Below are 72,089 nucleotides of genomic sequence, written 5' to 3'. Positions count from 1 at the left end.
GGCGATCGGAGCCCGGAGGCCATTCTGCCCCTGGCTGCACACGCAAAAGCGTGGGAAACTATTCCAGGCGCATCAGAACGGGTGCTAAGCACAGTAAAACAGGGCTATACTCTGCAGTTCGCTCGCCGCCCTCCGCGCTTTAAAGCGCGTATCGAGACCAGAGTGAATGGGGAAGTAGCACATCTACTTCGAGCAGAAATAGCTACACTTCTGTGCAAAAGGGCTATAGAACCGGTTTCCCCTTCCATGAGCGAGTCGGGCTTTTACAGCCGTTATTTCCTCGTTCCCAAGAAGGACGGAGCTCTCAGACCAATTTTGGATCTGAGACGTTTGAACAAGGCTCTTATGAGAGGACCGTTCAAAATGCTCACAACCAGACAAATTCTCGCGCAAATTCGCCCGAGGGACTGGTTTATATCTCTCGATCTAAAAGACGCGTGCTTTTCAGATCCTGATAATACCCCGTCACAGGCCATTCTTGAGATTCGCCTTCGACGGTCAGGTATACCAGTACACGGCCCGCCTGTCGACACAGCGCGCGCGCTGCATTCGACGCCTGGCCGCGTCCCTCCGGCCGGGCAGCACCGTACCTCTCAAAACATTTCAGAGGTTACTAGGTTGTATGGCCTCAGCCGCAGCAGTGCTTCGGCTGGGTCTTTTACGAATGCGCCCGCTACAACGCTGGCTGAATGCCCGAGTGCCTCACAGAGCATGGGCTTCCGGCGGTATCCGCATCAGAGTGACTCAGAGCTGCGTTTCAGCTCTGAAGCCCTGGTTAGCGGCCGACTGGTACCAGCGGGGAGTGACAATGGGAGCTATCTCACACCGCAAAGTTATCTCGACGGACGCTTCCACCTCAGGCTGGGGCGCTCTGTTCGAGGGCAAACCGGCTTTTGGCCTGTGGTCAGACCGGGAAAAATGCCTCCACATAAACTGTTTGGAGATGATAGCGGTCGAGAACGCGCTCAGGCGCTTCCTCCCATTCATACGGGATCACCATGTGCTAGTCCGCTCGGACAACACGTCCGTGGTATCCTATGTGAACCGACAGGGCGGTGTCAGATCCAGGAATCTGTGCAGGCTGACAGAACGCCTTCTCGTGTGGGCTTACCGCTCGCTGCGCTCGCTGAGAGCCGCGCACGTGCCGGGCCACCTGAATGTCGGTCCAGACAGACTGTCCAGGGACAACATTCCCCCGGGAGAATGGTCTCTGCACCCCCAGACAGTCCAGTTTCTCTGGCGCCTATTCGGCAGAGCGGAAATCGACCTCTTTGCGTCGAAAGACAATGCTCAATGCCCGAAGTTTTATTCGAAGAGCGAGGACGCGCTGTCCCAGACATGGCCCAGCCTCCCGCTGTATGCTTTTCCTCCGATCTCCCTGTTGCCACAGGTCATTTCGAGGATCAGAGAAACGCACCACTCAGTGCTGCTTATAGCCCCGCGATGGGAAAACCAAACTTGGTACCCAGAGCTAGTGAGGCTGTCGCACTCACCCCCATGGCCGATCCCGGTGAGAAAGGATCTCCTCTCCCAAGCCGGTGGATCGATCTGGCATCCCCATCCAGAGCGCTGGTCGCTGCATGCATGGGTGATCAACGGATACCCGTTGACCTGTCAGAAGGGGTCGTGAACACGATCACACAGTCGAGAGCCCCCTCCACGAGACGGCTCTACGCGTCTAAATGGTCGGTGTTTTCTAAATGGTGCGCTACTAAAAACTTGGATCCGCGCGCATGCGGGGTCCCGCGGGTGCTCTCCTTCTTACAAGAGCTGTTGGAAAAGGGCAGATCCCCTTCCACGCTCAAAGTATATGTGGCCGCTATTGCAGCGTTCGCTGAGACGACGCGCGGCCGGGCAATGGGAAGGAATGAGCTCATTATCCGCTTCCTCAGAGGAGCTAGACGGATGAATCCCCCGCGGCCCCCCTCGGTTCCCTCGTGGGATCTGTCCTTGGTCCTAGCGGCCCTAGAGGCTTTTCCCTTTGAACCGCTTGAATCCGCGGATCTAAAGTATCTGTCGCTTAAAACCGTTTTTCTGATAGCTCTGTCTTCAGTCAAACGAGTGGGTGATTTGCACGCGCTATCTGTTAGCCCTGCATGTCTTGAGTTCGGGCCGAATGACTCGAAAGTCATTCTCAGACCGAGACACGGTTACATCCCCAAAGCGATTGGAACCCCGTTTAAGGCACAAGTTATGTCCCTCTCGGCTCTGCCAGCATCCGACAGTGGGGACAGTGATAACCTCCTATGCCCTCCGGGCGCTGAGAGTTTACATCACGCGCTCCGCCGCTTTCAGGCGTTCAGAGCAGCTCTTTGTTTCCTTCGGCGGACGCACCAAGGGTCTTGCCGCCTCGAAACAGAGCTTGTCCAGGTGGATAGTGGACGCGATAGCAGCAGCTTATGCCTCCAGACACCTGCAGTGCCCTCTGGGCATCAGAGCCCACTCCACTAGAGGCATGGCCTCGTCGTGGGCCTGGTCCAGCGGAATTTCTAATCACGGTATTTGTATGGCGGCGGGCTGGGCCTCCCCATCAACATTCGTGAGGTTTTATAACCTGGAAGTTCCTGCCCTACAGGCAAAAAGACTGTCAGCATAAGTGACATGTATGCTCTGCCCATTTCTCGTGTGCAGACTACGTTCATATGCTGGCGCTATTCTGGTACTATACTCAGGGTGAAGTGTTTGACTCAGACCGGCTGATCCGCTCTGTTTCCTATTTCCCGTTACGCGCTGTTGTCGGTGCTGGCCCGCGCTGCTGGCCGCCCGTATTATTCTCTGTCGCGCGGGAATTTTTCCCTTCATGTGAGACCGACTATGTCGTTTTTCTCCTACCCTTATGAGTGCTTATGTACTGTATGGGCTCGCTCTGCCGGCCCTACTGTTTGTACTGTTATATGTTTATAGACCGGCCGCGCCGCTCTATTTCATATGCTGCATGAAGTGCCTGTACTGCGCTGGCCCGTCTCTCCGACCGGCCACATTTCCCAGCAGAGTGTTTTCCCCGGTTTCCCTGGGATTCATGGGCTGGATGCTCGGCGCACACGGCGTTGACAAAGGGTTCCCGATGCGTAAGCTAACCTTACGCAATACGAGAGACCTCTCGTAAGAGAACGTACTCGGTTACTAATGTAACCTCGGTTCTCTCTAGAAGAGGGAACGAGTATTGCGTAACCTGCCGTGTCGCGCCACGAGCTTTTGCGCTTCAGACTGCGAAAACCAGAATTTTAGCCTATGAGCGCTGAATATATACACGCTGGCCACACCCATTCTGACGGTTAGAAGGGTGCGGAGGGCGCGAAGCGCCCTCATTGGTTGCCGCGTTCAGAGCGCTCACCGATAGGCTTAAGCAGTTGCCGCCGAGCAGCCAATGAGCACGCTTATACAGCCTGCCTAGGTCTGTCGGCTGCTGCACTGCGTTGACAATGTATACAAAATTAAGGATAATTTTTTGGCTTCAGATCTCGAAGAAAGAAGACTTTCCCGATGCGTAAGCTAACCTTACGCAATACTCGTTCCCTCTTCTAGAGAGAACCGAGGTTACATTAGTAACCGAGTACGTTTGCTTTAGTGCAGAAAACTGGTTTAAAGTGAAAGTGAGCCAATAAGTGGTCTTCTACTGCCCTCTGCTGGCCATTCTACTTATTAATGAAATATTTCAACATGTGCTTGCATTCATACTTGAATACACACTAAAAAAATCACTTATATAGCAATAACTATTATAACACAATCATATTTTGTCAGTGTTAATCACTTTATTTGCACTGACACTTCAAATAATTGCTAGTAATGTGATAAATCAGGCTAGAAACATGGTAAATCAAAGTAAATAATACTAGATTGTCGTTTATCTCCTGGTAAATAATACTAGAACGTGGTATATCATGGTAAATCATGGTTAACTATGCTGTGTGTGTATGTGTGTGTGTGTGTGTGTGTGTGTGTGTGTGTGTGTGTGTGTGTGTGTGTGTGTGTGTGTGTGTAAGCATGCATTGAGTTAACATGGAAAAACTGGTTTGCTTTAGTGCAGAAAACTGGTTTAAAGTGAAAGTGAGCCAATAAGTGGTCTTCTAGTGCCCTCTGCTGGCCATTCTACTTAATAATGAAATATTTTACATGTGCTTTTGCATTCATACTTGGACACACACTAAAAATCACGTATATAACTAACTATTATAACACAATAATATTTTGTCAGTGTTCATCACCTCATTTGCACTGACACTTGACATAATTGCTAGTAATGTGGTTAATCATGCTAGAAACATTGTAAATCATAGTAAATAATACTGAAATGAGGTGTATCAAGGTAAATCATGCTAGAATCCTAATAAATCATTCTGGAACATGGTATATGATAGTAAATCATGCTAGAATCATATTAAATAATTCTAGAATGTGGCAAATCGTTGTGGGAGGAGCCTATTTTACTCAAATGGCTATAACTCAAGAAGTAAATGAGATATCTTCACCAAACTCAGTACACATGTGTATGGGTTCAATTTGAGGTCACAGTAAACAATTTTATGGAGATCGGACCATAGGTGGCGCTATAACTGTTAAAAAGCTTTAAAACCATATATATCCCATGGCAAATTGCCTGTATTGGCTGTAAATGGTCTTTTCCATCTATTATGTCAGTGGTTACATGCTTGCTAAATAAATCTTAATAACTTTTGATGCTTTTGTGCTTAAATGCCTTAAAGGCCTTAACTGCTTGAACCCCGATAAATGCTGCTTGCAGCTTTAATTATTATTATTATCATCATTATCAATATTATTATTATTATTATTAGCCTATTATTAGGCTAAGCCCGCCTAGCCTACTACTATTTTGTGTAGGCTACATGTAGAATTACAACTAGCCATCTTTTTTTAAACGTGAGTGACAGGCGCATAGGCCGCCTTGACGGGCGCGGGACCTGCACATAATAGCCATGATGACGGGTCGCGGGACAGGCGCGTATATAGCCGTGCCCGTGACAGGTCGAGTGACAGGCGATAGCCGTGACGGGTCGCGGGACAGCGTATAGCCTACCCGTGACCATGGGTGGCGCTAGCGAGGGGCTAGCAGGTGCTTCAGCACCCCCAAGAAAGACCAAAGCACCACGATAGCACCCCCAAAAATAATTTCTGGAAGCAAAATTTCAGGCTGTATTCTATGAAAGCCCTGGACCGCATTTTTAAGAAAAAAAGAAAACATATCTTGTTATTTCGAGATATTAAGTCGTTATTTCGACAAAAGAAGTCTTATTTCGACATAAGTCGTTATTTCGACATACTATATGTTATTTCGACATAATATCTCGTTATTTCGACATAATAAGGGGACATTCTCTGCATTAAGCCACATTAGGCGTTCTTATAGGCTAATGGTTTTCTATGGGCGGAAAATGCTTAACGTGTAGCCTAATTAAACTTTGCGTTCATATTCTGGGCTCATCTGATTTTTTTTTTTTTTTTGTGTGTACATAGCATAGCCTACTTTGTTATGATTTTAGTATCATAATGAATAATAAATGAACGCACAATTATCCATGAACTTGATTTGAACAAATGCCTTTCAACTTGTGTGTGCACAATTCAGAATTCAGGCCTACTATAGCCTACTGTTGTAGCCATTAAATAAGCGCATTTAGTTTCATATTTGTAAAAATATTATAGTATTATTTTTTTCCATTTACGTTGATTTATGAAAAGTGAACAGCAGCACGAGTAAGAGGATGCGCAAATGGAGAGACATGGAGCGGGTCAGACATGATTTTGACCACTTCATTAACTTTTGTTTTGTAGAAAGCCTTTCTTTAAAGTGAATTTCGTTTTGTATAAATTGTATCTTAATTTTAATATTTTTTTCATCAACCAATTACCTGGATAAATAAGCAGCAAATCAGACAATATAATCATGGAGGCGCCAGTGCGGTCACTTGAATTGCACGTGCCCTCGAGCGCATCTCATCCTAATTTAACGAAACTCAGTGTATGCCTCACAAAGACATGAGAAATACATCAAATACACAAAGCTTGAAATGTCTTTAAACGAAATAATTCAAAACGAAAAGAAAAAGGCTACTCTCTGATTATGTAATCAATCCATTATGTGCATTTCTCTCTATTGGCGCGTTCACTACGAATATGGTGATCGTCAACTTCTTATTTGCAGCCGACGCTGTCAGAAAACACTAGTTTATTAATAAAAATCAATGCACGCGTCATCGGATTTACAAATGCACAGCTGTTTGTTGCACGCACACATATTATGTCGGAATAACGATGTTGAAATAACATTATTATTAATAAAACTATTTGATTGAATGCTGAATGGTGGGCTTGTTCAATTTAATAAAATTAAAACTTTAATTGTGGTCAATAAAATTATTTAATATTAGGCTAAATATTTAGTGGGCAAGTTTTGCTCATTTATGCATGTAGCCTATATATATATAAAGTATATAGCTCCCCCTATACAGCTCCCCTGTCAATGATCTAGCACCCCCTCAGCACATGTTAAAAATTATCTGGCGTCGCCCCTGGCGTGACGGGTCGAGTGACAGACGAGTATAGCCGTGACAGGTCGCGGGACAGCCTCATACCCGTGACCGGTCGTGGGACAGGCGAGTATAGCAGCGACAGGTCACGGGACAGCCGCATATAGCCGTGACGGGTCGCGGGACAGGCGAGTATAGCCGTGACAGTAAGCGGGACAGGCGAGTATAGCCGTGACGGGTCGACTGACAGGCGAGTATAGCCGTGACAGGTCGCGGGACAGGCGCATATAGCCGTGACGGGTTGACTGACAGGCGACTGAGGCGAGTATAGCCGCGACAGGTCGCGGGACAGGCGCATATAGCTGTGACGTGTCGACTGACAGGCAAGTATAGCTGCGACAGGTCGCGGGACAGGCGCATATAGCCGCGACAGGTCGCGGGAAAGGCGCATATAGCGGTGGCAGGTCGCGGGACAGACACATATTGCCGTAACAGGTCGAGTGACAGGCGCATATAGCCGTGGCAGGTCAAGTGACAGGCACATATAGCCGTGGCAGGTCGAGTGACAGGCGCGTATAGCGGTGGCAGGTCGAGTGACAGGCACGTAAAGCGGTGGCAGGTCGAGTGACAGGCACGTAAAGCGGTGGCAGGTCGATTGACAGGCGCCAGTGGCAGCTGCCCCTGCCACGGAAAGATTTTACCCTTACTGCGAAACACTACTGACTTCGTGATTGATCGATAGGTGGAGGGAGGCGCGTCAGGCCAAAACACAAAATGACAACATCAACATCAGTTGAGGGCTGCAAGTCCACTTTTTAAATGACAATATCCTAGCCATACTACTGCTTACAGTACCAAGTCGCGACTGCACAGGGCCTCGCGCTATAGTGACAGTTGATGATGTAAAGCCAATTAAAAGTTCCTATTTTTGCCCTTCGAAATATTATAATAGTTAAAAGACATGGCTACAAGTGAGACTGTGTATCGTGATTCTGTACTATTCTGCTAGTTGAAAATGTATTATGCAGTAACTTAAGTTAATATTACTCTTGAGTGTGTGTGTGTGTGTGTGTGACAGTGATTTGTGCATACATGTCAGTCACTTTTTTTATAGTCTATGGTCCGTCAGCGCGGCATCGCTCGTCAAGTTCGTAGAGAGCTTATTCAGTACATTTTAAATTCTGATTTTGGCCGCCTCTCAAATGGGTTAAATCATAGATATATTACCTATGAAGTTCAAGTAAATGCGCTAGAAATCCGCGCTCATTCGTGGATGTGCATTTATTGCATGGACGGAGAAAGCACCGACGCCTGCAGGATTTCATCTGACGGTACATATATAATCTATCTGTTCCGTGAGAGCAGAACGAACGAGCCTTTATTGACGTTTTTAAATCTGAAAACGCCAAAAACCAACGAAATTGTCAGACATCCATTAGTGCATGTTCACAGAGGAAAACAACTGAAATACGCGCTGGTTGTTCTCTCGAACGATACTCGACGACAACGACGGAATCCTAAACCGTGGGCGAAGTAATGGGTGTAGTAATGAAATAATCCCGAAAAAAAGCACAAACACTGCAGAGATGGCAAGTTCAGCAGCTAAAATTTGCTGAGGTGAAGTGACGGCTAACAGCAGACGGCTAGCATGACAACAGCGGCAATCCACCTGTCACTCAAGTGGCCACGCCACACCCTTAATTATGCAGAACTTTAAATATTAATCAACTAAACGGATGAGTTATAAAAAAATTCACCCCCCTCACAGTTGTCATGAATAGACCAAAGCCACATACAGACACCAGGCTGTAAATACGTTTTTTTCTGCTGTAAAATTTGGCATTTTAACATGGGGGAGATACAGATTTGACTCCCTTTTGACAACAGCCTCAAGCGGCTAGTCAATGAATTGCAGTTTAACTCACTTCCGTGTTGGTTTCAAGAGAGAGACGGGGAGGTTGCCGCTTGGTTCAGAGTCGAAGCGCGTGGAACTTCCGGTTTAAAATGCCGTCCTTGACCGTGTCCGTGGGCTTTTAGCAGCTAATGTTAGCCATCTGATTAAAACCTTACTTCATTAAGCATCATTCTGTTCACACGACTAGAAATATACCCAGATAGCACACGTACGTCGGGCCGACGTTGGCCCGATGTACAAAGTTCCATCGGCACGATGTCGCTCAGAGATCGTTTGCTCATCGGCAATATGTCTCCTCGACGTCGGCCTTTGATCGCAAATGATCTCCGGCCGATGTTTGAACGATGCAAAGCTGTAAATCTTTTGGCAGGTCTGCATGGGTTTTATAGGACCTTTATTTATAGGTCGGACCTTTCGGGCTACTCTTTACATTAGACACCATGCGCTGCTTTCATTGACGCACGCACTTACGAACACACACACACACACACACACACACACACACACACACAGAGCGGAGATCGCGCTGCAACACTCACTCAGCAGCACATAAACTGTAGTCAACATTGCCCCGAGACTTAAATTGATAAAATAGCTTTGATACTGAACACATGCAACTTTCATCCCTCAAAATGGCCATATTCAAGAAAAAAAAGTGGAGTAGTTTTACACTTCCATCTTACCTCGCACTCTTTCAACGTTAAACTGATGAAATACATGCTCTGCTTCTGTGAACAGTAAACCCCGCCTTCTATGATTTGATTGGCTATCTATTTGGATGGTCTCTGTAAGGTAGACCAGCCTAAAATGTAACTTTTAAACCTTTTTGCCATCCTAAAAACAGAGCGGAGCAAGAATTTCCAATATTGAATTTCCAGTTTGGCCATTTCTAACTATTGACATACTATTGTTATTATTGACGTATAATTATACATTGCAAAAAATGCTTTTCTTACTTAGTATTTTTGTGTTGTTTCCAGTCCAAATATCTAAACATTCTTAAATCAAGAAGCATTTACTAGAGAAGTAAAATAACATAAGAAATTCTATTTTGTTTTCAGATAAACATAAAGTAATTTAAGTAATTTTTGCTTAAAACAAGATAAATTATCTGCCAGTGGGGTAAGAAAAAATAATCTTGTTTTCCAATTGAATCAAGATTATTTTTTCTTACCCCACTGGCAGATAATTTAGCTTGTTTTAAGCAAAAATTACTTAAATTACTCTATTTATCTGAAAACAAAATAGAATTTCTTATGTTATTTTACTTCTCTAGTAAATGCTTCTTGATTTAAGAATTTTTAGATATTTGGACTGGAAACAACACAAAAATACAAAGTAAGAAAAGCATGTTTTGCAGTGTAGGACTTGTCCCCCTCAATGTCTATGTACATATATACAGCCCTGGAGTTACTTGACTATCCAATATGAAAAAAGTAGGCTATACTGACATTGAAAAATATCTTCTTAATTTTGTGTGTAACTGTCTCTAGTATAATGAACAGACACAATTCAAGTTAAGACATTTTAATGACACCAGAAAGAACTCCAGTAGAAAAGGGATCAAAGAGGAACAGCAACAATGTACAGAAGGATTCTTCCTGGCAACCTGTAACAGAGTGAAAAACATTGAGAAAAAGCAGTTAGGACTAAAGCTAAGAATAAACTTGTCATTACACTGGATAATATAATTAAAAATCTAACAACAATCAAAGGTACATCAGCTGGCAAAGCATTTAATAGTTTAATAGGTTTAATAGTCTATTTAAAGGGAATGATTGTTGTGGGGAGTTTGCTCAAACTATGGCAGCGATACAGCGAATAGTTGTTCTAAAAGACGGCGCCGTCCGCGGAGCGCTTTCAAAGGCCAGTGAAAGCATACTGTCAGTTAAATTGTAAGTAGATGCTAACTGTTTCTCATGGGTTCGTATGGTATTTTAAACATTTACAGGGGTAAGTCTGTGATTTTATTGCCATCCGAATCCATAATGTCAGTGTTTTTTCTCACCCAACCCGCGTACATTTCTGAATTGCTTTTATAAAGAACACCGCTTTCTCAGTTAACGCAGTGACGCAGCCCCTGCACGAGAGCTTACCATCGATACATCGATACCATCGATATCAGCAGATTCAGCAGCATCGCCACGGGCAGCACTGGGTAACGTCACACGGAAGAAGGAATATCTTTAGCAGCTTTCTAAGGTATGGTTCGGGGAACACGCCTATAAATGGTATACCTTTAGTTAAGTTATACCTTAAAGGCCCGTTCACACCAAGCACGATAACTATAAAGATAACGATAAAGATAACTATATATGCGTCCACACCAACGACCGATAACGGTCTTTTTATTCTAAGCACGCGCGCGCCCGGATGATCCAGATCCATTTTAAATGCGCGAGACCTTTAAATTAGAGTGGATTCTGATTGGCTGTCAGTGTTTTATCGTTTGACAGCTGGAAAAAATCGTTCTGAAAGTGATCCCAACAATATCGTTCCTCATATCTTTATCGTTACAGTTGTGGTGTGAACTCTGTTATTCTTTAATATGGAGAACGATTTTTAGAATTATATCTTTATCGTTATCTTTATAGTTATCGTCCTTGGTGTGAACGGGCCTTAAGAGTCTTCGTAGCATGCTAAGAGACAACGCTATCGGGAAACCCAGCCCAGGTGTTTATGAATGAGACACTGAATTAATTGTTTTTAAAAGTGTTTGAATTAATGATTCAATTGAGTATCTTTTTTTAAGTAGACTGAAACATGTTATTCTGATGTATGTTATCGTGATCTCCATTTTAAACAAAACAAATATGATTTTAAACCAAATAGATTCTCAGTTTACCCTGAATTAGGGGCCGTTCACATATCACGTCTAAAAACGTGTGGAAAGCGCTCTCTCCTTTCTACAAGCTCTTGCGCTCCCGTGGCGTCTGTCGTTGCTATGCAACCATGAACTGCGCTCTCCATGATGACAAGGAAGTATCAGCAAAGGATTAATTGATTTCTAGCCCTTGCATTAGCTTTACTACTAGATATATTTATGGAGATGAGAAATAAAAACTCGCCCTGTACAGCTATGATCGGCTGTTCGGCCGAGTTTTCCATGTTGTTACGGAAAGGCCAAAGCTGATCGGTTGGTTTTTGTCACATGACCTGCGGTGTGCTTGTGGCATTCTGAAAAGTTGAGATGTTTTCATCTCGCTGTGGCATACAGGGCTCCAGACTGCGACCAAATGGTCGCATTTTGCGACCAAATTTTGAGAGTGTGCGACTGAATTTTACATCCAGTTGCACATGTGCGAACGGGAATTTTTTTTTTTCTTTTTTTTTTTCACTAAACGTGGAAGGGGCGCGTCAATGAATCCGGAATTTGTGGCAGGCAAATGAGTGTGAGAAGAATAGGGAATGGCCACTGTAACTGGCTAATGTGTGGAGGGGGAGGGTCCTAGAGATAATCGAGCGCGCGTAAACATCCGTGGGAAGGAGACGGAGACAAATATCAATGTCACAGACAGACACAGTCGGATGATGATGATTCAGAGTCAGAGGTTTGTAAGGTGATAAAGGCCTGAACCCACTATTTTCAGGAAGACTGTCTGCGAGAATTCAGCTGGTTGAGAGGTAGCCTACTGTAAGGAGACGAACTCCATGAGCTGCGAATGTTGCAGTTTAAACACAATACGCTAGTTAGACACATTCTCAGCCTCAAGCATAGAGTATGCCGTGACATGTTAATAAATAAAAACAAAATGAAAGTGGAAAGTGCTTCACAGACCGTTTAATGGTTCGAACCAATAATAGACAGCGCAGAGCTTCTCTCGCCAGTCGCGGGCCGATCGCGAACACGCGAAACAGTTACATCGTGGAGATCCAGTGAAGAAATCCATTGAGTTCGCGACAGAATTAATAACATTGCTGCGAGTTGCGTTTAGTGAGAAACGTTCAGATTTGACGCAGAATTCTCTGTTATAAACCATATCATATCAAACAGCGCTGACGTGGAAAACAGGAGAAACATCGTGCCATGAACGAACAAGTTATAGAAGGCTTTAGGTCCACAGATCAGCAACATTCACGATGGATTTAATGTTGTAACACTTACTGTAACTATGGTATATTGTGGTTATAACAGTACATCTTTTTCTAGCACTTCAAAACTATAATATCATATTTAAATGTTATTTTTAATGTGTTGACAAAACATTTTTGTTCATCCTTTAAAGATTGTCCCTATTTATAAAACTAAAAGTTTCAAGAAGTAGGAAAACTCACACTTATTTAAAAAAAAAGATAAAGATTAAATTACTATTGTAAACATAGCTGTAGAGGACGCTTATTGGCTATATTTCAGTTTTGTCACTCATTTTGCTTTTGAATTAATATTAAGACATTATGAATGATAATAATTAAAGTTAACTTTATCTATACACCTCAAATTAAGCTCAGTGCTTTGTCATCCCACAGTGCTACCAAATACTTTCTGTAGAACTTAGTGCTGCTGCCTTCAAATGTTAGTCTGGAGCCCTGTGAACTTAAAATAAAACTGCACATTGTAATTTCTGTACGTTAAGGCTATTTATTATCAAAGCATTTGTCAGTAATACAGTTATTTTGGGGGAAAATGTGAATAATTGCATTGCAAGGTGATTTAAGGTGTGCCCCTAAATTTTCTGCTTGCGCTCCTAAAATTTTAAGTCAGGGGCTACAGCATTCCTAATAAAAAAAGTTAGTCTGGAGCCCTGGCATATGCGCGCCTGGAAAAACGAGCATGCTGCATCGCATGCGCGTCACTTCTATTATGGTATTACCGGTGTTGTCACACTTTGATTAACCGGTGGGGAAATATCCGAACGTATGACTTACAGAAGGTACAATTAACTAAGAACGTTTCGGGAAACACGTATTAACGATAAGGTACAGCTTAAGGTATAACTTAGGAATGACGTAGCGTTAAGAAGGTTTCGGGAAATCCAGCCCTTATCATAATTAAAAACGTGTTTCCTGAAACGTTCTTAGTGTTGCGCTTTTATTGAGCAGGTCATGCAATAACATAAATTAGTTATTTACACCAATAAGGTGATGCGGCTGCTGGGCAATCTGGTGAGTTTTGGAGGTGGAGCATTGAAGAGAGGGGTGTGTTTGTTTGGGTTCATTCCAAATATCAACAGTGTCCAACAGCGTTTTTGAAATATCGCTTACCCCACCTTAATATCTGGCAGTTTTGTGTCCATCTATAGTTGCCATCATCTGAGGTCTTCACAAGTGAGGCTGGATCCAAACTGGAGATGCTGTAATCTCTAGTGAACTTGCTGAGCATCCTGAGATAGAAACAGGGAAGCAACAGGAGAAACATTAGCATAGCTGCAGTTCATATTATTTCAGGCAAAAGATGATCATGTGCACTTTTTACTATTTCATCACATATTAACTGTAAAACAAGATTATGAGATGTGTTAATTGAATGCTTGGCTAAAGAGTTGTGTCTTTAGTCTAGATTTAAATTGGGAGAGTGTGTCTGAGCCCCGAACATTATCAGGAAGGTTATTTATGAAAGTAAAAGAGTAGCAAAACTCAAGAGCATAAAGATGTGAATTTGAGAACTTGTCCCCTGTAAAATACCAAAGTTCAAAGTTGAATTTAGAGATTTGCACTTGCAGAACGTGACTTAACGCATAGACAGTGATATTAAAATAAATAAATGATAACTCTGTAAACACCATACTAATTAAAAATAGACTACTATGTACAGTTAAGCGTTTTCCTCACATAGAAAACTGGTATAAAACACTTAAAGGTTGCATGGTATGAAAATTTCACTTTATGAGGTTTTTTAACATTAATATGAGTTCCCCTAGCCTGCCTATGGTCCCCCAGTGGCTAGAAATTGTGATAGGTGTAAACCAAGCCCTGGGTATCCTGCTACGCCTTTGAGAAAATGAAAGCTGGTAATAATCATACATTTTTCTTGAGCGTCAAATCATCAAATTAGAATGATTTCTGAAAGATCATATGAAGCTGTGATGCTGAAAATTCAGTTTTGATCACAGGAATTAATTACATTTTACAATATATTCACATAGAAAACAGTTATTTAAAATTTGTTATATTATTTCACAATATTATTGTTTTTAATGCTGTCTTGGTGAACATAAGAGACTTCTTTCAAAACATAATTTTTTTACCAACACAATTAGTGCATGTTAGACATTAGTGTATGTTTGAAGTTTTACTTACTAATCATATGGTTCATAGCGCCTTAGAGATGATGATCCGCCCAACTCTGCTACGGTGGAGGCCAGGGCATCAACATTGAAGGATCTAGGAACACAACAAACCATTTGTCACAGAGCCAACAATATTATTATATAATGCCAGGTTTATTACAAGTAAGAAGCTATAGCTAAGCTATATTATATATAAGCTACAGCAGAGGTGAAATGCTTTTCTGAGATGAGTTTCTGAATCTATTTGACCTGCATCTGGGCATGGAGTACCTACGGCCTGAGGGAAGTAGCTTGAACTGGCAGGACAAAGGATGACTAGGGTCAGCTGCAATAGATAGTGCCTTCTTTGCCACTCTGTTGGAGTAGCTGCTAAATGTGTGAGAGAGGGGAAAGTTAAAGCCTGCAATCTTGCTACACGTCCTAACAATACTCTCTAATCGTTTTTTGTAGACAAGGAACCAAACCAGCAGATAAAACTGAAGGTTAAACAGACTGAATAAAACAAGAATAAAACATTCTCATCAAAGTGGGGTCAATGTTAAAATTCCTCAGTCTACGGTAAAAATACATTCGCTGCTGGGCTTTGGCAAAAAAAGGCATCAGTGTGTGTGATTCAAAACATAGCTACTATCAATTATTGTGCCAAGGTTGTATTCTTGTATTATCTCAATAGGTTATGATAGTGAGGGGAAGAGGGGGACTCTGTTTCCTAAAATCAGTAATTAATTCTTTAGTTTTGGATTTCCTAACGTTACCTACCTACCTGTATTTCCTACTTCTCCAGCAGCAGCTTTCTTCAGAAATGTTGAAGTCGTGGAGCTTTCCCTCTGTTATTTTGTTGCTGCTGAAATCACAGAACATTTTTTTTAATCAATATTTGTTTACCATTGAGCAAGTTTCAACCATGTAAGTTCTACATGTAAGTGACGTCACCGATTACATACGTTTATGTTTACGTTTGTGTAAAATAAATTAGTTCACTTCCAAGTAAAACCTTTACAAAACCTCTCATATACACATAAGAGGTGATTAAAAGCCAAAACTTTCATAAACAAAAGTTCAACCGAGTCAACGTTAACTTAGCTTAACTCTTCTGAAAACGGTTGAGATGCTAACGGACTTTTTCCTAAGACACAAAGCCATGTCTATAAAAGTAAATATTCAACATAAGCGTATCAATTACAAGTAAGAGAAGTGTCAAGAACAGTTGTGTGTATTATCCGTGTGATTTTAGAGACTAATATCACCTGAAAGCAGTGAATTTGAAAACAACAGCGAGAGAGGGAGTTTTCCTGCTTACCAGTCAACAGTGGTCCCGCGGCGTTTCCATGGCAACTCTGCGCCGCGGCCGCTCCAGTGTTTGAAAGCGACTTGAAAGTTCACAAGCACAACGCGACATCGGCCTCCCGTATAGTGGGCCGACCTAAAGCCGACGTAACGGAGCTGGGAAATAGAGCACTGACTGACAAGAGATCTGCCTACGCCTGGCCGACGCCTTTGCGATGTTATAGGGAGGGAGGCCGACGCTCGATGTTGGGCCAACGTCGGCCCGACGTACGTGTGCTATCTGGGTACATGAAACTATATCAAATGTATAGTTAAATACTATAGGATTACAGTAACCTGTTGCTTAGCCCACATGAAGTGTTTCTTCCGTTGAAACAGAGTCAAAACACCAGGAATTAAAGATTAAAACCCAGTAACAATGTGCGCCTGCGTGGGCGCATCCAATAAAACTACACGGCTCCTCCCTCCCTCTCCGTCGGCCTTTCTCATTGGCTAAAGCCACACACACATCCGGGAGTGTGTATCTGCTGCAATACCACGTTCCCAGCTACAGGGGCGATAGAGAGCATACACACTTACACACTCAAAACTGGTTTTTATTACCTTGTGGGGAAAGTGAAAAAAAAGCATGAGGCATATCAGCAGAGGCTACTGAGCCCAGATAGCACACGTACATCGTGGAGACGTCTTTGAAAGATCGTAGCGTCTGGTAAACATCGCATTCGAACGACCGTTTTTTAATATTAATGAGCCGTCTTCCTTACCTCTATACGATGTCTATACGATGAATCTTAAATATTTTAAATTGCATGCTGCCACGCGGATCGAGCAGATCAGACGCAGCCGCGGGTGTCTGGCTTGCATTGTGCCACTCGCATCCAAAACACGGAATATATATTTAAATAATTATACATACATGGCTCATTGTTCGTCGTTGATCAGCATACAATTCGACAAGCATTAAAAACATTGTTGCATTTTTCCCTTACCAGTACATGTGAAAACAAAACTGAGTTTTACCGAAGAGATTTTGGGTTGGCTAATGCAGTTTCACCATTTTTTCATTTTGTCTTACTACATTTACGAAGGACACTTAAGCCGCTTGTCCACCAGCGTTGAGATTTCTGACGCGACGCCAAAGCCCATTCATTTCCTATGGAACTACGTCAGGCAGCAAAAACGCCCCCGCAAAGCATGATGGGTCGCGTCGCGTCGATTTGGTCAACAGCAGCGCGTCAAAAAAGTATCTCGGTGGATACTTTATGCAAATGAGAGCGTCAAAACGCGGGGCAGCAGCCAATGGAAACTCGGCGGCGAGACTTTGTGTATGGCCGTTGCTATGGTTTCATATTTATTCCAGCCCACAAACCCCGCACCCAAGCAGCGAAAACGTCACAGGCGTCGCGTCGGAACAAAAATTTATCGGACGCTGGTGGACAAGCGGCTTCACGGTACGTTCACACGGGGCATCAGCGTCAACGCTTGACGGAAGGCGTGGCTGAAGTTTGGCACTGACGCCATGGTCATAGTAGCGTCAGCCAATGAAATTAGACAGGAACTCAACAACAAGCTTCATTGTCATTCAATGGTCATAAAGGACCGGGTGATTGCCTACCGCAATAATTAGTTTCTCCTCCATTTTAAAATGTATCCTCAGTTTGCTGCTCTTGAACAGGATGAACGTGATTGGCTGCCGCCTGGCTACTGTATTTGCATAGAGCGATCTGATTGGCTGACGCTTCCGTCGGCGGCGCTTCACTGGCGTTGCTCGCGGCAGAAGTTGAAAAATTCTCAACTTCTGCCGCGAGCAACGCCAGTGAAGCGCCGCCGACGGATCCACAATTCTTTTCGGCAACGCATGACGTCACCCATTCAAAGTCAATGGGAAGCGTTGACGCTGATGCCCCGTGTGAACGTACCGTTAGCTTTTTTTTTTTTCTTCTCAGTACAGAAAAATATAATATATTAGCATTACACACATGGATTTATTTAAATAATGCTTTCAATGATTTGTTAAGGGCAACTTTATCCTTACTGGATACAAATCTGAATGTATTTTGCAGAAAGCATAAATTAGACCCTTAGACTACCATGCCTGGCTGCTGCTTAGAACGTAAAGTGTAGCATAACAAGCTTGATAATTTGAGTAACAATTTAATTTATTCCATGATCCATGGCTTTGTGTCAGGTGGTTCTTTGACTATGCCATGCACAGAAATAGTTAAACACACACCAATCCATTTTCATATTTTGTTCCAAATAATGATGCTTACAAACTCCCAATGAGCAAGGCAAAGCTGGCAATGGTAAAGAAAACCCTTGTAGATACGAGGAAGAAGCCTTAGGAGTAAACAATATGCAAATGTTAATTTGATTCATATTACCTCACATATTTAATATTTAATGACATTTACTTTCCAGAGAATTGATTCAACTTTAAATATATTAAAAAAAATTAAGGACACAATGTACACAATGTACTGTAGTAACTGCTGAGAGCATAAAGGTGAATATAGTCACAAAGTCTGGCTTCTGCTGATGAGCTGGTGCTGATTGGAGGATCTTGGAGCGATATGACCCACAACTTACTCCTGCTGGATGAGTTCTGCCAGAACACCTACACGAAAGATCCCTTCCCTAGGAAGTGTTGCAGCTACCATAATACCGTTCTCAAAGATTATAATGAGCTTCAATAGAACAATCTAAAACATTTGCAATGAACAAGGAACAGATCGTGCATGGCAGACACTGGGTATGGACTGCATATTTATAATTTTATTGCATATTTATTATTTAATGAAACATTGATGGCCAGGTGGGTGTGGGAATGAAGGTGGACTAGAGGTAGATCTGTGCATCTGAGGATCAACTATCTCCTGAGCTGTTTGGTAGAGAAAAGAAAATGAAAAAGATGTTAGAGCATTCTATAAGGAAAGTTACTGTGGGTTAAAATACTTATTTCTCACAAACAACATTGGTAGAAACATGAACACAATACTGTCAACAACCTCCTTAATAGATACTAAACAGCTGTGGAATTGAAATCAGATTGAACATGATTCTCACAGTATTTAATTTAAAAATTAAAGGTGCTCTAAGCGATGTCACATTTTTTAGGCCAAAACATTTGTCACATACAGCGAACATCTCCTCACCATCCGCTAGCTGCCTGTCCCCTGAAAACTGTAAAGAAACGTAGTCTCTGTAGACAGCCCAGGCTCCACAAACGGCAACAAAAACAAACTGGGCTAACCTGCACCACGAAACCCAACAAAATGTTCCAGCCAATAACCAACAAGAAGGATTTGGGGGGTTAGTGTGCGGATGAGGAGGAGGGAGGGTCAAGCTAGCCTCCGTTTTGTTTGACAAAACTTTCAGCGTCAACAAGAAGTGACGTCACCCAACATCACTTTGAGCACCTTTAAAAAAAAAAAAAAACACTTTGTTTTGCTCATTTACCAGTATTGCTGAGATCAAATGTTAACTGGTAGGAGCAGCACCGTGTCCTAACCAGACACCCATAACATTCTAGCGACAAAAATTTGTCTCAGTGGTAAAAATCACAGCTAATCAGAAGAGCGCGCGCTCAGCAAGCTCCAAGCACTCAACGAAATGGATAATTACACAAATCCATGAATATTACACCTTTTTTAACATTATTAAAAATACATAGAGTTACTGAAACAATTGTCTGTTAACAAACAGTTTGAACGTTCTTGTTCACTTTTTTTGTTCACAGGTGAGTTGCTTTCAGTACAGCTATAAAAGACAAACAAAATGATTTTCAAACTTGCATACTCTTTAAGTAAGGAATAATTGACGACAGGCCGTTGAATTATTAGAAAAATAATGCACACCCGAGGTGGTAATGCGGTCACGACGCGAAGCGGAGTGGCCGTTCACCTCGGGTGTGCATTATTTTTCTAATAATTCAACGGCCTGAAGTCAATTATTCCGCTTATACTACAGTTACCACACCTCGAAACATTGTTCAGATTATGTATTTCAAGACGTTTTTAAAGTTTTTGTCATTAAAACGCTCTTGTATGTAGGACTAATTTCTTACGCATGTAATACCATGCCTCCGTTGCTAATTCCAAAACGTCATTTTAGAGTTAGTAACGGAGGTTTGAGCCACTGATAGCAGACTAATGCTGGGGACACACGACTAGCTGACACATTCTCTGACTGTTTTCATCGACTGCAGCAGATTTTAAACACCGACTTTGAACACAGACTGAACGCGCTGAACACGCGTTTGGGCATGATCAGTCATAGCCTACGTATCAAATTACATTCATAACCGGCCTTAAAGTGTGTCCCCAGTTATTAATGCAGTTATTAGACAGAGAGAGATGTTGCAATAATGAGACAGAAAAGCATGTGCGTCAATATTATTATTTATTTATTAATTCAATTCCTTTTAATTAATTCGAATTCATTCTTTTTCTATTATTGACAGATGACAGACTAGCCAAATAAATGAAACACAGCCCTTTTAACAAGTAGGCCTATCAATAATTATTTATTTGTTATATTATCTGCAATAATAATCCGTGCTGCAGGATTATCCATTTATTTTGCCTATATTCAGATTAATTTTCTATTGATTATAGATAGGAATATACTAGACATTGAAAGACATTGAAAATTAGACAGCTAGACATTGAAAATTCCAGATCAAGCGCATGGGGCTAAATGTTTTTTCTTGTTATGAATTGTATCCTATTTTCTGTTATTACCGTTAACTACGCGAAGTGATATCTTTGGTGATATGGAACTGTAATGTGGTCAAGACCTGCCTGGAACTACTTTAGCTGTGCGTTTCCCTGAAAATAATGCACACCTTAGAACGTTCGTCAACCAATCAGATTCAAGCATTCAACGGCCCTGTAGTATAACATTAAATAATGCACATATACATTACTATACCTGAAATCATCATACTTTCTGTTCCAGCGGTGACGTCGCAGAAATAGTCTGGTTAGGACACGGTGTTGCACATATTCACTCGTCTGAAAGAAGTAAATGAGCATAGCCATTGTATTACATGTAACAATTGTGGTAATTACATGTATACCCCGTTTACAGTTACGGCTCATAAATACATGTAGAATATTAAACCTACATTTCATAAATATTTTAGCAAAACTTATGTTTTAGTCAGAATTATTGCACTCCCATCAACACACAACCATCAAATGCAAGTTATACACTGGAGAAACGAGTCAAGTCCACACGCATCTGTCAAAGTATCTGACAGGGCTAACCACGATAAACTACATGCTTGGTTATTAGAAGCACTTTCTCTGCTCCTGTCAGTTTTGTGATTATGCCTGACTCAAATAATCCTAGCTTCTCCAGTCATAAAAGCTGCTGCTAGTTCAAATTTGACAGATGCTTCACCCAACGGTTCTATGTATCACTAGTACACAACACCCCTAGCAACCACTCTTAGCAACTTAAACATGTTTGATCTCATTGATATTGTTCATTGATATTGAAGCTAGAGTCAATTATTGTGAGGGATTGAGAAAGCAAGTGAGAATCCATTTGAATGTCCTGTAATTTTAACACTAAAGGGGTTTTCCCATGCCCTAGTCTTTACCGACTGACTCACTCATAAAAGATAGATTTTTGCTGAAATAATGTATGCAACTTCTGTTGCTGTTTGTGGTCAGGGACTACTTTTTTTTAGACTAGAGTTCAGTGGTGGACAGCAAATTCACATTTAAATGTAAGTAGACTTATGCCGGTATTCGGTAATGCGATAAATCGCGGTAATGAATATGCACAATATTGTTATCGCGTGCACTTCAAAATACCGTGAAAAATAATAGATCAGAATTTATATTTATACAACGCGCATTAGCTTATTTTCCATCAACCACTTAAACACTGCGTATATGCTGCGCGAAACATGTGCGCACTCTGATGTAAACAATCCCCACATGTATTAGCTCTGTGTGCATGCGCGCCATGAGCACTCAGTCTAATGTAAACAATCCTCACATGGAGAAGAAGCATGGCGGAAGGAGGAACGCTGCCGTCGATTTATCCCCCTTCTGAAAGCAGGGCTGTCAACTCTATGCATTCAGTGTGAGACTCGCAATTGACACTTTTTACATGCTCTCGCGTCACACATCCATTTTCTCACGCAGAGAAAAATCACGGAGCAAAGTGTACACGGAGACAGACAGACTAGACAGAGCAGGTTACTTTCACAGGTTCTGTACATTTTATTGCGAAATTCAGACAGCAAATACAGTTTTGGCGCTTGTAAATGTGACGTGACAGATCGCTGTAGCGCCTCAGTTCAAGTAAACTGATCATCTGTTAGTTTTTATTTAAAGATGCAGTACAACCGAAAGGTATTTATGCCTCATCCGTAATATTGATCAATCAGTGTTTTTCAGCCACGGAAAGAGGTCAATAAAACTGCAGGTGAACAATTATGTCACAGAACGTTACATTTACCTCAGGAAAGCAATTTTAATGACCAACACGAATTGACTTGAAAAAATAGCTATAGAGAGGAGTATTTTACAAAATATGTGCACTATATTACAATTGTATTATATTTTTTGTGTCAATTGTTATTATAATGAAAACCAAAATTATATAATATTTAGAGGTGGGCATAGATTAATTTTTTTAATCTAGATTAATTTTGAAATTAATCTAGATTAATCTAGATTAAAATGGCTCATTTGAATTCTGCCGAAGGCATTCAGAATATGTGTGCTACCCAAATAATGACTATAAAAGTAAGTCTTTGAGAACGGGTTTCTCAAGCCAGGTGGCGCATTAGACCAGGGGCTCATCTCCTGTTTCCAAAATGCATCACAAACTGCTTGAGAAAGCTGTTCTACTCACAGACTGTAAAAGGTTACTACTGTACTGTTACCGTCCGTAGGCAACATTAGGTAGGCCTATGTTATCATCAACTACTATAGGCTATCAATTAGGGATGGGCGATATGGCCTAAAATCCATATTGTGATATACATTGCAGCCTCTTGCGATAACGATATTATAATAAAACCATTTCAGAACAGGTTACACAGACCCTGCTAAACAACTGCTAAATGTTTTTGTTTTTTTGAAAGGGTGTATGTAGTTTTGAGAACATATATTGTGCAAAACTGTAAGTATACAACATAATTTTGCAGATAAATAAAATTTAAGTACACTAGCTGCAGAGACTTAAGTAGGTCTAATGTTTATTATGGCTTGGAGCTTATGAAACCCCAAATTTAAAATTAGAATATTGTCTAACTGATGTCTTTTCAGTTAAAAAGAAACACAACAACGATTCTTAAAATCGGGCGCTTTTAATAAAAAGAGATTATGTGCTACACCACTCACTAAGATATTTTGGGAATAATATGCGCGCGCTGGTATTCAGTGATATGTTTCGTTTTGAATTTGAGGTGGTAGAACGGATTAGTCGTGTGTTAACTTACCGAACTGTTACACCACACAGTCTACGTCGGACGGCTTAAATCCGAACCAAGTCCAAATAATGGATGTTGCACGGATCTTTTACACCAGCTTTCACTTTCAGCCGTGTTTACTTAAGATGACGACGAATATGATGCGTTCCAGCCGGGTGTTCCTCGCGGCCGCGGGTAGATTGCGTCATCATAGCTTGTGTAGCTTGAGCCAGCTCCCAACCCAATTTGGAGAATAGATTAACGGCGATATTTTTTTTATCGCACGATAAGAGTCTCGCGTTAACACCGATAACGGCCCACCACTAATAATATTATATATAAATGTTCATTTGACAGGGCTCTCTGTATGTTTACAGCATTATTTGAGATATATTTTTTCTTGAGAAAAAAACAACATGTAACCTACATCAGGGTTCCAGACTGCGACCATTTTTTGAAAATGTGCGAGTTAAAATTTTATGTGGTCGCATTTGTGCGAGTGCATGGTCATGTACTAATCAGTTAAATTCACGCATGCGCAACAGAACGCCATTGCATAACTTATGTTCAAAATCACTACGGTACACCTATAATAAGTGTTTATATTCTGACTATTTTATCCCGGCTGCGGAGCTCAGTGCCTGCGTGACTCGCCATAGACATTAAAGGAGAACTCCGGTCAATTTTAACATTGAGCTCATTTTTTTGTACATTTGGAGTGCTGTCAATACAGAGAACAACGACAAAAATCGGTGTTGCCTACACCGAGTTATTCTATTTTAAAAATTTGCACCCTGTTGACTTCAATGGGGCAAGTACTAAACCTGCTTTTAGCCTCTTAACATCCTTGATGTGTCATTACAAGTGCACAGAAAATGTGAGTGATTCCTTCTGAGTGAACACGAGTGGATCTGACTGCAGTAGATGTGAAAGATATGTATAAAATGATGTTATTTAAGCCAGCGCAAATACCTGTGTTTACATCCTGTTTTTCGGTTGAAGTCCAAAGTAATCGATTGCCGAGTTCACGCGCGTGATCATAAGTAACTAAACCTATGCACGTGAACTCGAAAAAAAAAAAATACTTTTTTTGATAGTTATTTTTAATGGTTTTCATTTAAAAGATTAAAACATTTTGCCAACATGAGGTATTGTGTCACTGTCAGTCTTTTTACATCAGTGTAAAACTAGGGTACGCAGATTAGGACAACTATTCATCAGCATGCATTGATTTATTCCATGTTGTAAAAAAACAACAACAATTTGGTGTGACCAAATCATGTGCTGGTGCGACCAACTGAGAAAGTTGGTCGCACCAGTGCAACCAGTGGAAAAGTTAGTCTGGAGCCCTGTACATGTACTGTAGCCTACCTAATATTTATCCAAAGAGTCAATATTGAATCAAGATTGAAATCCCCCACCAATCCAATTAAAAATATCGTGATAATACCGTATACCGTGATAAAAGCTCAATCAATTAATCGCAGCATGAAAATGTGATACCGGCACATGCCTAAATGTAAGTATTATGTTTTCATTTACTCAAATGGCTAGTGAAACCAGAGTTAAAGTTTCTTAAAAGCTTCATCTTAACTCCATCATTGCGTGGCTTCATTTGTCAGGTAGTTTGAGGCAAAACTTGTGCTAATATTAGTTTGATGACCTATCTGTAATTTTGCACTAGTCTATCTCACTTGTGTATTATAAGAAATATCACTCACCCTATAAAGCCCACAACAATAAGAAAAGCAGTAGTATAAGGCAATGGGGTTTCACTTTTATGTGTTTTTGTAGTGCTGTCATGAAAGCCATGTCTACAAAGGTTTTAACTAAATTTGAGTATCCAGAAATATGATTTCTGAAGTATTTTGTATGCATGTCTTGGTGTCATATTTTGCCGTGTTAATGCACTTAAGATTGTACCCCTGTGTTAAGTACCCCTTTCTGCTTTTTTAGAGCAATTCTGGAGAAAATGGGTCTGTGGAAGGTAACTCCCATACAGGCAAAAAAAAAAAAAAAAAAAAACCTTCCAAAGAAGATTAATACACACATCTTTGCTGAAATGTATTGTGCTGTTGTTGCTAACAAGCCATGGTTCATTTGCTCTGCCCTTAGGATTGCAAGTGTCCTGGGACAGGAGAGGGTGTGAGTGGGAAACCCACTGCTGAAACTTGGCCCTGGTTTGTCCTCATGGATCAGGTGTTGGGACAGAGGCATTGCACCACCACCCCTGTCCTCATCACCTCAATCCCTGAGGACAGACCAGGGCCGAGTTCAGCAGTGGGTGCCCACGGTGAGGAGGAGCCAGGGGCAGCAGCATCAGGAGCACGAAGGCAGAGGCGAGACAGAGGGCAACTAGAGAGGGAGGAAGAGGCGAGGAGAGCACAGGAGAGTAGGGAGAGGATGGACAGGCTGTTTACTCTTCTTAAGAAAACGATTGAAAATATATAATTTTTTTTCCTGAATTACTGCTGGGTGTTGTGCAAAAAAAAAAAAAAAAAAAAAATTACATTGCCTTATCTTCCTTGAAAAGCGTTCCATCCATTCAGCTGACATGAAACACTTTCAATAAACAAAACAAACCTATCCAATGATTAAATGTTTTCTGTGTTGACAAATCTTGTGCGATTAAAGTTCTGTGTAACAGATTATTAACAGATTATTATTTTATTTTAATAAAATTTTATTTTAATAATTATTATTTTAAATGAACATTTCTTTAAAAAAAAAAAATTATTTGACAGATTTTCCTTTTCTTAAGGGCATAAACAAGCTTTACGCCCTTAAAAAGTGACCGTTACAGAATATAATCAGAGTTATTTTAATTTATTCTGGTTCTTCCAAGCTTTATAATGGTAGTCAATGGGGGGCCAACTGAAACCAACAGAAGCACATCCATAGGTTAAATTGGGCCGGAGCGCACCGGAGCGCAGCTCCGCCTCCTCGGGGCCACAACACACCATGCCGGAGCTCAGCTCCGTCTCCTTCAGCACCAAATATTGTTATTCCACTTGAATTATTTTTCATCTCCTGGTAAATACATGGCATAGACTGAATAATTAGCAAGACTACGATACACCCAGGCTACATGGAATTATCAGACGTCATAATTTATTAATCCCTGCGTTCTCTGGTTCAGCAGTCAGCACCCCGCCCACCAGCAACGTTACCATGGAGACCCACGAACGGCTATTAAAATCAGTCTTTTAAATTCAACCGCCCGATGCGATGGGCTCATTGTGCTGTCTAATTCTTTATCGAGCATACGTGAGTATTTGGTTTAATTTATCTCAGATAAATAAGATACGTAATTATTCAAACACAACCTACAACTTCATTTTCTAATGTGACTAATGTAGCCTCGCTCGCACTGTTTAGTTTTTCATTTGATTTGTCTGCTAAGGCCAACTCTCACGCATTCACGCTCTCACGTGACGCCACGGACGCCACACATCAATTTTCTCACGCACAGTAAAATCGCAAAGCAAAGAAGACACAGAGACCGTCAGACAAGACAGAGCAGGATACTTATGTTATAAAAAAATAAATCTCATCTCTCAGATTCTGTCAATTTTATTTCGAAATTCAAGCAATAAATACCGTTTTGGCGCTTGTAACGTGACAGTATGGAAGCTTGTTTCCGCCACTGAATAATAAATAAATAATAATAATTGCGACTTTTTATCTCACAATTCTGACTTTTTCTCACAATTGCGATATCAAATCAGAATTGTGACTTTTTTTCTCAGAATTGCGAGATATGAAGTCAGAATTGTGAGAAATAAAGTTGCAATTCTGAGAAATAAAGTCACAATTGGGAGATATAAAGTCAGAATTGTGAGATATAAACTATTCTGAGGTAAAAAAAAAAAAAAAAAGTCTGTCTTTTTTCCCCTTAGAATTGGACTTTATATCTCACAATTCTGAGAACAGATGTCAGAATTGCGAGATATAAACTCGCAATTATGTGATAGCCTATAAAGTCAGAATTGCGTGATATAAAAGTTCAAATATCAAGTTCAAAACGGTGCGCAATTAGGTCCGCAATTAATCCGCTTATTAGGTAAGATGTGTGCTTCCATTTCAGTTTCAGCAATCCCTTCACTCGATTGGGATGTTCTCTTTTGTTCTGGGCGGCAAGTGCAATGTGTAACAACTGTAACATCGGGCATATTTTGTAGTAAAACACATATTTATACCGACTCCGAAAATTCTTCACAAAGAATGGCCTTCTCAGCTGCTATAGTTGCAACTCTTGCGTCATCAGAACAGTGTGTTCAATGCATCATCACCGTTTCTGTTTAAACGTTGCACAACGTTTTTTAAACAGAAACGGTGATGTGCTGAACACACTGAACACACACACTAATTCAGACTAAAACACATCTATTTAGCCTCACATACTGACTTTATTTGTAGTTCATACTGTTTTAATACCCTGTATTTTCTTTCTCATTTTTAGGAAAAGCACTTAATTACCATTGTTTATTTCTATACCAAATGTCATACACTTGCAATGAAGCTAAATATATAAACAACTACATCATTATGTTGATATCCTATATTTTTACAATAAAATTTACGACAAACATTCTAATATCCTCAGTTGTTGCGTATACCGAGCTGCATCGAACACATTTGTAAATGACTTTCCTTGAACCCATTGTGCGAGTTCACTTTAATACCGCGTGCTTTATATACATGTTGCTGCTGATTGGACTGCAGTTCTGACACACCCACCAAACAAGATAAAACGTATCTCAAACCCTGTTGCACACCGGTGCACGCCGCTTCCAGGAAACATGACGTTCAACCCGGAAACCGTAGCAAAACGTTGCGCACCGTTTTGAACTTGAACGTGCCCCAGGATTACTGGTGATCTACGGAAGCCCCAAAGGGACATGGTCATGTAAAAAATATGAGTTAGGGAAAAAAAATATTTCAATGCTTTTGCGTTCTCTCAGAAAAGTTTCGTATAGCGTTCACCAAAAAAAACTTTGTGTTGCTTGCAAAGATCTTTTGACTGGTTCATCTCTTATGATTGTGCCAATGTAGTTTAGAAACAGTAATAAAACACTTTGAATTAAATATAATATTTTTGTTTGATTTTTACAGCTGTTTGGGGATTATTTAATGCGCCAAATTCTCTTTTTTACTTTACAGTAGGCTACCGAAAAGCTTTATACAGTATGTAGCCTAATGTCTACTTCTAATGTATTACTTTAACAGTTAAACTAATCAAAAGCAAAATAAAAATATGAGTGTCTGTGTATATTACATGATACAAATGTTGTATTTTTGACCAATTTTAAAGTTTTACTACATTTTCTTCCTGGAATCCACCATTTTTTGTCTTGAGAAAAAGGAATGCCTATCTTGTGTAGCCTACCTAATATTTATCCAAATGAGTCAATATTGAATCAAATCACAAGCACTGAACTGAATTGAAATCATGTGTCAAGCAATAAAAAAAAGTAGCTTATCAGAAATTGTACCATGTAAACAATATAAATTGTTGTTACTAAACCTAATACAATTCTGCTTAGTTACTAATATGTTCAGATTTTTTTTTACACCAATTTGATATTTAAAAATAAAATATTTAAAAAGTATATAATTATCTAACATCTGACTAATTCAAAATTAACTTCAAAACATTAAGTGCTAAATGGTGGTAAATAGGCCTATCTAGCATTACAAAAAAAAATTGTCATTTTTAATGATGACCACTGTAAATAAGGGCTCCCCCTCCCTACAAAAGCCAATTTAACCACTAAGCACATCCATCCGTTATAAAAGTGCTCCACACGGCTCCAGGGGTTAATAAAGGCCTTCTGAAGTGAATCGATGGGATTTTGTAATAAAAATATCCATTTTTAATTCTTTATAAAGTAAAACTATCTTCTGACAGACTGCCTTGCGTATTAAATTTGAAAGCGTAACTGACGAAGTGTATGACGTAGCAGAAGCGTTTTGAACTGCAAGAGGTGTTGTTGACTGTGAAAATCTGTAGATTAAATACATCATTACTGCAACAAAAAAAATAAAATTAAAATAAAGTACCTGATAGTGGAGTTTGTGGGAGAAGAGACAAGATCTATAGCAAAATGATGGCCTCTCACAGCGGTTCCATACAAAGATCAGTCGCCGATGGAGGTCCCACAGCCAATCAGGACTGGAGTTCTGCAGTTCTGAGTCAGGTAAGCAGAATAAAATACACTGTAAATACACAGTATTAAAACAAAAAGTAAAATCACTAGTACATGACCTTCCATGGCTTAATTCTTCCATAAATTAAATTATCATATTTTATATCATTAAATTATGTTTTTCAGGATTGGTTGTTGAATAAAATGTTATGCTAGTAACAATTAATAACTACTAGAAATAATATAATAAATACAACTCCCGATTCGATACTATCACGATACTTGGGTGCAGATACGATATGCATTGTGATTTGACACATTTCATCCTCTGTTGGAACAAAAGTGGCTAACTTCTATCAACCTCATAAGCAAGGACAAAAATAAAACAATGTAATTTTCTACTAAGCAATACATTAAAATGTAGCCAAATTAATAAACACTAATCATGAGCACATTGGATTTGTATTATGTAGCTCAGAATAAATAAATAAATAAATAAAATAAACTGAATGAATGTCACGTGACCTTAGGCTATATATATACGACGACCATTGTAATTTGCATCAGATGACCGTTATTATTTACTCAGCATACTGTACCCTCAACATTTTTATGAATTTTCCCACATCAATAACCTGTAATTAGCAATTAACTGTATATATTTTGTATCTGTTCATTCGTTATACGTGTTTTTACTTCTGTTTTATTCATTCATTATAAGCCGGCTTTAGTTTGTTTGTAGTTTGTCGTTAGTTCGTCGTCAGTTCGTCAAATTGTTGGTAAGTATGAATTAAGCAGCCTTTTGATATATTGAAGTTTATTATAAAGAATTATTATACATTAATATAACACACAGACACAATAAACCACGAATACAAACACTAAAACCAAATACCGGAAAAGATTAGGGTGCGTTTATTTCCTTTCCTCACAAAACAGCTGTGAGTGACGACACACGGAGCGGGAAAAAAAAGCTGTTCTGATTGGTTTAGACCGGGGCGTCCAAACTCGGTCCTAGAAGGCCGCTGTCCCGTAGTTTAGCTCCAACTCGCCTCAACACAGCTAATAAAAGCTTGATTAGGTTGTTAAGGTGTTTAATTGGGGTTGGAGCTGAATTCTTCAGGACAAAGGCTCAACAGGAGCAAAATTGGACGCCCCTGGTTAACGTTAGACGATGAGAACGTACAAATGTGAAGCGCTGTTCTACTTAACACTGGTTTCCGAAACCTTAACGTTAGTGGACGTTATCGAGTGTACAAACAGTTCAATTTTGCACACTCAAAGGCTGTCCGAAATCGCTTATTAATTTTTCTTCACTCCTCCAAATTAACTGTGTTAAGTGAGCCATACCGTACCATACAGTGGAAAAGCGCCATTAGCGGCCTAATGAATGTAGGGACGATGTGTGCACGAGGGAGACAGCGGCCCGATAACACAAGCGTGCATGAATTAAGTTAAACAAGCACTAAACATATATGATGGTCATTATGCAAGACACACTATTTGTTAACATGCATGTTAACATGTCGTGTTAAACACGATTACCTTCATGACGATGACACACATCAACGCTCTCCGCCGACTCGTCTCGAACTCCTCTCCTCCTGATCCGGAGCCCGGAGCGCGCGCGCGCGCACACACGAAAAAGTGACCTCAGCATCGAACAGCCAATCGCATGCCCTGAAACAAGAGAATCGGAATTCACTTCTCGCGAGAGACTAATTCAATACTCTCATCTGAAGATTCGATTGAAGAATATAAAATACATAAATGCATTTAGACAGCAAGAAGAAAATATCTTGCTATAACAAGAACATGTGTTTGTCTTATTTATACTCCACAATATAAACTAACTAAATACTCAATTTATTTAATAAAAAAATTCAGTAAAACGTCAAATTGTATAACAAATTAAAATAACTTTTAATTTTAAAATGCTATTTATTCCTGGGAGGCAAAGCTGAATGTTCAGCATCATTACTCCAGTGTCACATGATTCTTTGGAAATCATTCTAATTTGATTAAATGCCCAAGTAACATTTTTTATTATCAAAGGATTATCACCATCATCACTGGAATAAATAACATTTTTTAGATATTTACATACAATTATTTAAAATTGTAAAAAATAACAATTTTGTTTATTTTTTTTTTGCATAAGATACTTATTTCAAAAGCTATATACATGTCTTTCTTACCAGTCTTAAACTTTTGTGCCTGTGTAGATTTAATATGCAAAAGCCTCTAAGGGCCGTCTGACAATTTCTTATGAAAAGAGCATTTTTATCAGACATTTCTTAGGTTCAGTAATTTCACTTTAATGGAAAGGTCAAGGTCCTGTTCATCTCCATTAAAAACATAGGAGCCTGCTAAAGAAACTCACATTCAGAAAATTTCAGACGGAGCTTAGAGGCTTTTGCATCTGAAGTCTTCATCCTTTGAGTGCAAGTGAGGATGTTTTGAAGTGTATGTACATCAGTTGTGTTAATGCAGTTTAGTTAGTCTAGTCTTGGTAGGCCAGTCAACAAACAACAAAAAAGGGTTTTTTTTCTGTTAAGGTCTTAAAACTATGGCTTGCAATGAACTATCCTATTGGACACTGAGAAGAAGAGCAAAGGACAAGGTGGATCAACAACTGCAGACAATACAAACTACAGCTTGGGGAGAGGAGTTGGGCTGCATGCACAGTGACAATACCTGTCAATGTCTAACTGAGGATGAAGACACATTTATGGACTGTGTCTCTCATATTGATGAGAATGAAGGTGTCAATATGGCAAGTGTTCTTGACGACAGTGAATCAGACACGGAGTCCGAATCTGATCCAACTTCCCTGGAAGACGATTTGGCAACTTGGGCAGCTGAACAAAAAAATCACACACGTTGCATTGAATTCATTATTAGATATACTGCGTCAGCATAGTTTAAATCTGCCAAAAGACTCAAGGACATTGCTGGGAACAATGCGTTTGAACCCTGAAATACAAGACAAGGCTGGTGGCCAATATTACCATTTCGGATTGCTGGAATCCATTACAGAGGTGCTACACCAGAACATCGACATTCTGAGCAGCATTGACACGCTGGAGCTTCAGGTCAACATTGATGGTTTGCCCCTCTTCAAGAGCTCAGCAACACAGTTCTGGCCCATTCTAGGAACACTGCAAAATATCAGACAAGAGGAACCAGTGACAATAGGCTTATTTTGTGGTACATGTAAACCTACCTCGCTAACTGAGTATCTTGAAGACTTCATCGCTGAAGTAAATGAATTGGCCAATGGATTTGAATTTGAAGGAGTGAGGTTAACTTTACAACTGTCATCAATGGTTTGCGATGCACCTGCTCGTGCATTCCTGAAAAATGTTAAAGGTCACACAGGCTATCATGGATGCGAAAAATGCACAGAGGATGGCGTGTACCTGGAAAACAGGATGACATTTCCAAGAAGTGACTTGCCTAGAAGAACAAATGAGAGCTTCAGAAACAAAACCGATTCTGATCATCACCGTGGTACCTCACCCCTTGAAGAAACGTCCCTGGATATGGTCTCTGGCTTCCCCCTCGACTACATGCACCTCGTGTGCCTCGGAGTCATGAGACGGCTTCTCCACTTGTGGCTGAAGATGGGTCCTCTCACTTGTAGGCTGTCGGGTTTTCAAATAAACACATTATCAGAAAGGTTGGTGAATGCGCGAAGATATGTGCCCATGGAGTTTGCACGGAAACCAAGGGCACTGAGGGAAATTGATAGGTGGAAGGCAACAGAGTTCAGGCAGTTTTTACTGTATACCGGACCGGTCATGATGAAGGATCTCCTCACCACAGAGGTGTACAAAAACTTCATGCTGCTTTTTGTGGGAATCTTCATCCTGTGCAACAACAGTTTCATTGATGATTACTGTGATTACGCAAATGAAATGCTAGTTCTTTTTGTCACTCACTTTGGGCAACTGTACGGTCCACAGTTCTTGTCATATAATGCACACTCCCTCGTACATCTTGCAGATGATGCAAAAAAGCATGGCATTCTTGACAACTTCAGTGCTTTCAAGTATGAGAATCACCTAAACAAACTCAAAAGACTTCTGAGGAAACCAACATGCCCTCTGAGTCAAATAATAAAAAGATTCTCAGAGATGCAAAGAAGCTGCAAAACACCTCAGAAAACCAGGCCACATCTGCTCAAAAAACAGCATGAGAATGGTCCTCTCCCTGCATCCTTTCATGAGGCGACACAATATAAAGAGTTGAGGACAAGCCCTTACACTCTTAAACTAGACCAGGCAAACTGTCACGTCTACATCGGCGGCAAAGCTTCTAAGCTCCAGAACATTATTTCATTCAAGGATGAAGTTTATGTTGCCTACAGTACCTTCAACAACCAGGAATCTTTCTTTGACTATCCTCTACCATCCTCTACACTCGGCATCCATTTAGTTGGCGACCTCTCAACAACCGTTGAGTTCTGCGAGTTTGAGGAAATAGAGAACAAAATTTTTCTTGTCCCATATCAACATCATTTCGTTGCAATTCCTCTTTTACATAAAAATTAATTCTTTATCAGTGCTTTTTGTAACATAGTTTATGCATTTGAATTACATAGTTGAAAATTGTATTGGAGTAATTAAATAATATGGGTTTCAGGCTTGGAAAAAAAAAAAAAAAAAAAAAAAAAAAAAAAATTGTACCTAATAGTGGAGTTTGAGGGAGAAGGTACAACTGGACCAATTGCCAAGTCATGGTACGCAGATGGCTATTCCTGGTGGCCTCCATATAAAGACCTTGACAAGGTGTTGAAGAGCGTCAGAACCATGGAGGAACCACAGCCAGAGAAAGGGTGGACCCGTCACAGAACCAGAATCCTGCATGAGTCAGGTAAGAGTAAATTATACTGTAAATTAAACATGATCTTGCCCAGCATACCTGTATTTCATTGTTCAGAATCTGAATTTTTTTTTTCTACACTGTAAAATGTGATCTCACATAGCTCTAATAAACAACGTGTAAAAGCTCCAAAACTTTATTTCATTGGTCAGCATCTTTTCAAAATGTGTCCAAAAATTGGAAGAAGGCCAGCTACACATCTGTAAAAACAATGGGTTGTACATTAATATTAATATTAATATTAATATTAGCTCAAATTATCTATTGGGAATTTTAATAATTAATCATGAATATGATTAATATTTTGTATGTTACAGTTACATTAATTTATCGCAGCTGAACTAGATTGATATATGAACGATTACCATAACGGGTTATGGTTCGTCATTAATACATCAATTGTTCTTATTTCAGCTCGAAGTTATGGGATAACTTTAATGGAATTAATTTAGTTATCAAACAATCTGTTTGTCCAGCGAACAGATTGTACGTAAGATTAAATTAACTCTCAAGGAAAATTATCCTTCTTACAAACACGAGAAAGAGTATCTTTTCCAGGCCTTGAAAAGACACTCTCGGTGTCTGTAGACTAAAATTAGGTTACTTAAATCGTAGCCTACCAAGATAAAGCATATAGCTAAGATCGAACATTTCAGGGACTAAGTAACATGGGCAATTAAATCAGAGTCAGTCAATGGCATATGGAATTTAATAATTGGACCAATACATCGAACTAAGGAATATATCAAACTACACAATACACACGGATTATATGTCTATGTACATCAAATACAGTTAAACAATACAAGATAACGAATAACGAAAATGAGAGAGAGAGAGATAGATAGATAGAGAGAGAGAGATCGGAAGATGCGAGAGATGGAGAGAAGGATGGGGGACGAGATCGGAAGTGAAAGCAAAAATCTGCGATCAGAGATCGCAGTTGGCTATGGCAAAATCACAGACAGTAACCCTTAAGACACAACAAAGAAATCACATCATAAGTTCAATTCAATAATCGATACTTGCATGGCACATGGTTCTCTTTGTATGAGGTGTGTAGGACCGCAGGGTTCTGCGTGTCTTTAAAAGCAGCGCGAGTCGTCTGAGGGGAGGCGTGCGCGTGCTGTCTTCCGGCGCGCGTGCGAGCGCGGGAGCTTCAAAGAGTTGCCGGGAATGATTCAGGCTAAGTTCATTCAGCTCATGAATGAACAGAGGCGAAGAGGAAAACGAAACTAGACTATAGAAAAACATAAAAGAAATAAATAAAAAGAAAAGAGAAGCAGGCCGAAGCCGGTCCGGACTTGGGTTTTGGAGGAGGAAGGAGAGGCGTAGGCATGAGAGTGAGAGAGGTTTTCTGAGTCGGTCTTTTATGGACAATATGGGTTGACGCCTCTGTTCGCGCGAACAACCAATGAACGTCCAAAGGTCTGAAGCGGGAAAAATGTCTTTGTCTTAGTTCCCAGTTTAATTTGCATGTTTTATGGCAGCGTTATTATGTGATCAGTTATACTCTAACGAGGGTAAAAATAGTATCATACATTTTACCAGATCCTGATGCATACATTTGGTTCCAGTACAAGGAGAGCTTTACGTGGATACCGAATTAGATATGTTTCGAAGGTACACGTCGAGATAGATTATTATTCTGTAAAAATAAGCTTAAAAGTTAAACTAACAACCTAGGAATAAAATGAACCCAACATGTGGTGTACATTGATAAGTGGGCATTGAAGATTGGACTTTAGAAAGATCCACATGGCATATCTATGATTAAAAAAAAGGGTGCACATCTGAAACATTATTCCTTTACGGTTTACAAGAATACAAAAACCCATCACAGAGAAGAACAATCATGAAAAAGAGAAATTACATTCAGGCTTACATATTTCTTCAATGGTTATACATATAAAATATCTAGGATGAACACCTAATTCTGCTCTTCTGGCTAACATTCCGTTAGGTAATAAAACACAGTTCCACACAGGGGGGAAGGGATTGCCAGAGAATGTTAGTGAACCCTCTCTAACTAAAACACTATTGATTAAAGAATACATTTCAAAACCACACCTCTAGAAAATCATAATTATATGGTCGAACGAATTAATAAAACATGCGTACAGGAAGATCAAACCCAAATCTGAGTTACATACATTAAAACTATATTTCTATAGGAGGATGTTTGTGTGTGTGTGTGTGTGTGTGTGTGTGTAGAAGGTTTCAAGTTTCGTTATCTCTCTGTGGTCCAGAGAGGGGAAAGGGGGGGTTTGGAATGTCTCTGAGGTGACATTAGTGTCGTAAAAGTCAATTGGTTCCAGTCTTCATGGAGCCAAAGCCTAATTTGCACTCACGAGTTCAAAGTGCACCAGCTTTTGTATTCAGGAAGAAATGTTTTTAGCAACACAGAGTATTTGAATTTGTTAATTCAAACCAACGACGAATGATTCGATAGCCAATGTTGTTACATTCCCCCTTTTCGTCCGGTGAAGTCCGTGTGGACATCGTCGGACGACAATCATCACAATGGTCACATGGCAGGTGAATCATGACAGTCGTGTAGCAGGTGGATCATGACGGTAGGAAGGCAGGTGGTGCTTGGAGCTGAGGATTCAGTTCGATGAGGTTCGGCGTGGTCTCTGACTTGACACCCCCTTTCTGGGGATTCCGTCTGAAACCTTTGGACACAGCTTTCGTGAGCTTGGCTGTATCGCATCTCGTTGAGTCTTCTGTACAGGATGGAAACCAACCTAGTGTTAGGGTCTGGCTGATTACCTGCAAAGGTGCACAGCCCAATGTCGGCGGCGTTCCAGCCTCGGACCGCAGATGAAGTGTTCAGAACGGGCCGTCGAGCCAGTGCTCGGAGGGCTTTGTTGGCAGGAGCAATGTCCATGAGTTGGGACCCCCTTTTCTCACTACGGAGTTCCAGTCCTGGATTCAAGGTGACGTTGAAGTTTTTGGAGGATGGTAGTTTCAGTGCTGTCTGGTACTCTTTGCTGGGAAGCTGGTACCATGTCAGGCCATCAAGGTGTAGGATGACACCTTTCAGTACTTGAAGTCCCATTTTCTGGTTGAGCATGTTGACACGGCTGGTTGTGTCATGCTGGTCGTGAGTGACAGTGGCGGTGTGCACAGGTGCGTTAGCACGCCACCTTTCACCTGCTATCTCTGCTTGTGTGTGGGTGACTTTGCTGACCAGGGGGTGCAACCCGCAGATTTCTTCAGCGTTGTCTCTGAGTAAGGGTTTGCTAAGGCAGAGATAACAAATGTCTTTGGTCATAGTACACAGGTGTAGGTTTGGAGCTGAGTACCGTTGTGTGTCGCCATCGTGGTAGGCCACCACGTCTGGAGGGCTTATCTTGAGGTGGGTGTTGTTTTCCCAAAATCTGACCTTGCAAATGTCTGTAAGTCTGTAGACTTGGCTTGACTCGATGATAGGCGGATTTAGGAGAAGGCCCACTTCTCTCTGCTCGGGATCGACGCAGAGGGAGATGGTGCTACCCAGAGAGTAGGCCAGGTGTTTTTGTAGAAAGTCAGCTGGCGTGTTGATGGCGGAAACCAGCACAGTTAGCATCAGGCTTAGTATCAGGTATGGTGGGATTACACCTGTGGCTATGCTGTCATTGGAGGAGCTAACCTCCCACAGCATGTCTGTCGTTGGCACTGTAACCAGCTGAGTCTGGACAAAGTCACTCTGTAAGACCGTAAACTGCGGCTTCGTGGAGTTTGAGGTCTGGTTCGCTGCATTTACACTGGACACACCAATGTTAAACAGAGTTCTGGCGGCAGCTCCGGTTCCGAGCAACGCTCCCAGGAACTGGCTGGAGTGGTGGTTGATGCTTAGGAGTCCCGATTGTGCAACAGTCACTTTCTCAAGTTGGTTGAACATGTGTTCGACCTTGGCCTCGGCGTGAGAGAGGGAGTCCTCTGTCCGTCGGACACTTGTCCAGCTGTATTGGGCTACGGAGCTGGGGTGGTGTGCTCTGTAGACCGGGCGGGGCTGGATGAGTCGAACATGCACTTGCTGGGGGTAGGTCCTGCCGTCAGTGATCTGGGGTCTCGGTCGTTCTCTCGGTGGCAGCTGTCCTCTGGTTGGCAGACAGTACAGCATGGCGAACCACAGCAGCAACCTGGTACAGACAACAGGGAGAGAGAGAGAGAAAGGAGAGGAAGAAGCCAGCAAGGGTTGTCTTTGATTGGACAGGGCAGTCTTTTTACTTTGTGGGCGGCGACTGGGTTTAGTTCGCCTTGGCCCATGTTTTGCCACATCTTGCTGTCGGCTTGTCGCTTGCTTCAGTGTCTCGTCAGTGTCTCTGGTGTTGCGTTGTGCAGCACATGATGCGTTATAGATGAACATTAGCAGTTTATCCCCCTTTGTGCGCCGTGGCAGTACAAGCCTTGGCATTGTGATGTCAATCGGTGCACAACTCATAATGTTGTTCTGTACGCGCAGCATGTGCGTTGTGTTATGCAGTGGTCTGAGGCACTGGTTGTCAGTGAGGTCAGACGGCATGCTAGGGTGGTTGGAGGGTTTTGAGATGTGGGCATTTAAAGTCTTGATGTGGATGTCAGAAGCCCGCATGTCAGTTATTTTTGTCTTTGCAAACAGCGGAGCCAGCGTAAGCGGCTCTGAGGTAGGCAGTTGAGCATGTAAAGTTCTTATGCTGTGTTTAATCTTCACTTTCTTTAGGGTGGGTGGGTGGGTTGAAAGTGGCCACAGCTTGTTGTTTAGTGCGCCAGGCTTGGCAATGGCTTGAATGAGGTCATGTCGCTGCAGGTCAGTCATTACATTGAGGCAGCAAGTGTCAAAGTCTTTGGTGGGCTGTAAGGTGCAGGGTAGCGGATTCGAACCTTCAGTTGGTGCTGAGTCTGTGTCTTTTTGGCTGGCTGTGGGAGTTCCCATGAACTCTGTGACCGTTGTGACCTGACCGTCTGACTGTGACTGGAGGGGGCAAAGTTCTCGTACTTGAGCCCAGACTTTGAGCTGTTTCAAGTCCAGTAACGGTTCAAAACGATCTAGAAGGTCTCTGCCGATGAGGAACGGAAAAGTGTCCATTTTTGAGATGAACACGGGATGGACTAGACTCAAAGGACCAATCGTCAGGTGAATGTGGGCTACCTGTTCGAGCCGGATGTCATGTTGACTGTATGACTGTATGTTCAGTTCACAAGTTTGAGGTGTAAGAGTTCGGTCTTGTCTCTTAGCTTTAAATTGGAGTCTTTGGAACAGATGATTTGAGATCACCGTAATGTCCGATCCTGTGTCTATCAGGGCTTCCATGCTCACTTCCTCTTCCAACGTGATGTTCAGGTAGAGTTTTTGGGCCACCCCCTTTTTGATTAGGTTGCCCAGGAATGTTGGCATGACAGGTGTGACGGTCGTTGGGTGGTTAGGACCGGTCTCGTGTAGCTTGCTGTGGAGGCAGTTAGACAGAACAGCGTTTTCTGGTACCTTGGTATTTTGGTACCTGGTGTGAGGAGGTGTGCTGTTTCGTTCATGGTGTGCAGCTGTCAGCTGTGGAGCTTGGGTGATGCTGTCACATTGTGATGTGACAGTTAGCTCTGTGGTCTGTGGATGATGAGCAGTGTTCGAGGTGCTTGGCTCAGTCAGATGGCGGTCAGACAGGGTGTTGATTTCAGTTCTTATGCTTAGACATAAGATGTCTGGGTCTTTCTTGTCTTGCTTGTGAGTTTTTCTGTAAAGAAGCTCTTTCAGCACCCTCAGGATCTCTGCTGTTTCAGACGTGGCTGCGCTGTGTTTTTCTGATGTGGGCTCAGGATTGAGCTTACCAGTGTCGTGTCGAGAGTGGTTCCAGTCTCTGTCGGGGCTTGGTGTTTTGGCCGGCGGGTGATGCTGGTCCCAGAATCTTTTAGAGCGGTTGCTCTGGTGCTTTGGTCGAGCACCACCACGATTGTGTTGCCCTCTGCTGGCGTGGAACGGTTTTGACTGTCCGTCAAAAAGTCTGTGACTGTGGTGTTGTGGGGCGCCCTCTAAAGTCAGCTCTGGGCAGTGCTCAGAGACAGAATAGCTCGTGGGGTTTTTCACAGCCTTTTCAGAAATAGTCTTTTGCTTGTTGTAGGCTTTATGGGCTAGTTCTCGCAGCTGTTGTGTAGACATGCTTCGTGGGCACACGGCCACGCCCAAATGGTAACTTAAAGTGGGATGTAGGTTTCTGAGGAACAGAGTCTTAAAGTTGATGTCCTGTTCCATCCCGGGCTCATTCCGTGCTCCGAAGAAGACTTGTCGGAGTCGGTTGTAGTAGGTCTGGGGGTGTTCACGCCGACCTTGCTTGAGGTCTATAGCAGCGAAGAAACCTTGATCGGAGTCTGGATCAGAGAATTCACGGATCAAAGCTTGCCGTAATTGTTGGACGTCCGTTTTGACAGTCTGAGGTTGACGGTCTAGGAAGCTACGAACATCACTGCTAGCCGTTATTCTTAACAGATACAAATTGTCCCAAGCTGTCATGTTGGCGACAGTTTGCAAGTGAAAGTCGATGTCTTTTAAATAAGCATGAACGTCACGACCTTCTGCAGAATCTGGATCGAACATAGGAATGTTTCGAGCTAGCTTGTCAAGTTCTCGGGGGGTCATGCCGTGGTTAGTGGCATGGGTTGTCTGAAGGGGTCCTCCCCCTTTTGCTGCTGACAGGTGTTCTGGAAAGCTGGCTGGTGATGTCTTGAGCCGTGGGCTTACATCTACCTTTTCAGCTCTGGGTTCTTGGCTGAAAGAATTGGAGTGGCGGGCCGGGAGAAACTCTGTGATGTGTGTTTCTCCGTTCCAGCTACTCTGCAGTCTGTAAGAATGTTTCAGCTCTCTGTGAACAATGTCAAGTTCGTCTTTGAGATCGTGTTTCTGCAGAGTAAGCTCATGGATCTCAGCTCGGGCCGCTTGCAAGTGTTTCTCGCAGGCCCTGGCTTTAGCGTCTCTGTCTTTTATTTCAGTCTCTGCTCTTGCAAGGAGAGCGTCACTTTGTTGGAGTTTTTCGTCGAGTTCTTTTCTGGTTTCTCTCTCCAACTGTTCTCTTTGGTCTGTGTCGAGGCGCAGATCTTGCAGGGCATTTCGAAGTCTTTCTACTTCTTTCTGTAGCTCTGGATCTGTGGCGTCCTCTTTCTCACGCTGGTTCTGGGTCTCGAGGAGGAGCTGATCTAGACGACTCTGGGTTCGAGCCTGGTCTTTCCGGGCCTCCTTCACTTGAAGCTGTAGCGCTGCTGCTTTCTGCTCCAGGTCGATGTTGCGCCGTTCACTGAGCCTCGCCTGGACGACGAAGTTGTGGGTGACGCTGCTGACGATCCTGGCCCAGTCTTTGTAGTTGTAGCTTTGGGTAGGATCGTGTGTTATCAGCTCGTCTAGCTCGGTGTCCAGTTGCGTTTGGCTCAGATGCTGCAGGTCACTGGCGTCCTTGGGCAGGAAGGGGGTAGTCATTGCTTTCAAGCATGTCGAGAGATTGCCCCCGTGGACTGCTGGACTGGATGAATGGGACATTCTGGCTCACTGTAGGTGAGAGAAGCACAGCACACACAAAAAGAGACCAATGCAAGTTCGTTCTAAGGTTAACGAGCTATACTCATACGGGCTATGCCGTTTATGAGAATTTTGGGCTAACTGATGCACAGTTAGACAGTTAGCGGAGCCAATTGACTTGGGTCGAAGGACCCGAACTAGAGATTTTGGCAGGCAGTAGCCTGGCGGGTCACGTGTTGTGACGCCGGCTCTGGTTGTCGCTCTACTTATTCAGTTTTCTTTGGTGGCTCTCACAGGTTACTGTCTTTAGGTGAACTGAAAGAAACAAATCACAACAAAACAAAGGATAGAAAAGATCAAAGTGAAACAAAACACTAGTGATGACTAGGTCTGGAATTAAATGAAACAGAACAGTAACACGGTACGTGTTAGAGAGGGTAACGAGACCTAAGCTATTACCACTGCTAGGGTTTAGGATAGGGCCAACAGGTGAGTGGGGCTATCGGGGCAGGAAGCCTAGGAAGAGGGTGTGGCTTGGAGAGGAAAGGTGGGTCAAAACACTTAAAATATATCTGGGGAAATATCTAATATTCTGGGGCTTATACTAAGAGAATGGGTTTTATCACATTTAGTTTACCTGATGTGAATTGAGGCCACTCAGGTGGAAACCAGTGGCTCGGTCAACCTCTCCGACAGTTCTCCAACACTTGACCGCAGTGCTCCCGGGCAACCTCGTCTCTCGGTACCACGGTGTGCCCACTCAAACCACTTGCGACTTTAAACACAAAGTGGCAACGCCAAGGTGTCAATCATCAGACGGCACGGAAAGATTGAGTTTTCCTCGGAACTCTCCTTTCGGAGTGGTCCTTTCAGCAGACCCCAGTTCGAGTGATTGTCTCAAAATTGCCTTGTGTGTCGCTGACGTTGACTTAACCTTTTGGCGGGCCAAATTGCTGATGTCGGGGTGGCGTGCCACAACCGGAGGTACGAGATTCGGAAGAGTCCGAGACACACGGCCAGTGTCGGGTAGCGTCGGACAGGTGAGCTCGCTTGCCGGAGACCAAGCAGAGATGGCTGTCAGATCACAAAGAGAGTACTACAATAAATACACAGAAGGATGAACAAGGGAAACTTAAAGTGAATTAAGGCTTGCTTGTTTAAAACCAATTGAGTAGTTATGTATGTAGAAAGGAGAGTCAAAGGTTTTACTAAATAATGATAAAACAATAGGAAGTTATGATAATGTTAATTATCAAAATGCCCTAACCCGAAAGAGGGAGGAAAAATAAAATAAAAATAAAAATTGAAAATCAAATTCAAAATGAAATGGCAGGATGAACCCAGGAGAAGAGGCAGGCCGCAGTAGTGGGTTTTCACCACAAGGGGGCGTGCTCCCTCTCTGTGCTCAACCTGGCAAATCGAAAACTTAATTCAAATTAAAAATTCAAAACTGAAAAAAAAAAAAAAAACAAACAAACAAAAATAAAAAAAATCGGAATGATATCCTATAATAATCCAGATACACTAAAGTATCAGTCCTATTTATAAAAATAATCAGGAGAGAAAGACGATATAAAAGAGTGAAGGGAGGAAAATAGTGATGCCGACTTAGTATCCACAAGGCCACACGATGGTGCTGTTTCCTCCAAGTGAATATCAGTGGCTGAAATAGAAACTCAATTTAAATTTGAAATTCAAAACTAGTTTAAATAAAATTTAAATGAGCATGTAAAGAAAGTCTAAAAAGGGAGCTCATAATCATATCCTATAATAAATTAACGATAACAGTGAAGTATCATTAATAACTATAAAAATAATCAAAAGAGAAAAGTAGAAATAAAACAATTCATGACAGGATTTGAAAAGAGAGAAACGCGAGCTGAGTGAACCGACCTCGCGGGTGGCGGCCACTAGGTGCCGTTGTTTCCTCTAAGGGAATGGCTGAGATTTAATCTGAGTTTTAATCCAAATCTTGTTTGAACCAAACTCAGAGTAAATGTATCAGTCCAAAAGCAGGAAAATTGTCTAACACAAAATAATAAACGCACGAGCAAAGCTATAAATGCGAATAGTTATTTAGAGTTTAAACATTAATTCACAGGGAAATGAATTCAGCCGTGAAGAGAGCGTTATCTGATAACTGGCCACGCGATGGCGTTGTTGCGCTCATGCAGGCGGAAATCAGGGGGCAAAAGGGGTAATTTGAGGCTGCTAAACACTTACGCCCTCTGGCGTTTAGTAAATGGAATTACACAACTTCAATGTGATTCAAGCGCTAAGAGCTTCTCAGCTCGCGTCACGCGCTGATTTCTGCAACACTCACAAATAGGACAGAGGTCTTGGCGGACCTTTTGGTGCTATTAATACTGCACAGGAAAGTATGGCGGGGTTTCTTCCCCGCAAATACTCAAATGTGGACAACAGGAATTTTCCGTCTGTTGCTAGACTCCCATATTACACATTTATCAAAATAGCACTTTATGATTTGTGTATTTAGGTTTTCGATTGATTAGCTAGGTCAATGTTAACCAGGAGTTTACCGTTTTGTTGAATATCACTGGACTAACCACGAATTCAATAACGATATAGCATGCATGCAAAGCCTATGTTTAATAAGGAGTCTCGCTTAGAAAACATATTTATTAATACCGGTAGTACGCACGTGAGAATTCTTCGTTCACAGCGATTTAAAACAAATATTAGAAATGTATCAACTGCAGAGATATTTCTTCATCTCTTAACAGGACATTTGTAATATTAAATACTGCAGTGTACGTAGCATTTAACAGTGCTAAAATCGTCTAGGCATATTTTAGCAACTTGTTAAAATGTACGTTAGGCCTACTGACTTCGGCTTTTTGCCTTGGACAGTTAGGAGTGAGTTCGCGCTAGCGACTTAACTCACAAATTCATAATTTCATAATGCGCAAAAATTATTAATAACCATATAAACAGACTGAAACTGAATATTGCCCATAAACAAAGTTTGAAATGCGTCGCGTTCTCCACCAAAACTGTAAAAACAATGGGTTGTACATTAATATTAATATTAATATTAATATTAGCTCAAATTATCTATTGGGAATTTTAATAATTAATCATGAATATGATTAATATTTTGTATGTTACAGTTACATTAATTTATCGCAGCTGAACTAGATTGATATATGAACGATTACCATAACGGGTTATGGTTCGTCATTAATACATCAATTGTTCTTATTTCAGCTCGAAGTTATGGGATAACTTTAATGGAATTAATTTAGTTATCAAACAATCTGTTTGTCCAGCGAACAGATTGTACGTAAGATTAAATTAACTCTCAAGGAAAATTATCCTTCTTACAAACACGAGAAAGAGTATCTTTTCCAGGCCTTGAAAAGACACTCTCGGTGTCTGTAGACTAAAATTAGGTTACTTAAATCGTAGCCTACCAAGATAAAGCATATAGCTAAGATCGAACATTTCAGGGACTAAGTAACATGGGCAATTAAATCAGAGTCAGTCAATGGCATATGGAATTTAATAATTGGACCAATACATCGAACTAAGGAATATATCAAACTACACAATACACACGGATTATATGTCTATGTACATCAAATACAGTTAAACAATACAAGATAACGAATAACGAAAATGAGAGAGAGAGAGATAGATAGATAGAGAGAGAGAGATCGGAAGATGCGAGAGATGGAGAGAAGGATGGGGGACGAGATCGGAAGTGAAAGCAAAAATCTGCGATCAGAGATCGCAGTTGGCTATGGCAAAATCACAGACAGTAACCCTTAAGACACAACAAAGAAATCACATCATAAGTTCAATTCAATAATCGATACTTGCATGGCACATGGTTCTCTTTGTATGAGGTGTGTAGGACCGCAGGGTTCTGCGTGTCTTTAAAAGCAGCGCGAGTCGTCTGAGGGGAGGCGTGCGCGTGCTGTCTTCCGGCGCGCGTGCGAGCGCGGGAGCTTCAAAGAGTTGCCGGGAATGATTCAGGCTAAGTTCATTCAGCTCATGAATGAACAGAGGCGAAGAGGAAAACGAAACTAGACTATAGAAAAACATAAAAGAAATAAATAAAAAGAAAAGAGAAGCAGGCCGAAGCCGGTCCGGACTTGGGTTTTGGAGGAGGAAGGAGAGGCGTAGGCATGAGAGTGAGAGAGGTTTTCTGAGTCGGTCTTTTATGGACAATATGGGTTGACGCCTCTGTTCGCGCGAACAACCAATGAACGTCCAAAGGTCTGAAGCGGGAAAAATGTCTTTGTCTTAGTTCCCAGTTTAATTTGCATGTTTTATGGCAGCGTTATTATGTGATCAGTTATACTCTAACGAGGGTAAAAATAGTATCATACATTTTACCAGATCCTGATGCATACATTTGGTTCCAGTACAAGGAGAGCTTTACGTGGATACCGAATTAGATATGTTTCGAAGGTACACGTCGAGATAGATTATTATTCTGTAAAAATAAGCTTAAAAGTTAAACTAACAACCTAGGAATAAAATGAACCCAACATGTGGTGTACATTGATAAGTGGGCATTGAAGATTGGACTTTAGAAAGATCCACATGGCATATCTATGATTAAAAAAAAGGGTGCACATCTGAAACATTATTCCTTTACGGTTTACAAGAATACAAAAACCCATCACAGAGAAGAACAATCATGAAAAAGAGAAATTACATTCAGGCTTACATATTTCTTCAATGGTTATACATATAAAATATCTAGGATGAACACCTAATTCTGCTCTTCTGGCTAACATTCCGTTAGGTAATAAAACACAGTTCCACACAGGGGGGAAGGGATTGCCAGAGAATGTTAGTGAACCCTCTCTAACTAAAACACTATTGATTAAAGAATACATTTCAAAACCACACCTCTAGAAAATCATAATTATATGGTCGAACGAATTAATAAAACATGCGTACAGGAAGATCAAACCCAAATCTGAGTTACATACATTAAAACTATATTTCTATAGGAGGATGTTTGTGTGTGTGTGTGTGTGTGTGTGTGTGTAGAAGGTTTCAAGTTTCGTTATCTCTCTGTGGTCCAGAGAGGGGAAAGGGGGGGTTTGGAATGTCTCTGAGGTGACATTAGTGTCGTAAAAGTCAATTGGTTCCAGTCTTCATGGAGCCAAAGCCTAATTTGCACTCACGAGTTCAAAGTGCACCAGCTTTTGTATTCAGGAAGAAATGTTTTTAGCAACACAGAGTATTTGAATTTGTTAATTCAAACCAACGACGAATGATTCGATAGCCAATGTTGTTACACATCTGACATAAATTCAGAACCTGAAATTGCCAGAAAAAGGATTCCCAAGTAAGTAACAAAAGACAAAATAAATGGTTTAACATGTAAATCCAATAATTAAGATATTTTTGATGAAATCTCTGAGCTTTCTGACCATTCAGCATATTTACGTAGCTTTGACTTTAAACAGTGAAGAGCATCCAATTGTACTTTTTCTTTGTTTTCCTAGAAAGAAAACATACTCTGATAACATCTCATCAGATGATGAGGCACCAGAACTACCACCCCTTAAAAAAAGAAAAACCGCAGACAAAGACCCTCCAGCACCGAAACCTCCAGCACTTCCAAAACGCATTAAAAAAAAAGGTAATGGAAAATAACTTAAAAAAAAATAAATGTTAATGAAATTAATGCTATGAATAACAATACATTTTCCATGTCGACTCAACCAAAGGTCGAAAAATCAAATATATATCTACGATTCTGCAAAGGGTGTGTGGGGTGGGCTTAAAATTACGATTTTTACCTGAGATTTTGAGCCAAAACACAGGGGGGTTATAAAGATAGCAGCATCGTTATTTTATTTTTACAGAGAGAATGGTAGTCTATTAGTAAAATCTGTTGACTTCAGCAATCTTTTGCTGCATGTGTCAATGATGACAGTTCCAAAAAAAATTCATCTATGACATTCAATATTATACTATTTTTTATTTTCTGAAATTTGGTTGATTTGATGATTGATGAAATAAGTAAGATTAAAAGTGCATAACACCCAGATTACAATAAACGAAATTTCCTTATTATTAGGTCCTGTTGTGCAAACTCAGGTTTTCCAGAGCAAAGCTGTAAACCCTTTAAGCAACTGTAAGTTTTTCTTTTATTTTTTTAAATCTTTTTAAATTTTTTATCCAAATCTACAATGATTACTGAAAGCTACAACTATGTCAGTGGTTCTTAATCCTGTTCCTTGGAACCCTCCACTCTGCACATTTTGTTTGCATCTCTTATCACTTCAGACTATTCAACTGTGGACTTCACAGGATTCCATATATTTTACATTCAAAGGGCATAAAAGTGCACGAGACATGCGCTTAAATTGTAGTTATTTATAGAGGTATATTACATCTCACTTCACACTTCTCTAATAAGTTTTGTCTGTGTGTGAAGACCCTGCAGAGGCGTTGTGAAAATCTGTGAATTAATGTTCCTAAGTGAAGTAAACTTCAACAGATTTCCTGTTCAGGAACAGGATTAAGAACCGCTGAACTATGTAATTGTTGAAACATGCAGCTGAACAAATATAGCTATCAAAATGAACATTGCTAATGACCCCCCAACTGTCAACAGTATTTGTCAATCAGCAACAAAGGGAAACGGAAGAGCAACAGCAGACCTGGTGTGAGAGTCTCCCCAGCTTTCAAGGTAAATTATTAGTTGTATCTGGCTGTTGGGTATGCTCAAATGAAAATGCTTTTTTGAAGTTTGTAAGTTATGGGATAATGCCCTGTCACAATTACACATATTACAAGTGCAACCTACCCACTCCACCTTTTGCAGCTCCAGTGCGTGTGTCTGAGGCAGACCATTACGGTGATGGCTGGAGTGTTGATCCACCTAACACACAAGGTACAATAGCATAATCAGGGATGAGTAAATCAGAAACGCATTCACAGAATTTAAATGCAATATAAAACTGAATAACATCATATGTGTGTTCAATCCATAGAGCACACATTCTCTGTCCTGAGAACATCAGGGGACAACCAAGGAAGAACACAGAGTAAGATTACTGCACATTAATTCACTTAAGTAAATTTTACAATTTGACATCCCTCACCCAAATAGAGTCAGTTAACAAATCACAGTTCAAATTGCAATTGAAATGCACTTTACAGTAAAATAACTGCAAAATGATTTTTGGACAAATGTAGCCAGACTCAAGGCACTGGGATGACTCAAAATTATCCACCCTTGTTAAGATAGATTCTGAAATGAATGTGTCCCGCTGAGTGTGAAGCAGGCCTTAGTGTGTTAATTTGCAAATTTAACAAGTGAATCTTCCCTACTCCACCTTCCTCAGCTCCAGTGGGCGTCTCTCAGGCAGAGCATCATGGAGCCGGTTGGGGTGTTGATCCACCTAACACACAAGGTAAAAGAGCATTTATTACAATAAGTAGGAGGAAACAAGACAGGCTTGTAAAAAAACTGGTAGGGACTACACAAGCTTCCTCCTGGGTTAGTGACATCACTAACCCTAAAAATTACATAAACCCTGACCCATATTTCAATTAACTACACATTTACACATTTCACCCCCAATTTCCTCCGGCGGAGTCAATAGGTTTCCATTAAAGTCAATGAGTGTATTTCCACTGAATGCGGTACAGCTGCGTTCCGACTCCGGCGATCCGCAGCCCTCCGGAGCAGATACGCAGAGCTTCTATTTTTGCCGGATGCCGGAGAGCTCCGCAGCACTACAGGGCAGAATGCGCAGGACAGGAAGTCGAGCAAAAAACAGAACAAACCAAAACAAAATAAAAGATCCGGTTAATTTTCTAAATAAAATACACCGTGATCATGGCGGATCATATTTCCCTACACTACACCTTGAAAACGTCATAATATGCCATTCCTCATAACGTTCTGTTTATAGAAACTATATATCGCGCGATCATACGTGAATTAGCGAGATCTCGTGGGTCCTCGTGACTTCAGCTGTCAGTCATGGACGCAGCCGTTCCGCAACAAATCCGTACCTGGTGGGTATTGACGGACGACGGAACACGGAGCTGTCACGCAGCGGAGCCGTTACGCAGCCGTTACGCATCTGGTGGAAATTGGGGGTTAGTGTGTGTTAACTTGTGTTGGAAACAAGCAAATCTTCCCTACTCCACCTTCCTCAGCTCCAGTGGGCGTCTCTCAGGCAGAGCATCATGGAGCCAGCTGGGGTGTTGATCCACCGAACACACAAGGTAAAAGAGCATTACTTACAATAGAAACGGGAGAGAAAAAAAACAGAAATCTTATTCACAGCACTTCAACAAAATCTAAAACTGTATATTTTGTGATCTTTTCCACTCCATAGAGCACACATTCTCTGTCCTGAGACCCTCAGGTGATTGTGACCACCAAGGAAGATCACAGAGTAAGATAAGAAATAATGAAAATAAATAAAAACAACAAATAACTGACAGTGTCCTTACCAGACACAGGCTGCGTTTACACTTGGCATTAACATGCTTTCACAGTGATCCAATCAAGCAGATTGGATCATTAGCCAATCAGGACATGGCACATTTACATTTGTTCACATTAAGTGGCCACTGTATCTGAATAACCGATTGGATTTCTAAAGTGTTGTCAATTTTTTGTTGGCCACATGAGTGTAAAATTAATTTGAAGGAATATTTGACTGGTTCAAACTAAGCTTCTGTACTGTATATGTTTGATTTATGTTGTGTTTAGGACAAAACTTTTAATGAAGAGCATTTTGTTTATGTAATTAGGCTCTCTAAGTATATCAAATTTTGGATTTAGATTTATCGTCCAAAAATCGTTATCGGCTTTCAGATATAAAGAATTAATGGTTATCGGTTTTGGACAAAATTTTCATATCAATGTATCCCTATTTTGGAGAGCAACTACTCCTAGTCACCCCCTGTCATTTCAAAGATTTGTACAATAGAGAGCATGTCAAGTAGAAACGCTTTATCCATTTTGTGATTTTGCACCCATTTTGGGAGGTGCATGCGCAGTCAGTAGTGAGGAGCCAGGCAAAAGTATAAACATTATACTTGTTTCAAACGGATTTGACAGAATCAAGTGACGAGACCAATGCTGCAGGGGGTGCCAGGAATAGTCACACTCAAATTTGGCAATATTAGAGTCCTAACTGTACTCAAAAGAGCACTGATGTACTGACTGGTGATTGTTGGTAATGCCAGTGTAATAATTAATAAATTAACCATACTGTTCTTATAAGAAGTGAACAAAAATCTGTTTTTATGCTTTTCGGTTTTATATTTTAGTGTGTGTTAACTTGTGTTGGTAACAAGTGAATCTTACCTACTCCACCTTCCTCAGCTCCAGTGGGCGTCTCTCAGGCAGAGCATCATGGAGCCAGCTGGGGTGTTGATCCACCTAACACACAAGGTAAAAGAGCATTCATTAGGCATGAGGAAATCAAACACATTCACAACATTTAAAGACAATCTATATATATATATATACACACACACATATAATTACATTATCTGTTCAATCAATAGTGCAAACCTTTTCTGTCCTGAGACCTTCAGGGAACCACCAAGGAAGAGAGGAGAGTATGTTTCCTACAAATTATATTTTTACATATATTGTGTTATGCTGTTATGAAAATCATCATCAGCATTTAAGTTTTTACTTACCAAAATCCAGTCTTGAGTATTGTACCATGCAAGTCATTTATCGATTTAAATGATCTTCTGTATTGCAGCAAGGGCAATTCTGGAAACACTAGAAAAAATGGACATGAAGATCAACCACCTGACTTCACTTGTCCAGTCTCTAGTGGGAAACAGACGCATTCTACCGCAGATGCAGAATGACGAAGAGGATGACGTCTTTCCACTTGCATCTATTGAAGAGCTAGACCGGCTGGAACAAAGTTTAGTTGACAGAGGGTTTATGCAGAGAATGGTAAGAATCAACTGAATTTTCAACCTACAACTAATAATGAAATGTACTGTGCATGTTTACACGCTTGTCAAAAGTCTGAGATTATCAAGATTGTAAAAAAAAAATATAATAATAGAAGTTTCTTCTGCTCAGCAAGGCTGCAATTTATTTGATCAGAAATGCAGTGAAAACAGTAACAGTTAAATATGATTAAACCTTTCCATTTTAATATATTGTCAAATGTATTTTTTCTGATCAAAACTAAATTTTCAGCATCATTACTCCAGTCTTCAGTGTTATATTATATTCTAATATTCTGTTTTTCTGATTGGTTAATAGCAATTATTATTGGTGCTCAATTATTGATAATGGTTATTATCAATGTTAAAATAGTTTTCGCAGAAACATATTTTTGAAGAAACGGTTATCCTGTTTTTAGGATTATTTGATGAACAGTTCATTATTTAATGAACAGAAACAATGAAAGTTCAAATGAACATAATTTATTTGAAATGTGAATCTTCTGAAATGTAATAAATGTGTTTGTCATTTTTTAACATTGCTGATTAAAATGGTTACTTAACTAAACTTTTGAATGGTAGTTCATCACAGTTTCCACAAAACTATGAAGCCGCACAACTGTTTTCAATATTGATAATAATCAGAAAGGTTTATTGAGCAGCAAATCAGCATATAATGATTTCTGAAGGATCAAGTGCTACTGAAAATTCAGCTTTGCAAAGCAGAAACTTCAAAATAGAAAACGATACTCGGTTACTCACGTAACCTCGGTTCTCTCTAGAGAGGGAACGAGTATTGCGTAAGGAACTTACGCTACGGGAAAAGTCATCTTTTCTCGAGATACTGAAGCCAAAAAAATTATCCTTAATTTTTCATAATTTGTCAACGCAGTGCAGCAGGCAGCACAGCAGAGCTAGAGCGGGCAATACTGCGTGCTCATTGGCTGCCGCGCGGCAACTGCTTAAGCCTACCAGTGAGCCCCGCGTGACGTCACGCCCAATCAGGGTGCGCGCGTCACAGCCCGCCAGAAGGGGCGGCGTCAGAGCGTATAAAAACAGGGCTCGGAGGCTTAATTCTCTGGTTTCTGTCGAATGAAGCGACATGAGCTCGAGGCGCAAGCACGGCAGGGAACGCAATACTCGTTCCCTCTCTAGAGAGAACCGAGGTTACGTGAGTAACCGAGTATCGTTCTCTTACGAGAGGTTCTCTCGTATTGCGTAAGGAACTTACGCTACGGGAACCCTTTGTCAACGCCGTGCGCGCCATGCATCCACACACAACTCCAGGGGGAGGGGACCCGGGGAGTGAAGAGTGGGGAGAGAGGTGGCCAGCAATTTGGGCCAACACATGTACATAAGCACCCGTAGGGAGAAACAGAGCGGCGCAGCCGGTCTGTATATAAAAGCTTTCCCTGAAAGTGCGGCTCGACCAGAAGAGTCAAATCTAATATCCAGCCTGCGAAGAGCAGGGCATGAACATGATTTTAGACTGCAAGAAGTTTAACCTGCAGGGCGGGAACTTCCAGGTTATAAAACCTAACAAATGTAGACGGGGAGGCCCAGCCTGCTGTCGTACAAATGTCATAAATGGAAATCCCACTGGACCATGCCCACGATGAGGCAACGCCTCTGGTGGAATGAGCCCGTATGCCCAGAGGGCACTGCAGGTCTTTGGACGCGTATGCTGTCGCAATAGCGTCCACTATCCATCTGGATAGCGTCTGTTTCGAGGCGGCGAGACCCTTGGTGTGCCCACCAAACGAAACAAAGAGCTGCTCTGAGAGCCTGAAGGCTGCAGAGCGCGTAATATAAAGCCTTAACGCCCTGACAGGGCAAAGGAGGTTATTATCGACCTCGCTGGCTGCCGGCGGCAGGGCTGAGAGGGAGATAACCTGTGCTCTGAAAGGAGTACCCAACACTTTAGGGACATAGCCATGTCTAGGTTTGAGAATGACTAACGAGTCGTTAGGTCCAAACTCGAGACACGACGCGCTAACTGATAGCGCATGCAAGTCACCCACACGTTTTACTGAGGCGAGGGCCAGCAGAAAAACGGTTTTGAAAGTGAGGTATTAGAGACCCACAGAGTCTAACGGCTCGAAGGGAAAAGCTTTAAGGGCCTCCAGGACCAAAGACAGATCCCATATCGGAACCGAAGGTGGCCGCGGAGGGTTCAGCCTCCTGGCGCCTCGCAGGAAACGGGTAATGAGTTTGTTTCTTCCTAGTGCGCGGCTGCGCGCCGAGTCGGCGAACGCAGCAATCGCCGCAACATACACCTTGAGCGTGGAGGGGGACCTGCCCGCGTCCAAGAGCTCTTGGAGGAAGTTCAGAACCTGTGGAACCCCACAGGACTGAGAGTTCAAACTCTTCCCTGCACACCATTTGTTAAACACTGACCATTTAGACGCATAGAGCCGCCTCGTCGAGGGGGCTCTGGACTGCGAGGTCGCGTTAACTACCCCTTCTGGCAGATCAGCGAATATTCGTTGATTACCCACGCATGCAGAGACCAGCGCTCTGGATGGGGATGCAGAATTGACCCTCGGGCTTGAGAGAGACGGTCTCTCCTCGCCGGAATCGGCCACGGGGCTGTGTCTGACAGGCTCACCAGCTCCGGGAACCAGGGTTGGTTCTCCCAGTGCGGGGCTATGAGGAGCACTGCGCAGCGCGTTTCCCTGATCTTTGCTAATACCTGAGGCAGCATTGAGATCGGGGGGAAAGCGTACAACGGGACACTGGGCCAAACTTGGGCCAGCGCATCCTTGCTCTTCGAAAAGAACCTTTTGCACTGAGCGTTCTCGCTTGTGGCAAAAAGGTCCAATTTCGCTTCGCCGAAGCGGCGCCACAACGTCTGTACCGTCTGGCTGTGTAACGCCCATTCCCCTGGGGTAACATTGTCCCTGGACAGTTTGTCCGGGTCGTCGTTCAGGTGCCCGGGCACGTGCGCGGCTCTCAGCGAGCGCAGCGAGCCCTGAGCCCAGACCAAAAGGCGTTCTGTTAGAGCACGTATGGCTCTGGATCTGAGTCCGCCCTGGCGGTTCACGTAGGACACCACTGACATGTTGTCTGAGCGAACTAGCACGTGGTGTCCCCGCAAGTATGGGAGAAAATGCTTCAAAGCCTTCTCGACCGCTAACATCTCCAGACAGTTTATATGGAGGTTCCGCTCTGGGCCCGACCAGGGGCCGCAGATTGGTCTGCCCCCGTAAAGCGCTCCCCAACCCATGTTGGACGCGTCTGTCGAGACCACTTTGCGGTGTGAAATGACTCCCATTGTCACTCCCTGTCGGTACCATTCGGGCGCTAGCCAGGGCTGCAGGGCTGAGACACAGACCTGAGTCACGCTGACTTGAGCGCTGCCCGAAACCCACGCTCCGCGGGGTATTTTCGATTTCAGCCAGCATTGAAGCGGGCGCATTCGAAGTAAACCCAGCTGTAGGACCGCTGCGGCTGATGCCATATGGCCTAACAGCTTCTGGAAACGTTTCAGAGGGAGGTATCTGCCCTTTTGGAAGGATGCGGCGAGGTGTCGAACACAGCGCGCGCGCTGTTCTGACAGCCTGGCCGTCATCGCCACCGAGTCCAGTTCTATTCCTAGGAAGGAAATTGACTGACTGGGGATAAGTGAGCTCTTGGCCCAGTTCACCGAAAGACCCAGGCTTTCCAGATGACTGAGAAGCGCTATCTTGTGAGAGATGAGTTCCTCTTTTGACTGCGCTAGAATGAGCCAATCGTCCAGATAGTTCAGAATTCGCATGCCCTGTTTTCTCAGGGGAGCGAGAGCTGAATCCATGCACTTCGTAAATGTACGGGGTGCTAGGGACAGGCCGAACAGAAGGACGGTATATTGATACACCTGGCCGTCGAAGGCGAATCTCAAGAATGGCCTGTGACGTGGTATAATCTGGATTTGAAAATACGCGTCTTTCAGATCGAGAGATATGAACCAGTCCCTCGGGTGAATTAGCGCGAGGATCTGCCTGGTCGTAAGCATTTTGAACGGCCGTCTCATGAGAGCCCTGTTCAAATGTCTCAGATCTAATATGGGTCTGAGCCCACCGTCCTTCTTGGGCACGAGGAAATAACGGCTGTAAAAGCCCGCCTCGGTCAGAGAAGGAGGAACTCTCTCTATCGCCTTTTTTCGTAGCAGCTTCGCTATTTCTGCATGAAGCAGATGGGCTGCTTCTGCGTTCACTTTCGTTTCGGTCCGGGCTTGAAAGCGCGGAGGCCGACGACTGAACTGTAGCGAATAGCCCTGTATTACCGTGTCCAGCACCCATGTCGACACACCCGGAATAGCTTTCCATGCATTCGCACTCATAGCTACGGGTCGAATGGCCTCTGAGTCCTGCCCGCTGCATAGCGCGGGACGAGGGACCTGCAGTGGCGGGCGCGCGGTGCGCGCTGAGACAGTGCTGCGAGACGGGGACTCGCTGATAGCAGTGACCGGCCGGATTGCGCTGAGAGAGCGCGCGTGAGTGTTTATAGCAGAGTGTGAACGCAGGGGAGCGGGCACAGGACTCTTTATTAAAACACGGCCGGTGGCAGTGGCGATATCTGAACCCTGAACGTGTGAGACAGAGCGAACAGCGTGTGGTTGTGAGCACTCGTGAGCGGGCACCTTTCCTACACTTAACACTCGAGCGGCAAGTGCGCGCTTTATGTGAGTGTGCTCTGTGGGGTACACAGGGGGAATTGTGCTTGTGTGTAGAAATGAACACTGGGTCGTGGGCATATTTACTACACTCAAACACCGTCGGCGTGAGCCGAATAACCAGAATTAACACTCTTTTCCAGATTTTCTGGGCCGCTGTACGAACAGCGTTTGTGTGCAGGCGAGCGAGTTGTATAACTGACTCATTGGCTGCAATACACACACTTTCTGCGTGTGAGAAGCTGGCCGAGAGCTTGGATCAGCGAACAGCATAAAAAATTGCTGCCAGAGCCGGGATCGAACCCGGGTCTCTGGTGTGAAAGCCTGTTATTCTGCCACTGAGCCACAGGGGAAGAGTGCATAGGCTATCGGTTCGCTCGAGCATAAGAGAGTGCGGGTCATGTTTTTCGTCGGCGATAGCGTGCAGACGTGCGTGTATTATAACAGGCTCGTTGCTGCAACATTAACATTTTCAGCCGCCTAAACTCAGAGGGGGCTGAGAAACGTATGGGAATTGGAGAATGGCCCGGCCTCAGCGGGGCTACAAACATCTCCCTCCTCATTCCGCCGGTGAGTGAGGCACGCGGGGTGCTGAGCATTACTCGTGACCGTCCGCTCTGACATCCCTGAGAACGGCGCAGTTTGCGCGGGAAGCGGGGCGAGTAGCCAGAGCGTCGTCATGTTTTGCAGGCGAGCGTGTAAGGTAACAGGCTCGTTTACTGCAATATTAATATTTCCAGCCGCCTGAACTTAGAGGGGACTGAGAAATATGTGAGAAAGGCGGAAGCCAAGCCTCGGTGGGACTCGAACGCTCTCTTTCCTCCTATCACCGGCGAGTGACGGACGCGGGGACAGTAGCTTTCTTGTAACGTAAAGAAAACTACCCCGCGACTGTCAGCTTCTGCAATCCCTTGTGAGCGGCGCAGTCCGCGCGGCTCGAACAGAGGGAGAGAGTGCGGGGAGAGCGAGTAGCCAGAGAGCGTTATCATGTTTGCAGGCGTGCGTGTACTGTAACAGGCTCGTTTACTGCAATATTAATATTTCCAGCCGCCTGAACTTAGAGGGGACCGAGAAATATGTGAGAAAGGCGGTAGCCAAGCCTCGGTGAGACTCGAACACTCTCTTTTCTCCTATCACCGGCGAGTGACGGACGCGGGGACAGTAGCTTTCTTGTAACGTAAAGAAAACTAACCCCGCGACTGTCAGCTTCTGCAATCCCTTGTGAGCGGCGCAGTCTGCGCGGCTCGAACAGAGGGAGAGAGTGCGGGGAGAGCGAGTAGCCAGAGAGCGTTATCATGTTTGCAGGCGTGCGTGTACTGTGACAGGCTCGTTTACTGCAGTATAGATATTCCCAGTAGCCTGAACTAGGAGGGGACTGAGAAATATGTTAGAGATGGAGGTTAGACCGGCCTTGGCGGGTCTAGAACACTCTTTTCTCCTTTCGCCGGGAGACGGCGGGCGGGGGGGTAGCTTTCTTGTAACGTAAAGAAAGCTAGCCCCGTGACCGTACGCGTCTGCGATCCCTTGTGAGCGGCACGTTTTGCGCGGCTCGAACAGAGGGAGAGAGCGAGCCCCGTAATCATCCGCATCTCTAACACACCTTGTGAGAGGCGCAGTTGCGCGGCTCGACAGAGGGAGAGAGAGAGCGGGGAGTGGTGCGAGGCATTTGAAACAACGCCTCGTGTAAAGATACATCAGTAAAACACATAATGAGAAAGGATATATCGCCGGATAGCTGAGCTGGCACGGCAGGCTGAAGGCGGCGAAGATTCGTCCGGCTTCCTCAGGCTGTCCTAGGCTGGCTCGTTGCTGGTTTCGACGGCGACGGCTTCTCTCAGAGAGCAGCGATGCGAAGAGCTTCGCTGAAGAGACAGAAATCAGAGAATTAAGCCTCCGAGCCCTGTTTTTATACGCTCTGACGCCGCCCCTTCTGGCGGGCTGTGACGCGCGCACCCTGATTGGGCGTGACGTCACGCGGGGCTCACTGGTAGGCTTAAGCAGTTGCCGCGCGGCAGCCAATGAGCACGCAGTATTGCCCGCTCTAGCTCTGCTGTGCTGCCTGCTGCACTGCGTTGACAAATTATGAAAAATTAAGGATAATTTTTTTGGCTTTAGTATCTCGAGAAAAGATGACTTTTCCCGTAGCGTAAGTTCCTTACGCAATACGAGAGAACCTCTCGTAAGAGAACAGTTCTTATAGTCAATGAACAGACTTTCAAAAACATTACAAAATAAGAATTATTCCAAACTTTTGACGGATACTAAGAAAAGTACAGAAGAGGTACAACTATATGCTCAAATATTACTTAAAATTTACCTGTTGAAGGTGAGGAGATTATCCATCAGTGGCGGGCCAACAATGAAGAAGACCGTGTGGAGAATCTGCTTCAAGGTCTTCACCACGAACGTCGCCAGGGAACTGAACTGGTGCGGGAGAGGAGACAAGCGGGGAATCAAGTCATCAAACGTCGGCTCACTCTTAATAGGCAAGTTCAAATGTTGTACAGATATGCATTAGATTTGATGGCGGGAAGTTAGCCAGTCAGGTACGTTAAGTACTTGCTAACATGTTCATATGAGGTAATAATCAAACATGTGGTAATACCAACAGCAACGTGCCGTTTTCAAAAATAGTTAGCAATTATAATAGCTTGTTAAGAACTTAAAATGAGGTTTAAACGTTCAGTTAAATAAGTATTGACCAACCACAGAAACGTGCACGAAACAACGTGCTCACTACCTAACAGGTGATTTCAATTAACATTACGTAATTTCAAAGTTATTACATAACCGATCACAAACGCAATTAGTATAAAAAATATTTAATTTATAAGCCAATCTTTCCTCACAACTCGTCAGGACACATTCTCCACGCAGCTTCAGAAGTTTTACGTAAACTCACTCAGGAAAAGCTTGACGCATGAACTCTCTGCACGTTTGATATCTTTGACTTTGACCAATAGAGGGTTTTCACCTACGTCACGATTTGGTCAGTTACCCGGATGCGCGGCCATATTGGAGGTACTCGGATGTAAACAACAGCATGGATTGCACTGTTTATGTACTACTGAACACATTGTTACACTAATTTCTGATGTCTAAACCACGGGAACAACACATGGAAGCTGCGAAATCATATAGAGAAGGACTTAAAGCAGGAAAGAGCTCAACATTTTGACAAACTTAAGTTAATATGTGGTAAAGATCCGAACGAGCTAGCTTCTCTAACTAGTCCTTACTTCTATTTCGCATCCCGACATTGGCTACGTTCAGATTGTCAGTCCAAAAAAAAGCACATGAAATCCGTTTCAAGCTACATCCATATGTGGTTTAATATCCTATTCAAATCACATATCAGGAAATCCACCAGTCTGAACGCTCTTTCGCGTGGTTTATGTGACTTTCTCACGCCACGTAAAATGTAAACATCAGACATTGTTATAGGGAACATGCTGAAAGTTGCAGCCGAAACAAGGCTGTGTTGTTGCAAAGTGCCGGACAAGCAGAAAATTATTATTTTTGAAAAGTATTTTGAAACCGGCGCGGAAAAAGAGTTGTGCATACAGTACCAGCCTCCTACAGTTCTGCAGCTCGAGACGCAGTAGTCCAGCTACACATCTCCATATTGTAAAATTTTAATAAGAAAACATTTATATTGCAAATGCAAACCCCTCCATCAACGCAACATCATTGCCGTGTTGTCAAAGAGCTGCGTGGACACACAAATCGGACCTGAACAGTTGCAATACAGTGTGGACATCATTTTAGATCATATTCCAATCGGATACAAAGATAATCGGATTGACAGTGTGTATGTACCCATAGTTAACTATTTTACGTAAAAATTTTAGCCATAACGCTTCATTTACACATGTGGCTGATGCTGTGCCTCTCTCAACCACAAACGCCATCTTTCATCAGTTTTTTGCACTCTTCTCTTTAACTTTCGGCAGTCTATAGAACTAGAAATGTTTTTTCTCGGTGCGACCGATGAGTACAGACCAAAACTTGACCATTTTTCAGAAGCAATAATCAGCCAAATTTGCGAGTCCGTTCAGTTCAATGGCACTGTTTACGTTCAGTGCCTCCAAAATGGCCGACTTCCGGATTGATGACGCGTCGTGAAAACCCTCTATTCGGATAAAAAAAAATTAAAGTGTCTTTTTTCTTTTTTATGCAGCTTCAGCCATGAGGAATCCCGTCCTGCTGTCGCCAACGGAAGCAGAGGCAGAGAAATACATCAAAGATTTCCTACGCTTGGCCCCAGGGAGGGTGTAATTTATGTTATTAATATTTGTGTATTGTAGTAATATAGAGTGTATTGTTTTATTTGAATAGCCTATGATAATATAGCGTTCTGTTAATGTGGCCTTTTATAATTAATTAAAAATGAATATAAATGATTAATTACAAATATATTGCCTATAATAAATTTATTTCTAAAAACGACAGCAAATGCGTGTTTTATTCTAGGTTCAGGAAAGCGTGGTTACTTCACGTGCACAACAACTTCTATAACTAACAGGTGATTATTATATCTAACCCAATCAACATAACGTAATTTTAAAGATATAACCGATCACAAACGTCACACAATTAGTATTAAAAATATATTTGTTTTATACATACCTCAAGCACATGTTTCCTCACAACTCGTCAACACGTCTTCTGCACGCACTCAGCATCAGCAGCACGTGGTTTAATGTAGACTCACGCAGGAAGAGTATGTCCAAAGCCAGGTAAAAGTAGGCTACATATTTACCTTTGCAAGTAATTTTTAGAAAAAGCAGTCGAGCAACAGAAGAGGACAGCAGATTGTAAGTGTTTTGTTTTCTCATTAGATTTTAGCGCTGTTTATTGCCGTTGCTAGGAAACATTGTTTTGTTTGCAGCGTTTAACGTGGTAAACGCCTTCTGAAGTTGCGTTTGTTCTCGTACAGCGTGAACATTTGTAGTGGCTGTGTTTTATGGGAATTAATTTTGTTAATGGAAGGAATTAAATCTTTAAACGATGTCTGGGCTACATAAATCAGATGTCTTGGAGATGTATGGACATCTGATGAACATCTTTAAAAGAGCGGATTGCCGACGTTCTAAATTATTTACGTCTTATTTACATAGCCTAGACGTCGTTCTAACAGCTGGCAAGGACGTCTCGGCGACGTAAAGCATGAGCACACGCCCTAATATAAACATCTTCCAGATGAAAACGACGACGTCACACAGATGTCTGCGCGACGTGCGTGTGCTATCTGGGAGGCCATTTACGTTGAAATCGGTGTGGGGCCCACCATTTTGGGCCCCACACAGGCAGGAGCCACTTGTGCTTTTAGGGGGCACACCTTTAACATTCATCTTAACCTATTTTCAGTATTATTTCAAGTCATTTTTCACCATGTCATGCATGACTGCAATCTCTAGAAAAAGCTAATAAATAATATTAGCTAAGCTAATAAAACAATTTCAATTCAAATGAATGTTTCATTATGTTTAATTGTAGTGTGATATAATGATCAATAATAACACATTTTTAGCATCTAAGCACATCTAGGCACTTTTTTACACCTGGGGTGGGCGATATGGCAATAATATCACAATTTTTGTTTTTGTTTTTTTCAGAAAAAAATCACGATTTTATCATGATTCTTTTTCATGTTGGTTTTACTATTTTGCATGTGACTGAGCATTACAGCCAAACTAATGTCCCTATTTTAAAAACAAAGCCTTATAACAAAATATAGGTAACAAAATATAAAATAAAAAAGAATGGCAGACATTTAGGTCAAAGTGGCGAAGATAAAATCTTTGTCACTATTTTCTTTGTTATTAAAAATTAAGAACAGAGATACATATTACACATACACAACTTAATATACAAATGAAATAAACAGTGCTTTATTTTTTCAGCTATAGGTGTATTTAACAGTAGAATTGAAGAAAGTAATTAAATGGACAAATATGAAAATAAAACACAACAGACTTAAAGTTCTCAGTCAAGAGCAGTGAATGATTTCCTCTGTGTGTTTTGTTGTTTTATTAACATTAACGGCATAGTTCTCCCCCCAAAAAGTCATAATTTACTCTCTTAAGTTGTTTTAAACCTGAATAAGTTTCTTTCTTCTGTTGAAAATAAACGTTATTTGAAAGAATGTCAGTAACCAAACAGTTGATGTACCCCTGTGACTTCCATAGTATATTTTTTTCCTATTACCGGTATGTATGTCAATGGGGACCAGCAACTGTTTGGTTTTGGGTGAACTATCTCTTTAAGAACAAGCGGCAGCATGTTTATTATTAGGGCTACTGTCTCTTTAAGAACTGCACGCGACGCGTCTAATATACACGTATATGACAAGCAGATTTTAATTAATTTTCTCTGTTTGCTTTCACTTTAGACATAACCAACTTTGTTTATGTAAACATTGTCTGTATTTGACAGTATTAGCGAAATATAAGACTCAAAAGATAACTTTTAGTCCAGGCTTTTAGTGCATGTGCGCGTCGAGTGTACGCGCTCAGTAAAGCGCATATTTGAACAGCGCATCAGCAGCGAATGACATGTTTAACCGGCAAGGCTTTAAAGCACATGCAAATAATGAACTTTTGTGAACTGCAGTGTCCCGTTCCTCTGCGTTAACATTTGATGTGAATATACGTCGTGCTGCAGTGTAGCCTATAGATGAAGGCGCCGCAACTGATAAAATGCGCAGTTGACTTTCCCTCTCTGCCGTGCGCGCGCGCGCTATCGGTTGGTTTGGACGACAGTTTCTGTCTCGCATGCGTGCTCGCTCTAGGTTCTGGGAGATTTTTAACTAATTTGCGCCATAACTAGTGGTCCATCCAGTAGTTAAGAGCCTGAATTGTTAGTAATTCTGAAATTTAGTGCACATGAGTGAAAAAAAAATACAGCACAGAAGAATGTCTATTTTTGCGTGAGATTTCTTTGTTGAGCGTGAGAGCGTGAGATTGAGGCTGAATGCGTGACTGTCACGCGAGATGCGTGAGAGTTGGCAACCCTGACACACACACACACACACACACACACACACAAACACACTGCACAGGTCAAATAGACATATATTCAGTCTGTCCAATGGTTGATACAACACACACACACACACACACACACACACACACACACAAACACACTGCACAGGTCAAATAGACATATATTCAGTCTGTCCAATGGTTGATACACCGTATCCCACCGGTCACAATTGTGACCGATCTTATAACACACTTTTTCACACACTTTTCCATGAAAATTTCTAAAATTTATGATTGATTGTTTCAAAGGGATACCAATGACACATGATTTGGATATTTTTGTGTCTGGGAAAAATTTGGGATTAAACGGGTTAATATCTGCTAACGCTTTATTGTGACGCTCCCCAACAGATATTCTACTGACTATAATACCTCAACTATATCTCAACTTATTCTAACCCTACCAGTCCACTAATACTCTACTAACACTAATGAGAGTTTACTTTACACACTCTGACTCTCACAAGCGAGTTAGTGGGCATGCTGGTGCAACGCTACTATAGTCGACAACCAAATTATGACTTAAAACCGTTTTAAGTATTACATTAAAAAGGCGTAATTGACAAAAATTGTAATTCTGAATTAAGTAATAATTATGACAAAAAGTCGAAATTATGACTTAAAAAGTTGAAATTAAAATGATGACTATGCGTCATAATTATGAGATGAAAAGTTTAAATGATGACATACTAAATTGAAATTATGATAGATAAAGTAAATATTCCATAGTGAAATTTTCTGAATTCAATATAATTTTATTTGTGAAAATGATTCAGTACTGAAACAGCATTTATGAGTTTTTACATATCTTCTGCTTGTTTCTGCAGTTCGTGTAGGCCTCTAAGACTATGAATAACTAAAAATGATTATTGATGAACTTGAATAACTTGAATTTTGTTGGCAATGTAAAAAAAATGTCTTCCCATACCGGGAGTCGAACCCGGGCCGCCTGGATAAAAAACAGGAATCCTAACCGCTAGACCATATGGGAGGCGTTGATTCTCCCCCGGCACATTTGAAAGGCTGCACTGCGCAGGACAATATAATGCAGGATCATACTTATGCCGAGCCACAGGAGAAGGAATCCTCGTCGCCAAAAAGCTAAAATGTAATTTTATTTAATTTAACTCCAAAATTGAGGAGGTCAAAGGGCATGCTTCCTGCTATAGCTCTCCCCAAAGTCTATTCATGCGGCCACCAGACAGATTTTAAACACCGGATTTACACTTCTACATATATTTTGAGTAGATAACCGAGAGTATATTCTCAGAAAAGGGTTTCACCCTGTGTGTTTCCACACTGATTAAGGATAGTTTGGGAGATACAAGTAAAAATGATCTTATGCGATCTTATAATTATACTTTGAATTATGACGAGTAAAATTAAATATTCGCTCAAGACCAACTTTACTTATCACACATTGCGTCTCTGAAATCGTGTGGTGATTTTCCAAATGATACAACTTAGTCTAAATAAGAGCAATGTGGAGTCCTCGGATTTCTTAAAAACAACACAACAACAAAACTTTGACAACATGTTGTATGGACAAAAAATCTAAGATGCCCAAGCATACTTTTTGCTTTAATTTTTAAAAACATTTTTTTTAATCTAACGTTTTTGAACAAACGCTGTTTAGTAAAACTTTAAAGATTTGATTTAAACTTTTAAGGTTATGCTTTTAAATGAATTTAGTATAAACTCTGGATGTACTCTGGAAAGGTGTTAGCAGACTAGATTTACAGTGGCATTGTCCCCCGAGACTCATCTGGTCTGATACCCTATTTCCTGAAGCTTCAGTTCACACTGTGGTTTATCTCTGAAGGATCTGGGGCTGTAAGGTGTTTTTGTTTATATATTTATTTAGCTAAAACTTTGTTTACATTTTTTAAATACATTTTAGTAACATATGTTATTATTCATTGGTTATATATTTTATTAATAATAATTTAATTTAAAATAGAGATTAGTTCATTTTTTAGAACCGTGTGTGTGCGCAAAATGATATTAAATTATTTTATTTTATTTTATTAAATTATTTATTTATTTATTTCATTTTGAAAAAATGCAGTTTTCTGTGATGGTTGTGTTTAGGTGTACGGTACAAAATTCATTATAGCTATGGAAAGCCCCCACCATAAAAATTGAAACCCCGCATGGACAAAAAAATGCTGATTGAATCTTTTCATATAAATGAGATTTAAGATTACTAAAAAGTACAGTTTTTCTACAATCTAAAGTTTTTGAACAGACAGACATTGTTTAATAACAATTATACTTTAGGTCACCGTTAAACAAAATCATTACAGTAATCTTCTAAAAGATAAATAGAAGATATGAATGTATTCAAACTTTAAAGATTTTATTTAAACAGTCTTTTAATTTTATAAGATCATATTTAAACTTTTACGATTGTGCTTTGAAATAAATTCAGAAAGATGGCGACACGCTAATTTACCGGAACCTGTCACAGACACACATACACGCACACGCACACACACACACACATACCTTTTGGCTGGTGCTTCATGAAATCTTAGATGAATTTTATTTTTATCTAAAACTGAAATTTCAGTAGATTTTTTTTATATACTTTTAAAGAACAGAATGTTTTTCAACTTTAGTTAAATTAGCAAGATAACCATTTTAATTTATACCCTTATAAAGAACGGAATGTTTTATGTAATATGATTTTTATTCTTTTGTTTATCAAAAACAATTGGATCAATAAGATATTTATTTTATAAGCATTTCATTATATACTTTTATAAAGAACAATGGTTTTCAACTTTAGTTAAATTAGCAAGATAACTATTTTATTTTTTATACACTTATAGGCCTAAAGAACGGAATGTTTATGTAATATGATTTTTTATTCTTTTGTTTATCTAAAACTGAATTAAATGGTTTCAGTAGATTTTTAGTAAGATATTATTGTATATTATTTGTGTGAAATATAAAACATGATTAGGGCAACTCTCTTTTTCTCACTTTCACTGTTACCTCAGGAATGTGGAGGGGATCATGTCAGAGGACGCACGTGCGCGCGCACACACACACACACACACACACACACACGCACACACACACACACACACACACAGGCACACTACTCTGGCTGGTGAGGCATTCAGGAAAAACAGTCTTTTTCTTCTCACTTTCCACAGGGGCCCACAATGTGCTCTGGAATGTGGAGGAGATGCTGACACATATCCCATATCCTATATATATATTAGGGGTGTGCAAAGCAGCCGGTATTTGTATCTGTATTTGTATTTGTTGAGGGGGGAAAAGTATTTGTATTTGTATTTGTATTCGAGTAAAATTCAAAATAGGTGTAAAAATCCATTTTTTTTGCGTTACACTTCTAATTTACGTTATAGTGTAAGTATTCTTTAATTATATCCATTATAATAATGGATATGCAATATTGGTTGATGTTTTTCCTTAAATCCAGCAATGAACATGTAACAAGGAACGTCATTGAAAATAAAATAACATAACAGCCATTACCAACGTTAACGTTACTCTGTCAACAGCCTATATTGTCTAAATTACAGAGCTAACAGAGCTACTAGTGTTGTCACGGTACCAAAATTTCAGTATTCGGTACCAATACCAGTGAAAATCCTCGGTTCTCTGTACCAATTTCTGTACCAAAGCTTAATTTAGATTAAATTTACATATATTAAAAAGTGTATATCACGGTTACAAAGATGGAAACTGTAGTATTAAAAACACTTTACAATAAGATTCAATTTGTTAGATAACATTAGATAAAATGACCTAACAATAAACAATACTGTCACAATTATTCTCCTTGGGGTTCATTTAAAAATACATTTTTAAAATCAAAAGTTAACATTATTTATGTTAACATTATTTAATGCACAATGACTGAAGTGAACAAACATGACCAATCAAGTGTTTGTATTAATTAACATTCGCAAACATTAATTAATGTTGTAAAAATATATTGTTCACTCAATGTGTTGATGTTAGATGCGCATTAAGTAATGTTAATGAATGGTATCTTATTGTAGTGTTACCAAATACAGGAGATAAAACGTGTTTTATTTGACTTGGTTGTACTTTTATTTAATCCAAAACTGCATCCATATTTAATTTTAAAAGGGCTTTTTAAACCTGCTAAGAGTTATCCAGCCAAGAATAAGCCTAGAACTGCTTTTCTGATGGACTGATATTAATGACATGATGACGGCTTTTTATTTCATTTCTCATCTCCATAAATATATCTAAAGCTAATGCAAGGGCTAGAAATCAATTAACCCTCTGATGGTCTTTTTTTATGTCTACACTCGAGTTCTTTGGGGTCTCTAGAGACCCCAGACAATAACATTTAATTTTGTAACAAGATAATAGTTTTTTTTTTTTTACAAATGTAATTTTATTCTGTTTGTTAATGTTTTTACTCAACATTTGTGCAGTTTTTGGAGAATTTATGATATTTTTTAAATTTCTATAAATAAATAAATAAATAAATATTTAAATAGCCTTTTTACAAAAAAACAGCATTTGATGTAAAATTCACTTTATAAAAGACCCAGATTTCTAACTTTCATTCATGGGGATAACATGGATGATTTTAAATGGTTTAATGTAACATTTATGCCCATTTTTTGGAAAATGCAGTTTTAAAATAAAAAATAATAATTTTAACCACTAGATGGCTATAGAGCTCCAGTATATACTATTTGCTATTAGACTACCTGAAAGATATCTTTTCACAAGTTGGATTCAGTTGGATTCATATCTAAATATTATAAAATCACAATTATAACAAAAATAAAATATTTTTGTCAAAGTTTAGCATTTTTTGTACCAAAACCCCCCCCAGTTTTTCAATAATGTTACATTATGATTAGAATCAAACCTGAACAAAATGTTACAAAGAGAAATGTTGGAGTCTTAAGATTTTATCATTTATTTCAATCATTTATTTTTAATCTAATTCTAGATTCTAGACACACTCAATTGTGTGTGTGTGTGTGTGTGTGTGTGTGTGTGTGTGTGTCTGAGAGATAAAGAGAGAGAGAGTGTGTGAGTACACATTGTCGATGTGCCAGTGTCACCACACCACTTTATATTTGTAGTGGTTCTGCATTTTGGATGATTTTATTTGACACATTATAGCCTTACAAATGTTCCTGTGTTTGTGTGTGTGTGTGTGTGTGTGTGTGTGTGTGTGTGTGTGTGTGTGTGTGTGTGTGTGTGTTTACATTTTCAATGTGTCAGTATCACCAATTTATTTTTGTGGTGGTACTGCATTTTGGATGATTTTATTTGACACATTATAGCCTTACAAATGTTCCTGTGTGTGTGTGTGTGTGTGTGTGTGTGTGTGTGTGTGTGTGTGTGTGTGTGTGTGTGTGTGTGTGTGTGTGCGCATTTTTCAATGTGTCAGTGTCACCAATTTATTTTTGTGGTGGTATTGCATTTTGGATGATTTTATTTGACACATTATAGCCTTACAAATGTTCCTGTGTGTGTATGCGTGTGTCTGTGTGTGTGTGTGTGTGTGTGTGTGTTTACATTTTCAATGTGTCAGTATCACCAATTTATTTTTGTGGTGGTACTGCATTTTGGATGATTTTATTTGACAAATTATAGCCTTACAAATGTTCCTGTGTGTGTGTGTGTGTGTGTGTGTGTGTGTGTGTGTGTGTGTGTGTGTGTGTGTGTGTGCACATTTTTCAATGTGTCAGTGTCACCAATTTAGTTTTGTGGTGGTACTGCATTTTGGATGATTTTATTTGACAAATTATAGCCTTACAAATGTTCCTCTGTGTGTGTGTGTGTGTGTGTGTGTGTACATTTTTCAATGTGTCAGTGTCACCAATTTATTTTTGTGGTGGTACTGCATTTTGGATGATTTTATTTTACAAATGATAAGAGAACAGTTTTTATAGTCTCAAAAATGTATTCCTCTATATGTGTGTGTGTGTGTGTGTGTGTGTGTGTGTGTGTGGCTGTGTGTGTGTGTGTGTGTGTGTGTGTGCGCATGTTGTGAGCAAAATAATTCAGCATTGTGGATGCTTTTTGAATTGGTGGAAGTGTGCCACTTTATTTCTGTCATTTCTTTCGATGTGTTCTGTGTCGTTTCTGATTTTGATGATGAATTTTGTCTATTTTGATTGCGGGGTCTCCAGAGACCCCGAGGACCTCGAGTGTCACAAATTTTGTCACGCTAACATAAAAACAGATATCATTCCACTTTATTTTTTTTTTTTTTGTAGATCTAGAAAGTGTTAAGAGCCGTAGAAGGTTTCATACCATTTGGACAAAGGGAACATTTTTTTTAATTTGAGCAAAAGTCATTTGCGGGTCAAAAAGACCCCGCGGACCATCAGAGGGTTAATTCTTTGCTGATACTTCCTCGTCATCATGAAGAGCGCAGTTCACACTGCGTCTGTCGTTGCTATGCAACCAACATAGGCGCGCCTGGAAAAACGAGCGGGCCGTTCGCTTCTATTATTATAAGCGCGCTTGCCGCGCGCCTACATTTGAAATCTGCACGCGCAAAAAACGCGCTATGTGAACGACCCCTTATGGCAACGTGACATTAGCCTAATCCAAAATATTTCCGTGTCATTTCCTCCTTTCTTATCAACAAGTGGATTTACAGCCGGAGGAAAGGCAGCTTTTTGATATAAAGTTTTTCTTGTTCCCGAATACAAATATTTTTTTAAGTATTTGTTCGAAATAAGTATTCGTAAAAAACACATTATTTGTGCCTTTCCGAATACCGTATTCGGGTTCGGCTCCACCCCTAATATATATATATATAACAGAGCCTTCAAACTATTTGTCATACAAACAACCAAAGCTTCTGTCAAATCCATAAATTATTATAACATCCTCTTCAAACTTCAAAAAACACATGATCAAAGAATAGCTAGGTCATAGGGCAAACCATAACAACATATGCCGGATAGACACCGGAAGGCCAACCTGTCAAAACCACATGATCGACGGATAGGAAGGGTCAATAGGGCAATCCATAACAATATAGGCCGGAAGGACACCGGAAAAGGTCAATGACAACCGGAAGCCATCAATCATTTTGACACTTGCTCCAGGATAAGGACTACTTGGGACATCATCTGGGATGGTCTCCAGAGTGTTTGAGTGCATATTTCCAATATCCACTAAGTTGTCTACCAACAGGTTTGCAGGGCTGACTCAATCGACGGCTCCCATGTCACTGAGGTTTTTTTTATTTTTCAAAAAGAGTAATTTCTGAAAAAAGTACTTTTAATAACAAGTTTTTAGTATCAAGAGTAAAACTAGAGGTATGTATTCTATGGAGTGAAAACAGTCTCAAAACCTTCCACAAATGCGTGTGAGAGATCCACATGTGCGTGCAGCAATCCACAAATGCGCGAGAGATCCACACACGCAAAGCAATCCACAAATGCACGCGAGAGATCCACACAAATCAATCCACAAAAGCACACGACAGATCCACACACACACACACACAAAGCAATCCGCGAGAGATCCACACACGCAAAGCAATCCACAAATGCACGCGAGAGATCCACACAAATCAATCAAGTCAAGTCAAGTCAATTTATTTATAGAGCACAACATTAACACAACGTTTGTTGATCCAAAGTGCTTTACAGACGGTCAAAAGGTTAATAGAGAGAAAATAATAATAATAATAAAAGAATATATAAAATATTATTTAAAAAAAAAATATATATACACAGCATCACTCAAATGCAAGAGTATAAAAATGAGTCTTTAAGCTAGATTTAAAAACGTTAAGCGATGGAGAGGCCCTGATATTAAAGGGTAAGCTGTTCCAAAGCTTAGGGGCAGCAACCGCGAAAGCTCTGTCACCTTTGGATTTACAACGTGAGCGAGGGACAGATAAAAGAAGCTGGTTACAAGATCTTAATGACCTAGAGATTTTATATGGCTGGATAAGGTCACAGATATAATCCGGGGCTGATTTTTGCAGTGCCTTATATACAAAAAGAGGGACCTTAAAATCAACTCTGAATTTGATAGGGAGCCAGTGCAATGAAGCAAGAACAGGAGTAATATGCTCCCGCTTTTTTGTTCCTGTCAGCAATCTGGCTGCCGCATTTTGAACCATCTGAAGCCGAGATAGAGTGCTTTGAGGAAGGCTGACATACAGAGAGTTACAATAGTCCAGTCTTGAAGAGATTAGTGCGTGGATGACAATTTCAAGATCTTTTTGAGAAAGAAAATGTTTTACCTTCGCAACAGATCTGAGGTGGAAGAAGCTACTCTTTACAACCATGTTTACCTGCTTGTCAAATTGTAGTAAAGGATCAAAGTGGACCCCTAGATTTTTTACATAGGGTTGTACGCTATCACTAAGGGAGCCTAACCTACTTGTCAGAGTAGTATTGAGTGCAGCGGGGCCTAGCAAAAGCACCTCAGTTTTGTCAGTGTTTAGTTGCAGGAAATTGTTAGCCATCCAAATTTTCACTTCGTCAAAACATGAGAAAAGACGTTGTATAGAGAAGTAATTTTCAAGTTTGATTGGAAGGTAAAGTTGTAGGTCATCGTCGTAGCAGTGATAGTTTATACTATATTTCTGGAGAATG

At 41.2% G+C, this 72,089-nt stretch overlaps 1 protein-coding gene and 1 long non-coding RNA gene across 9 annotated transcripts; both read right to left on the bottom strand.

Moving 5' to 3' along the window:
* Window positions 1–18,696: 18,696 nt before the first annotated feature.
* On the bottom strand, window positions 18,697–48,699 carry LOC307150364 (uncharacterized protein). 5 transcript variants are annotated; one of them, XM_079857537.1, is made up of 11 exons: window positions 34,193–34,264; window positions 33,446–33,969; window positions 33,325–33,373; window positions 33,024–33,148; window positions 32,728–32,857; window positions 32,513–32,662; window positions 32,199–32,362; window positions 31,047–31,181; window positions 29,416–29,543; window positions 20,850–20,932; window positions 18,697–18,798 (listed from the first exon to the last, which is right to left on the bottom strand). In XM_079857537.1, exons 2-6 carry the CDS (start codon window positions 33,529–33,531, stop codon window positions 32,654–32,656), a joined length of 399 nt encoding a protein of 132 aa, XP_079713663.1. In that variant the 5' UTR covers window positions 33,532–33,969; window positions 34,193–34,264; the 3' UTR covers window positions 18,697–18,798; window positions 20,850–20,932; window positions 29,416–29,543; window positions 31,047–31,181; window positions 32,199–32,362; window positions 32,513–32,653. The 5 variants fall into 5 exon arrangements, with proteins under 5 accessions (XP_079713663.1, XP_079713666.1, XP_079713664.1 ...); XM_079857540.1 differs by lacking the exons at window positions 33,325–33,373; window positions 33,446–33,969; window positions 34,193–34,264 and adding exons at window positions 34,286–34,366; window positions 48,650–48,699 and having other exon boundaries at window positions 32,513–32,653; window positions 32,728–33,148; XM_079857538.1 differs by having other exon boundaries at window positions 32,513–32,653; window positions 32,961–33,969.
* A 1,302-nt stretch (window positions 48,700–50,001) lies between these two features.
* LOC307150367 lies at window positions 50,002–61,251 on the bottom strand. Of its 4 annotated transcripts, none has more exons than XR_013819702.1 (7): window positions 61,070–61,251; window positions 58,758–58,864; window positions 51,681–51,745; window positions 51,517–51,604; window positions 51,386–51,441; window positions 51,176–51,233; window positions 50,002–50,096 (listed from the first exon to the last, which is right to left on the bottom strand). It is a non-coding gene; the product is annotated as an uncharacterized lncRNA (long non-coding RNA). The 4 variants fall into 4 exon arrangements; XR_013819703.1 differs by having other exon boundaries at window positions 51,517–51,595; XR_013819701.1 differs by having other exon boundaries at window positions 51,517–51,745.
* Between the last annotated feature and the right edge of the window lie 10,838 nt (window positions 61,252–72,089).

The sequence above is a fragment of the Squalius cephalus genome (assembly GCF_949319135.1).
Source record: "Squalius cephalus genome assembly, chromosome: 22".
Lineage (NCBI taxonomy): Eukaryota > Metazoa > Chordata > Actinopteri > Cypriniformes > Leuciscidae > Squalius > Squalius cephalus.
This window is presented reverse-complemented; position numbering and strand designations above follow the sequence as displayed.

Bases quoted from the DNA above. Each gene is read 5' to 3' on its own strand.
- LOC307150364 (XM_079857537.1), bottom strand. From the start codon at position 33,531: ATGCCATGCTTTTTTGCATCATCTGCAAGATGTACGAGGGAGTGTGCA. The intron at 33,149-33,324 runs GTGAGGAGATCC...AAAACCCGACAG, and splicing joins AGTTTTTGTACACCTCTGTG to CCTACAAGTGAGAGGACCCA. The intron at 32,858-33,023 runs GTGAGGTACCAC...AACATTTTTCAG, and splicing joins CAGGGACGTTTCTTCAAGGG to GAATGCACGAGCAGGTGCAT.